Genomic DNA, 72,089 nt, shown 5'->3' with positions numbered 1-72,089 from the left:
TCAACTCCAAAAGGTTACTAACTGAACCTATGGGTTGTGAATATTTTTTTTTGCTGAAACTTAACATATATATCAGCAACATAATTCAGCCATAGAATACCAAAACACAACAGCAATATAATATAGGAGTTCACCCTAACTCTTGGGCTACATCTCCTTTGAGATTCGTCAACATGACTAGACTCTTTGGGATTAAGGTAATTAAATTCTTTTAAAAGCTCCACACTTAACCACAATGAATCCAAAAATGATTCAAAGGGCTACGAATACCATTTTAAATCCCTTTAATGGCTGTCCAATTCCTGCAAACATCTTAAGGCTTCCATGGATACACATCCTTCTGTCGGTGCACTAAGCTTCTTTGAGCTTCTAAATGGCACAAACTCCCTCAGATTCTTGTTTCTATCACTGAAACCACTATTGTTGTATCCAATAATGATTAGACACCAAATACCAACTGATTAATTGCTTACATCAAGAACAACATCCCCAAAAATGGCTCTCCTCCATGATTTGCCCAAGGCCACCCACGACTTCACATCAACTTCTCGAGCTATAGAAGTACTCAAAATGATCTAAAACCACTTCCATTGGTTCCAAAATGATTGAAATAGTCAATATAGAGTTTTGTTTCATCAGAAACGGCCTCCAGCTGCTCCGGTTTCGCCTACACACACTGTTGGCACCCCCTGGCACTAGGGTCAAGGAAAACTTCTCTGCTGAGTTTTCGACCTCTAAAAGTCTTTAATACTTGTTGAAACCTTTGTAAATGGATTTAGAATGATGTTTTCAGTCAAGAATGACCATTAGTTCACTGCAAATGTCCTCTAGCTCCCCTGGCTAGGCCCTGCACTACTGTTGGCCAAATCGGAAAAAATGGCCTCTAGAACTTAAATGAAGCTTTTCGGCTTTCTAATGTTCTTAACAGACTCTTCAAACCATCTAAACAAATTCAAAAGGTATAAAATAGATAAGGATGCTTATTCCTTTACCTTAAATAGAGAAACACAATCTAATACACAGCCTTTTCCTTCAAGGCCCTGATGGCTCCTTCATCTTCTGCGTAGCTTAAACCTCTGAAGATGACCTCTGTTAGACTTCAAACCTGCTCCATTGAGTCCAAAAGGTTGAAGAGACCCAAAATAAATAAATAAATTTGTCTCAAAAGGCCTTTCCTAGCTAAAGTTATGGCTCATTTACTCCAACTAGCAGTTTCCCCTAAATTAACTCCAGCTAAGTTTAGTTAAGTGCCAGATAAGTCCGCCAAAATGGTCGGATCGCCAAAATTGGCGCCACCGCCAAACCTCTCGCCATTTCACCGATGACCGCCGGATCTAATTGTAGTTACGTGGTCACATGGGAAGTTGGTCTGCCTTGAATTGTGCGCCTGACTGTTAACTGGCATATTCCTAACTTTAAGATAAACTTTTTTTTGTTACTATTTATGTTCCATCCCATGGCCTAACGGTAAGACTTGGCGTTGTGTTTGGGTAGGTCGTGGGTTCGACCCACCAATCCGCAACAAAATATTTAAAATGCCAATCCAATGTCCACCTTGGGGCCACATGGTGATCTCTGAGCTTGCCATGTGGCACCCTCCTATTGGTTGCTCGAATGGAATATTCTAGGAATATTTTGAGAATATTCTATTTCAAAAAAAAAAACAAAATTGAAGGTTATTGGGTTATTTTCAAATTGGCATAACTTTTGCATATGGAGTCCATTTTTCGAACCGTTCATGGCGCCGGAATCAAGAAGACGAGACCGATCCAGTCGTTTAGGTTTGAACCAGTTCTGAGCACTTTCATTTTTTAGCATTTTTCGACACTTGGTCTTGAGCTCCTGATCATAGTAGACTTTCAATCTGCCTTTTTCTTCCTTCTTCACCTTAGCTTTGATACCATCTTAGAAAATCAAAAAGGCAAAAAGATTTTCTTATGTTTATAATTACTTGTGATGTTCTTGTAGTTTTATTATCTTCTCTTTATGATCTTCTTTTATCTTAGTTTTATCAATCAATCATCAAAACAAAACATGAATATCAACAACACCAGATGTAGGCACTTAGCCAGGGCTAAAACCCCTCTCTAGGGAAAACCCAGTCAAACTCTTCCACTAATCAAATTGAGGTAGAACAAGACCTTAGACCTGACCAAAAGACCTTCCTCCTCTACCAAGTCAACCTTCCAATATGATTCAACAAACTTCAGTAGTCTCTTCTTTTCCAACAACTACAACCCAACAACAACCCAGAATTTTGACCCCTAGCTACTCCAAAATTTCAGCCCAACAACTTCGCATGTGTGAGACAAGGAGAGAGAAAAATAGACTTCCTTTTTCTTGACAAATCTCGCCTTCTTCTTCGCTAGGGTTTTCTTCCTCTTCCTTGAAATTTACATCCTTTTTCTGCCTCCAGCAACTGCAAATCGAACTTTTTGAGTTGATGCTCCAAATGAAGTCGAATTGTTGTCTTTATATAGTGTTTGTGTGAGGTCAAATTCCCTTGGTGAGGCCTAATTGTCCTTCTTTGAGGTTGACTTGGTGGAGGAGGACTAAATGACTTAATCTATACAAAAATAAATTTATTTCTTGACTCAAGAATCCCAAGAAGGGTCTTTTACATTATGGCATGGAGAAGGACACCTGACATAAACCCTAGAAGCCTACAATGGAGCCTTTGACCTAAGAATAATTGACCCAAGCATGAAACCCATGATTTAATAAGTCAATTTATTTTATAATAAATAAAAAAATCTTTCTTTTGACAAATTCATTACATCATAACTCAAATACAATTATGAAGACCGATACTAGTTACATTTTTCAACACAAGGGTGATCAACACCAGCTCTATATCAAATACAATCTCACCAGCAGTCAAAAGTTGATTCTTGAATTGAGATATCCTCATGAAGTATGCTTGAATGGTCTCACCTTTTCTTATCTTGATATCCTTGAATTGATTCTTCAAAGAAATAATTTGGCTCAAGTTATTGACTTCATACATCCCAATCAGTTTATCATACATTTCCTTGGACTTAATTATCTTGGACCTATATGTAATCAAACGATTTCTCAAAGAATCAATAATCATTTTATTAGTTTTGATATCACCTTTCTTATACTTGGACTTGGAAGCAAGAGTTTCATTTTCCAAAGGCTCATGTACCTTTCCTTCAACATACTCCATAACATCATTTTCTTCCAAAGTCAGATCCAGCCTAGCCCTTCATGGAGCAAAGTTGGAGGAGTCATTCAACTTCTCCGCGGTCTTGAAGTATGAGGTAAACATCTTGACCAAGTCAAATGAAATTCAAAAACAAATAAGATTTCTTGAAAGGGTTGATTGTTCTTGTCTCCTTGGGCTTGTCTTCACCTCAACTTTGTTTCCATGTTAATGTTTCACAATGTTCTATGTTGTAACAATCACTTAACAATTTCTTATTTTAGTAGCAATCACTTTTCCAATTTATTTTCAAACACCCAATAACAGTAATCAATTGTAGGTAGAATAGTAAACTATATGCCCAATAAAAGACAACCAAGATAAATGAAACACATATATTTATGTCAAAGAGCAGGGGAAAACCCCACAAGAGGGAAAACCCAACTAGATTCTTCTCCTATTAGATGTTCATCAAATTTTCAACAAAGATACATAGTCCAAGTACATCCAACAATAAGTCAAAGGTCAAAGTCTTGACTATCCAAGTCAAAAATCTAATATGCAATCAATAATGAGCATACAAGTCAAATCTGGTCAAAGTACCAGTCCTGCAATTTTCAACCATATCAAAGTTCAATCAACACAACCCTAACTAGTCAAATTCAACAGTCGAATCAGCTCCAAATAATTTGGTCAACCTAGGAATAAATGTGGCCTTATTTCCTCAATCAAACCAAGTCAAAATATCGATCAAATGAGAGAGAAAGTTTGTGGTCAAACTAGTCAACACATTCCCAGGAGTTCGGTGAAATTCTCCTTAATTTGTTCTTCCGAGAACAAATCAGAATTTAATCAAAGTAGCCCAAGTCAAGCGAAGTCAAATTAGGTAAAATAAATCCCAAAACATAAGTCAAACTCGATCAAATCATAATAGCCTCTCCTCCTTCACATGTGTGAACTCGATCACACAATTTCAGAAGATATCGAACCAAATAATGAATGAATGATGTGTGATGTGATGCCTCCAAGTGATGCAAGTTAGGTCTATTTATATGTGGGTTAGGACTTAGGTCGAATTTCTCCTCTAGGCCAACTCATTAGAGAAATTTTCATGTAAAAAATGGGTCTCCTAAGGAAAATGTACAATCAAAATTCATTTTATGAGAACTAATCACATTTTAGGGGATGACATCATCTCATGTGGTTGAGGTGGCATTGCTTGAGTTAAAGGTACTTACTTGTCACATTCTTAATGGTGGATAAAAATTTATAGTTAACCATGGTAGTGCTCTAAGTACTTTTAAAATAAAAAAGTAAAGTACTCATAATAAATGCCATTTCACACTTTTTGAATGAAATATTATTATTGTCATTTCATATTTTTTTGAAAGAAACAATGCATATATTTACACAATCTTCATGTTTTTACACGCTTCTCAATAAATATTATATTTATATATTTTCATATATTTATTTTTAAATTATATATTCATCCCATTTTATTTAATATTACAATTTCAAATTAATTATAAGTTAATATCTATACACATATATTATACATATGAAATCATAATAAATAAAAATGTAACCTTGTAATTTTATGATAAATCAAATCTATAAATAATATTATTATAATATTAATAGCAATACAAGTCAAGTCCCACTAGCACAACCAGTTGAGGATGGGCCTCGTTAGCAAGGCGACCCAAGATCAAACTTCACGGGGGGTGGTTGTGCCTTGTGTTAGGGGGAGGAGACATGCTAAAAAATTCAATTAGCTTAGGGCAAGTGTAGCCCAGTCCAGGTGCGATCTCCGAGTGACTTGCCCCTAGGAAAAAACATTAATAGTAATACAAGCATATTGAAATTAAAGAAAAAGGTATATTAGTTTTGTATGGTTTATGGTTATTTTTAATAAATTGATCTTACAAATTCTGCTTAATTTCAAGTTATTAAATAATATGTAAAATTACATTATAACTTTTTTAAACAAATCAATGTGATAAGGATTATAAAAAAAAATATTATGTTTTTTTAAAGTAGAAAATAATATTTTTTTATTATGTTAATAATAATAATAATAATTTTATTAAAATATTTAATGATTAAAAAGTGAATATAATTATTGATCCTACAAATTCGTTTATATTTAACTTGAAATTATAAAATAATATGCAAATTGTGTTGTGATGTTTATCTTAAAAAATCAATAATATTGATTTTTTACATATATATTTTGCATTTATTTATTTATTTAATTTAAACCAGTGAAATAAATTTTTAAATAGTTATTTATGTTATAAAATAACTTCAAAATGTGTCATGTATTTGGATACTTCCTCCATCTATGACTCATGCTAAAGTCTCATCATCAATATAGAAGTCATGCATCCCTTATTTATGTTATTGAATTTTGTCTTCAATTTCTTTAATGTCCCACTTGATTAATGGTGAGATATTCCTTTTGTATGGACTAGCAGCTTCCATAGCTTTGTGTATTACCCTACTATGATTTTCTTGCTTGGAATTTCCTTCTTGCTTCCACTTTCCAAGTTAGTGATTCTCCTTTTCGTCCTATTTTACCTCCCTTAAAATGATTGCCTATAAACTCTAAGACTAGACAAAACACTTTATACACTTGTATCGATTAAGAGTTTGCAATAGTCAAATGAAGAATAGGCAAAAGGATATTGCATAACTCTCCCTCCTCAAAATATGAAAATTGGAGTAAAAGTGTGGTTGTATCAATCATAAATTTCATTGGGAGTACGATGTCATCTCATGAACAAAGGGAGGAATAATGGCTCATATGTCACTCTACCTCCACCTGCGACCTCCATTACCTCTTCATTATGCTCATGCATTGGAACCACATGGGGTGGTATGATGGTGTTAAACCAACTCTTCCCTATGGATGTATGTGGCTATTTGGCACTCCTTCTCAAACATAGGTTATAGAGTGGGGCAATAAAGTCATTACAAATCCTAGGATAGTAGTGAATATGCTTCATATTCTAAATATTTTTGGCAAAATACATTGCTTGCAAGATACATTCTAGATCCAACCCAAAGGACATGTTAGGGAATGGGTTAAAAGAACATACTTAACAATCCAATGGTTAGGAGGCCATAAATAATTTGAAACATTAACCAAGGAAAGGATTCTTGAACTTATCTATTGCATGGACCAAGTTGTTGGAGATGATCTCCACCTCATTGAAGATGGTTTTGTTTTCATAAAGCCCTAGAGCACAAGGATCCAATTCTCATAGAAATGGGTTATGTATTCCTCTCTATATGATATTCTCATTAGGACCATGGAATCTTACTAACTAACAACTTGAAACTCTAAGTGGAGTACCACCCTTAGCTAAATTCCTCGAATGATTTGGTGTTATCCCATCACTTCACTAGTGTTTTAGGGGTCATTGGTTTCTCTATGTGCTTCCAACCACTCTCATATTAATTTCTAAGTGGGAGTGGGAAGATTATACATCCATTGTATGCTAGCAACATAAAAAAACCATCAAGTCTCCCTAATTTGGAGTAGATTTATGTAGTATACATCTGTATGATCTATCAATTGTTCCATATTATATGGGCAAGGGAAAATGTATACTTTGGTTGATGTTTAGTGAATGTGTAATCGTCAAACCATATCACCATGATCCCTTTCTCCTTCAGGCATGGGTTCCTCCAATACAATTTTGGGTTTAATAAGAGGAGTGGCCACTTTATACATCTAGTAGAGTTGCATAAATGAACCACAAGTGGAAAGTTCTCGTGTGAACTTAATATCTCAATACACTATAATAGTTGTTCAATGAACCTTGTTATAGATGGCCTCTAATATATGTTGGGTTCTACACTTCCACTTCCTTTTTTTCTTTCTAGACACCATTATGCACACAATATTACAAAAATTGGATTTTATCTAATAATAAAAATAAAGTATTTTCACCAAAAACTTGAATCATAAGCATTAACAAATACAATGAGGGTAATGAAACACTAAAACATGGGTGTGTTTCTCTATGAAAGGCTCTTCAATGCTTTTGATATTTGTGCAAAACAATTAAAATAATTTAACAACTACAATTTTTAAACAAGCCACTATCAATGAAGATTGAATATGATGAACCTATTCATAAACCTCATAAACAAACATTCTCTAATTGATCCCTTTGTTCTTAGGTTGGACACATCCTCTATCTAATCTTTGATTTATGATTAGATTGTGAATGCAAGGCTATGATCCCCAATGTTGCACCTTTTCTTCATGTTCTACCAAAATCTTAATTCCAACGTTGCCAAAACACATCATTGGTATCAAAAATTCTTTTCTTGGATGGCTACATGCCACGATGCTTTGGTGATTCAGTCTTGATGTGATTTCCTTTTCTTGGAATGTTGCAACCCCCAAACATTCTAATCCCATGTTTTCACCATGCATTGTCTATATATGTTGACTTTGTTCAACATTCAAGGCATATCTAAAACCAAATTACTCACAATCAATCACCAATCACCATGAAATTAACAATTTGTATATCAATTATTAACTATCAATTCGAAAATTGAACTTTTTGAAGTAGACATTTTTAGGTTGATGTTTTGAATCTATTAACCAAATTCATCATCGGGACGAAAAAGTCAAGGAGAAGAAGGAAGGAAAGAAAAGATATTAATCCAAGATGGAAAGGAGGGGTGGGGTGAGAAAAGAAGGAAGAGAATGGTCAGCTTAGAGAAAAAACCTAAAAGATAACAAAATATTGCATTAATGATACACTATTAAAGAACAACATTCTTTGAATGAATCATTCTTTGTGTTGAGTTTCATGGATAGTATAGGAAAGTTTGTTGATCAAGTTTTGTAATTTTTCATCATACTCCCAAGAGCTTTCTCCAACCATTTTCTTAGTCTCCTTTAGCTTAGTCAAAATTTGTTGTTCAATGTTTATCGAGTCTAGAACTTAGCTATAAATCGCACCTTTAATTCATCTAAGGCCCTAGCTACACCTTAGGGATCAATCTATATGAACTTAATGCACCATTATAGAAGCTTCCACCACATTGTGGTTAGGAACTTTATTGACTTAGGTTCTAGCACTATAATCCATTTTACCCTCCAGATGAATCCACATAAGAACCAATCTAGTTTTTCATAACCATCACCCTTCATAAAGATCTTGGAACTACTATAACCATATCATTGGTTGGATTTTTCACTAAGATAAAACCTTATGGACTTGTTTGAATAATTAGGCCTACTCCCCCACTTGAACTAAAATTCAAACATAACATATGCCACTTCTTTTACTTGTATTTCCACCTTCATTTTGTTTTTCACTACTACTATACCCCAAACTACTAAGAAAAGCTTGTCCTTTCAAGTCAAAAGTAGAAGAAAAAGTTGGGACTACCTCTAGGATTTTAAGATTCATAAGGGGATTGGTTTGGATTGGATCCACTTTTCTTAGAGTGTAGCATGTCTACTAATTGACCTTCCTCTAGCTCAAATAATTAGAACACATTACCAAGTGTTTCTTCCTCTTCTTCCTTTGTGATGATGTCTCTCTCCATAGGCTAATCAATGCCTTACAAATTGAGGCTTCCTTTTGGACAATCATGATCCATCTAACAGAACATGCTCACCTCCTTGTGCCATCACTTTTCTTTTCTCTTCCAACTTTGTGGACATATTCTCCCCACCTATTCTTCTCTTTGGGCTCTTTCCAATTATTAAATCCCCTTCTCTGAACAAATGTTTGGTATTCTCTCAACACCTTTGAAACCTTTTGAACTCTTTTACTCATGCCTCTATGTTTCCATCCTCACTAATACTCATCTTAATTAAATTAGTATCATGATGAATCTCCTTCATTCTATTCATCCACCATTTCTTAATTATTACATTTTGTTTCAAATCCTATTTTCCCCTCTTTAGAGCATGTGCTTCTCCCATGGAACCTTATTCCCTTGGTTATTCAATACCATTCTATCCATTCTAGGTCACCCCCAAGAATTGGTGCCTACACTTCCATGGCTGGAGAACTAGGAAGAAGATATGGCTCGTCTATTACTTTAGGAAAAGGACCCTCAGATGACCCTTCCCAACAACTATTCTAGCACACACTTGGAGTCCCCCTAGACATGAAGAGAGGTAATATTCAGTGAAGGTGAAAAATATAAAAAGACCCATGCAAAAAACACCTATACTTTGATGTTTGACCCAACACCAGAATTCAAACAAATATGGTAAGACACATTTCCAGGAAGGAAAAAATGGCACCCCCTCCACAAACCCTGAATTGATATGCTCCATCAAAGAAGCCAACATTTGCAGATAGTGGACTGGGAGGGAAGTGAAAGGATTGACTTCATGGCTCCTTCCAAGGCTTGACATAATATGAGAAGAAACCCATGATCTGGGCTAGGATGCCATTGATTTCTATAGGTTTACCCTCAAAGATGAATTTATTTATGACTTTCCAGATACCCCATGTAATGAAGATGGGTAAAGCTTTATAAATGCCCATGTTTTTCTCCTACCAAAGAAGGCATTGATCAAGAGGCGCCAATGGGCCATTATCTAGGATGTTTAATAACCTGAGGGCTTCTGACCAGAGAGTCTTGGAAAATTCACACATAAAAAATAATGATTAACTATTTTAGAGTCCTTTGAGCAAAGGACACAAACATTTGGCCTTGAAAATCCTTTTTACAACAAAAGGTCCCAAGTTTGAATTCGATTTTCTAATGCCAGCCAAATAAAACACTTCAATTTCAGTGCTATAGGCCAATCCCATATTTTCTGGTGCCACCAATTTACCATTTACAGAGGAGAGTGATTAGATATGGCATTATAGGCACGACGAGCATTAATTTGTCTAGATGAGGAATTCCAAGCCCAAAAAATAGAATCATCCTCCTCATTTAGAGTAAGACCACTGAGAAGAATATTTTTTGTGAATAAATCCCATTCCTCAACAAGAGGACCCTGAAGACCCAAATCTGGAGCACTTTTCCACCTGTCAACAAGAGGCTGCTATGAGGAAGACATAAGAGCATGGCATAATCTAAAAAAACTCTGAGAGTTGAGATGATTGATGAGATCATAAGATAAATGGAAGAAATAATATCCCCCTGTAATATGAAATGACCCCAGTTTGACCTGCTTCCCATTACCTACTTTCCACATCATCCATTTATTAATCCAAGGTATAGTGGCCATCATTCCCCTCCAAATTTTCAATCGTGTAGTGTTTTTTGGTGGTCTAAAGGACCAGAGCCAATCCTGAATAGGATGATTGTGCAAGTATTTGTCCAAAATTATGTTGCTCCAAATATCGTCCCTTCTGATTGTTCGTCATGCACTTTTCATGACCAAGGCAAGACTGAACTAGTGGAGGTTCTTGAATCCCCATAAATTACTCATACATTGTCGAATCTTGTGAATGGTAGACTTTGCAATATTTGCAAGAGAAAACCAATACATGGGGATGCTTTTCCAAATTTGATTTAATCAAAGTCATTTTGCCACCAATTGAAATCCATTTGTAGCACTAGTTGTTAAATTTGCCTTCAATCCGCTTTATTAACCAGTTCCAATCCTCCACATGATAATAGTTTGGCTTGAGAAAAAAATCCAAGTATAGAAGACCTTGATCCCAAGGAGTCATCTTATATGGTAGCATTGATTCAATATTCTAGATAGTCTACTTAGGGACATTATTATAAAATAAAGCAGGCTTATGTTGATTGATCAACATGCCCGAGGATGAACAATAGACTAAGAAATTGCTTCCTAATATTTTCCACTCATCTTTGGAACCATCACCCAGAATAAGGATATCATCGACAAACAAAAGAAGTGTAGTTTGGATTGAGAAAAAATCCCAATTATATAAAACCATGATCCTTGGGAGTCATCTTATATGGTAGCATTGAATCAATATTTTGGATAGTCTGCACAGGGACATTATTATAAAAGAAAGTGGGCTTATGTTAACTAATCAACATTCCCGAAGTTGAACAATAGACTAAGAAAATACTTCTAAATATTTTCCACTGATCTTTGAAGCCATCATCAGGAATAAGGATATCATTGACAAACAAAAGAACCTAGGAAGATGTTGAATGACTTGAAGTTGATTATGGATTAAACAATCACCAGGATCCCTAAAAAGATCATAAAAGTGGGTCCTTGTTATAATTTCCATATCCTATTGAGAGGCATAAGAATTATGCTTAGCATCCACGATGTCCCATTTGGCATTCTTATTGTTCCCGTAGGAGGTAAACTTATGGAAGAATTTTGCATTATGGTCACCCTCCTTTATCTTGATTTCCCTACTTTTGAGTCTCCAAAGTTCCTCCTTCGATTTGGGTAGACTTGCTTTTATTTCGGCTAAGAAGCGTATCCTTTTTTTTCTCAAATCATCTAGGAACCCTGTATGAATAAAAACATTTTTACATAAGTATATTTTAGATTTAATTGACTCTAACTCTTGGCATTGCTCATGAATAACAGTTTGGGATGAGGCTTTCACATTGAATTTTAAATTTTTCATTTTATCAGTCCATGAATCCATGGAAAATAAGGAAGGATCTACCATATAATTATTCTAACATTCATACACAAGGGAAACAAAGGACTGCTCATTGAGCCAGCATCTGTTAATTGTGAAGGGATACTTGAAGAGGATTTATTAAAATCTGGTTGCAAGAAAATAGGATGATGATTAGAAATGACTTCCTAACAGATCCAAGATCATTATTTACCCACTTTTTTAATTAAAGGATCAACGACTAGGAATCTATCAAGACTCTTTGCCACCCCCTTAGTCCCTGATCTTCCATTTTTCCAGGTTGGTCCAAGAGGAGACAAACATATGTCGATAAGATGAGACTCATAGATAATCCTGAAGATCAATTGTGCAAAAGGTTCAGGTAGAGCATTCTCACCCTAGATTTCTCGGACAAAGGAGGAAAAATTTAGATCACCAACAAGGATAAGGGAGTGTTCCAATAAAATCCCACTATTGAACATGTGGTTCCAAAAGGATTCTCTTTCCTGATAGGGTCCATAACAATTTACGAGGATTACTAGATCATCAAATCCTCTGAAATGGCCTTCCAAGATAATATTGACCAGAGAAGAGCAAGGTTTAAGGGTAGCTTCCCTTGGATTCCAAAGGACAACTTGGCCCCCAAAATGACCATCTATACCCACAAATCATATACATCAATCTCGGAAAATTTTGTGGAGAACATCCTTGGCTTTCTTCACAGAGACCATGGTTTCTTGGAAGAAGATAATCGAGGGCCACTGGATGGACATTAATCTACGAAGGGCTCGAATATTAGGAGGACTCCCAACTCCCATAATATTCAAGGACATGATAATCATTGGGAAAAGAAAGAAGAGGGTTGCATCATTCCAAGGGCCCTATCAGATTCATATAAATGCATGGTTTCCACCAATGGATCGCCCTGCGATCATCAAATCCTCTGAAATGGCCTTCCAAGATAATACTGACTAGAGAAGAGCAAGGTTTAAGGGTAGCTTCGCTTGGATTCCAAACAACAACTTGGCCCCCGAAATGACCATTTATACCCACAAATCTTATACATCAATCTCGGAAAATTTTGTGGAGAACATCCTTGGCTTTCTTCACAGAAACCATGGTTTCTTGTAAGAAGATAATCGAGGGCCATTGGATGGACATTAATCTATGAAGGGCTCGAATATTAGGAGGACTCCCAACTCCCCTGATATTCAAGGACATGATAATCATTGGGAAAAGAAAGAAGAGGGTTGCATCATTCCAAGGGCCCTATTAGATTCATATAAATGCATGGTTTCCACCAATGGATCACCCTGCGAGATAAATTCGCGAGCCAATTCCTTTTTATTCAAGCATTTCTTCCTCACAATGATATTATTGAATGATGAGAATTGTTTTTCTTACAGAGGAGTATTAGACAGAGGGAAGGATATGATGGAATAGCTTCGGGGTTTAATGTTGAGGAATAAGAGTGGATTAGAGGGGATATGTTCTCTTGATGAGCCTTCTCCAAAGAAGCAAAGGTTTGTGAATGGATGTCCTGGACAGGGCTAATGACTTTCTAAAAAATCTAAGGCAAAGAAAGATGATCTCGGGATACCAGAAGTGTGCAGAGTGGGGTTTTGGTGAGAGGAGTAAGAGGGATTGAATATAGTGGGGATGGGGGTGACAAATGGAGGAGGAATGTTGCGCAGAGAATCTTTAACAACAGAAGGATGCATGGTGGATGAGGGCAAGCTACCATGCCCGGGATTATTAACAATAGATGGTTTAGAAATAGGATTTGCAAGACTATCCAATAATAAAACATCATTTGTTGAAATAGAATGAAGAAGCTTACCTGATATAACATCCATCAAGGTCGAAGAGTCTGTGGCCATAAAAGAAGGATTCCTAGAGTTGACACATTAGCTAAAAGAGGGGTACCCATTGTAGGTATTCCTCTGAAACATCAATATACTTCCTATTTGAGTGCAAACCATTTTTACTCTGGCTAGGGTTTTGATTACCCTTCGAGCTCAAAATACGACATGTCACTTTAAGGTGTCCCATTTAGTGACAGATATAGCAACATGACAGATTTTCCAATAATCCATATGTTGTGTAAAAGAAACATCACCCACAAAGATGTCCATTTCAGCTAGTAGTCCCTTTTGTAGGTCCATCTCTACTAACACCCATAAAATCCTCTTGTTAAAGGAAACCAAAGACATATCCTCAAAGTAAATGAACTTTCCAATATTTTTAGCCACTTTCATAATTATTTTCCTCGTCCATAACTCCAACGGGAACCCTGCCATTTTAACCCATATGTAGTGTGACTTGGGTTTTGCAGTGAGTGGGTTAAACCCTATTTTCCATCTCTACAACCATAAAAAACCTTGTCCAATGACCTAGGCTCGAGGTCGGATAGTTAGTAGGTCACCTTCATCCAAAACATGGAAATGAATCCAATTATTCATAAGAAAACTGAAGGTTGGACAATATTCAAGCAATGGCTTCTAGTGGGTTGTCAACTAGGTTAATATCTGGTCCCTTGAAAGAGTAATGTAATGAAACTTTCCCATCAAAGATCGTGTATATAGGCTCGCAACATAACTCACTTCTATATTGCTACCTAAAGAAAGATTGGGCTTCTCAAGACCAAGCGTAAGAGTTGAAAGAGAGTCTGGGAGGCCCTGTCTCGACGGAAAGGGGCAAGAAAGGATCCTGAGGCTGTATTTACATATCATGGACCATCCATGCATTCTCCCAAATTCCACAACCTCTGCTTATTTACTCAAACATTTCATTAGCATGAAAACAATCATAGAAGGTAATCAACTCTATGTCCGTATGATAAAATTGGATTCAACCCTAGTCTTTATTTGGAAAACAATTTCTTAACCATGTTTATCAAAAGTTGCATATGATTAAGGAATATGTATGATTAGTTATCTTTGTTGTGGACTTTGATAGTCTGACTCAATGATTGATATTATATTCATCTTCATAAGTATGTTGCGTTTGATATGTGATTGGTCTAGCACTGGATAATGGTTGAATGTAGTGTGTGATTGTGTCTAGGGTGTGTTGATGTGTTAACTGGCATAACAGAAGCTTGGTTGTAGTACAAATAATGATGCTTTTATAATTTGATTGTTTTGAGTTTACTGATGATAAAATATGCCATACCAAAGAACCATGGTAGGGATTCTGCAATGCTAGTTGAAGCTTATTAACACTTGATGTTGGCATAAATAATATTTCCACTCAACAAGACTTGTGTTCTTCAGATGCTGAATTTCCATGATGGAAAATGTGAGAAAATTTTCAAGCTTTCAAAGTGCCATATTTGGCCTCAAGCATTTTGCTTTGCTTTTCATCATGTATTGTCCCTCTGCTCTGTTTGATATTGTGACAACCCCCGGTTAGCCCTAATCATTTTCCAATTATGGTAAGAACCATAAAATATTTTGATTAAAAATGGGCTGAGTAACTCAACCCTAGCTATTCCAGGGCTTCCAGAGCATTTATTCAAACCCACAACCATAAGGAATTATGAGCATCAATCACAAAACAATCAAGTGGAAAAACCCACAACAACATGGCTATCCAAGAAATGGAAAGGCAAGGCTAAAACCACTGTTAATCCAAGCAATTCTCCATGTCGATGACAACACATAACCAAATAATCACATGCATCCATAAATCAGCAAGGAAATCACACATGCAACCTATTACCTACAAGGAAATCTAGTTGTAGCTATTGATCCACCTGTTCCCTTGTGCTTTCCTACTTTCCTTTGCTTCTTTCTCCAAATCCAAGTGAGTACTAGAGTGCTCCAAGAATGCTCTAAGTGTGTAAGAGTATGAGAGAATGGGAGGATAGAAGAGAGCTCCACCCAAAAACTATCAAAAACTATGAACTAGTCCTCATAAGCCCTTTTATCATTGAGGCCTCTAGTTTCTCCATTTTCCTTCAATTTTACTCACATGCAAATATGTGACCCTTCACCTTCCTTTTCTCCTATTTTTCTTTATTTCATTAATAAAATGTCAATTAATGCTTGTTTTCCTTTGCCAATTTCCATAGCCATTAATTAATCACTAGTGATACCCATCACTATGTTTTTCCCAACATTCAACTTGGAATACGTGTCCCATGACCTTAGTTTTATTTGTATTTACATAGGAAATCAACCAAGGGTTGTTATAAGCTTGTCCCCTTTGGGGGAACACCGACATCGGTGTTCAATCACTTGTGAACCAAAAAAACACATGCTACCCATGGAGCCTTATAACACAACTCGATGCAACATTTACATCATATCATAAGACTGAGACCATGACCATCATAACATGAACACCATACTGCTTATTGGAGCTTTATAACACAACTCAATGTGATATATATATATATAACAAAAACACATCATCAAACATGTATACCAGAATACATCCACTCAACCAATGAATAACAAAGGATACATAGCCCGCATTTGATCAGCAATATCCCATGTAGCTTCATCGGGGCCAAAGTGCTTCCACTACACTTTACCTTGCTTGATTCTGGAGCATGAGCACCTTTCACTGCAAAATGCATTGAGGTTCCGACCATAATTCTCCTTCTGGTTCCACATGCAATACAGACCAGTGAATTACATGATCAACATCCTTCACATACTTCTTAAGTAATAAGACATGGAAAACATCATAGACTTTCATTGTTAGAGGCAATTAAAGTGTGCAGGCCACTAGTCTGATCCTCTAAAGGATCTCGAAAAGCCTGCAATATCGAGGTGCCAACTTGACACATGATCTAATCTTCAAGGAGCTCCTATTGGGCTTGATGCGCAAGTACACATGTTCCCCAACCTGGAACTCCTTAAATGCCCTGTGTTGATCTACATAACTCTTCTACTTGTCCTATTCTACCTTTAGATTCTTCTTGATAACCCGCATTTACTGTTCCATCTCAACCAACATCTCTGGTCCAATCAATACCCTGTTCACTGGATCACTCCAGTTGATGGGAGTAGTACAACTCTGTCCATATAGTGCCTCAAACATACTCATCTTCAATGACTCCTGATACCCATTGTTGTACGCAAATTCTATCAGTGGAAGATACTCTTCCCACTTCCAGGGTACTATCCCTTGAGCATTTTTGTAAAAGGGTGGGGATGCAAGTCAATATTAGCAAAATGAAAGTAGTGGTTTTCTCTAAAGAAATAAAACATAACCAACATAAGTTTTACTTTAAAGGCAACATTCTGGAAGAAGTTGCGATTACAAATGCCTCAGAATTGACTTCAACAAAAATCTACGTTGGGATGGTTGTAGAAAGAAAATAACTTTGGGGGGGTGGAAAGCATTTTATGTTTTTCAAAATAGGTGTAGAGAAACAAAGTTATGGGACTGGAAAACCACTCGAACTCTTTTTGGGCTTCCAGTGATTCCAATGATTCTCTATGGTTGTGAACCGTGGGCTAGCAGTACATCCGACATGCAGTGGAAACAAATTGAGAAAATTCAGAAGCGTTTGATTACAAACAAATTCAAAATTAAAAGTGCAGTTCCTTATGTTATCTTGTTAAGTGAAACAAGGGTTGCACCTATTGAAGCAATTGCTATGGTGCGAGCCATAAAATATTAAAAAAAATTGAGTAGATGGAAGAGGGCAGATGGCCTAAGGTTGTCTTTAATGACATATTGTGCAAAAGAAAGAAGACTTGGATGCAATAAAATAAAAAATGTTTAGTAAATGGGGTATTTGCTTGAACACGTGTTCCATAAACAGTAAAGAGATAAAAACTTTTGTTATGATAAGTTCCACAAGCGTATTTGGGATAAGGAGCCAGGGAGAAAGAAAAAATACTATATTGAAGTGTTTAATCCCACTCACAATCATCAACAAAAACCGTATATAGAGGCCAATATTTCTTGGAGAGCCAAAATTCTTATTGCTCAATTAAGGACTAATTCTTATCAACTCCGTTGTGAAACAGGGCACTCGAGAAGGCCAAGAAAAGTGTGGGAGGAAAGAGTATGTACTTTTTGTTCTTCACGATAGAATGCGAGGCCTTCAAAGACAACAAGAAAGTTATACACATATTTTGACAGCTAGCTCTTGGGATAACATATTTAGCGAGGGGTTTGTCGAGAAGCTGAGAGCGTTTATTTTGAGGCTTCACAGGAAAATAACTGAATACACCAACCAAATAAAGAAAATAGCTGAATATACCAACCAAATAAAGAAACAATATGTCCCATAAATTTAGTGACATTAAAATAATTTTATTTCTTTCTTTCCTCTATCACGACGCTCCATTTTAACATCACCTTACCTTACCTTACCCCGCACCTTTATGTTTATGTTTGAATAAGATTGTCAGCGAGAAGTATAGTGATGTGTGGTTTGATGGTAAGTTTACTTGGGCGAACCCTGGGAGACCGTAGTTCAAATCTCATTGAGTACACTAGCCTGCTGTGGTGGATGTTCGAGAAGCAGATTCCCCACCCCCGCCTTGGCGGCACGCGAGTCTTGCTTTGCTAAAACCATAGGATCTTAGTATATCGACTTGCAGGTAGTTGGATGTACTTTTGGTGTTATAGTGGTAATGACGAGAATTGATCTTGGGTCTCCCATAAATTAGGACTGACAATTACCGATTCACCATGTGGTTAAAATAAAAAAAAGATTGTCAACTAGAAATGCAGAAATGCATGGGCGAGCCATTAGTGTCTCAAATTTTATTAAATGTTCTCATCGAGAACCAAAGATTCATATGTGCGGGAGACCATTCATATGTGCATTCAAAAACTTGAATACCAAAATTCTCGTTGGGGTGCTTGGATTAAAAAAAATTACAACCTGATTTCTCTGATTTTTTTGCAGTTAAATCTTAAATACCCATCAGTAGTTTTTACAGTTTCTGATTGGTTTCAGCCTGCAAAATGTATGTCATCAAGGATGATGGCAGGCACGAGGCTATGCATTTTGATAAGATCATAGCCAGGTTGAAGAAACTCAGCTATGGTCTCAACTCCGGTTGCTACGATCCTCTGCTTGTTGCACTGAAGGTTTGCATAGGGGTTTACAAGGGGGTCACTATGAGTCAGCTTGATGAGCTGGCGGCTAAGACTGCAAATCATTCGGAATATGCCTTGGTAAGTCAAAGAATTCCAACCGATATCTTCCTTTTCATTTGAATGTTTTGCACATATGTTGAAATCATAATCAGCCAGAAGATTTATTGATTTCTGTGTTTTTCTGTTTATTGGATGTGGGCTGCATTTGGCTGCAAGGGTTGTTGTTTCAAACATCCATAAGAAGCCCTGTACCAAATGCACATGTACTAAGTGACAGAAGCCCTTCATTAGAAGTCCTATTCTTTAGCTTTACTCTTTGACTGTTCAGTGCCTTTCCAATACTCAATTTTTTTCTTGATGCTTCTATATGCTATCTCCACTCAGCACCATCCCAAAATCATTGCTTGCATACCCTATCGTAAGCCTGTAACTATCAATATTACCTTTCCTGAACAAAAAAAAAGAAACTGTGCTAAACACTGAAGTCCAAAATGAGATGCAACAAGAGAACCATGCTCTGCAGTGTATAACATACTTCAAAGTATTCTGAACCAGGTCTTTGTCTTTTGTATTTTGTCATACATATTACCATACTTTTCCTGACTGATCTTGTATGTGATCTCATCATTTTCTCTAGTAATACTTTGCTGCCATAAACCCCAAAGCCACTAATTATATCTTTACGATAATATGCAGGCCCATATGGTAGCTTGGAAACAATCCAATTCTTACATCCTCTCCGTCGTCCACATAATCTCTTAGAGCTGATAACATGTTAAGTGTACTATTAATCTGGACAAAGTAGGATTCTAAAAGCATCTCCATTTCCTGCCCATAAAGAACCATCTTTACTCCCAGTCGTCTTCTTGATTGAAGTTCAGTGACTAACGTGAAAAGAATATGCTTCGATGTCCCATTGAATAGGGGCCTGAGTGAAATAGAATATTTCGATCCTCCTTTTCTTTAAATAACAAAAACAAGGTACGCTTTGGCACATGCAAACAAAGTTACCTGGCCTTTGATTTTGGGTTTTCATTGCTCTGCCATCAACGCTTCTGTAGTCTTTACGCTGGGCCAAAGGCCTGCGAACTTTCCAATCAATGCTTTATAGGAGAGAGTAGGAGCATTCTTCCTTGGATATGGACATTGGAGCTCCAACAGGATAATTGTTAATTTTAGGCAACAATGGTACGTTTTATGCTTTAGAGCAATTTTACTTCCATTTCTTTATTAGCCAAGTATCAATAATCAGATTAGCAATCACATCAACAAGATAGTAAAATGCAGATAGAACATAAACATAAACAGTAGAAGACAAGCCAAGACAAGAAGACACAAGATGTGGCACCAGCCAGGGACAAATCCTAATGTGGGGAAACCCTTGATCAAATTTTCTTTTAGTCTTCAATAGTTCAGCAGAGAGATAGTACAATTTACAAATCTGATAATTTATAACAGCAGCAAAAGAGCCCTAACCAAGAAAGTCAACGCTGGTCAACAGGGCAGATTTGACCCTCAACAAATTGGTCAACTTCAGTCAACTTCGGCCTCCAAACAGCAAGATAAAACAGCCCTCAAAACAGTCAAATTCAGCCTAGTCAAAGTCTGGTCAAACAGCCCACCTGCGGTCGGCCCTAGCCAACGCTGGTCAACAGTCAATGTTTAGCCTTGATTTCTGTGCTAAGAAATGCGGCCTGCCCAAACAGAGATAGCCCTCACAAAAATGCAGTCAAAGGAGGTCAACGCATGCTGGTCAATGCTTGGTCAACTATCCAGAAATTTGGTCTCCTAAAATTTTGCTCTCTTGAAATTTCGAACGTGTGGAGAGAGAGGGGCCCAGAAATCCGTACCCAATCAATGAGGAGAGAGAGAAAAGTGTGAAGATGAGTGTGTCCAAATGAGGCTAAGGCATCATGTATTTATAGCAAATGTTGAGGATGAATAGATGTGACTCTTGGGCTTTTGAGCTTACATAAGTTTGCTGGCCGACTTTGACAATTTGTCCATAATCAAAATAAATTCATAACTTGTTAAAATTGGCAACTAGGGCCAAACTCCATGTGGGTCACCTCATTTATCACAGCTGATATTTTTCCTAGATTCCTCTTGTCGAGAGGTGTAGGATTGATCTAAAGATCATCCGGTTCTGACAAGTATTGATGGAGATATGAATTTATTTGTATTTATTTGACAAATTGTCAAGGTCGATCAGCAGTTAAATGTGTGGCACACATGCCTAGTGAATCATATAAATACAAGAGAGGTTGATTCATTTTCTCATCATCTCATCTCCACATCTCTTCTCTCTCCTAGTCTCTTGGGTATGCATAGGAGGAAGAAGACTCTCTCACGTGGGAAGAAGAAAGAGGACACAGTTAGGGCAGCAAGCTGTGACGTGGAAGAAGGAGGACGCAAGAAGGTACAACAACACGTTTTCAGTGCTAGAGGACTGCGTTGACTAGCGTATAGGTTCCCTTGACTGCGGATTTGTGTGGGGAGTCTCTCTCTTGCTAGCCGCGGTTCAAATCAACCTTGTTGAGCTCTGTTTGACCACTGTTTTGGGGCAGCGTTGATTGGTTAGGGCTGACTGCAGGAGCTGATATATTGACTACTGTTTTGACCATGTTTTGAGGACTGTTTTGGGCTGCTACTTATTGTTGTTGAAGACCGAGTTCTTCAATTTGACTAGAAGTCAATCTGGGGCTATTTGACGAAGTTTGACTTTGTTGATCTAGGGTTTGTTGCTACTGATATAAAATTACAGAATTCTGATTTGTACTATTTCTCTCTGCTGAACTATTGAAAATAAAAGAAGATTTGATCAAAGGGTTTCCCCGCATTGGGGTTTGTCTCTGGCTAGCCGCCACATCTTGTGTCTCTTGTTTTGGCTTGTTTTCTGTCGATCGTTTAATGTTTTATCTGCACTTTACTTAATGTATATATGATTGCTAATTTGTGGCTAATAAGAAGAAAATAAGTAAATTGCTCTAAGCATAGAACATACCATAATTTAACATGGTATCAGAGCTGAGGTGAAGACAAAGCCCAAGCAAGAGCAAGAGCAAGAGCAATCACCGAAGGCTGTTGAAGCAATCTTAAAGAAGTCATGGGGTCCTCAGCACACTTCCCCGCTGAAGACAAACTCCGTGAGAAGTCTGACTATCACGGATGGAAGATGTCTCTTGATCTAACATTGGAAGAGCAGGAAGTGTTGGACCATGTGAGAGGCAATATTGTTGCGCCTCCATCAAATGCATCCGCTGCTGCTAGAAGCAAGTGGACCAAGGGAGAAGTCAAAGCAAGGAAGATCATCCGGGACTCTATCGACAAGTGCCTGGTGGCCTATGTTTCCGAGCTGACCACCTCCAAGGAAATCTACGATAGATTGGTGAGTTTATTTAAAGTTAATGATGCAAATCAAGTTTTGTTCCTTAGAAATAAGCTGAAGGAAATTAAGAAGGGCAAAGATGAGAGTATGCAAGCATATTTCTTAAGGATCACTGAGATAAAAAATGATCTCCTATCTATTGGGGAAGTAGTTCCTGACAGGGAAATGACACTCACAACTCTTGGAGGACTACCACCTGAATGGTATATATTTATGACTACTCTTCTCAACAATAATGTAATTCCTGGATTTGAGGAATTGATGGCAAGATGCATTCAAGAAGAAACAAGGATGGAAGAGCAAGAAATGCCCACACTTAAAGGCCATCTCTCTGCCTTTTCTTCTCATGCTAAAAGAAGAAACAATTCTGGGGCTAAATCCAAAGGAAAGGCTGGACCAAAAGGTGGAAGAAAAGGTCGATGTTACAATTGCAACAAAATGGGCCACTATGCGAGGGAGTGCCCTGATAAAAGGGACTCACACCATGACGATGATCAAAATCACTCTCAAGGCAATCAAAGGAATGGCAGGTCCAATGGTAGAGGTAAAAGAAATGCCAGAAATCAAGGAAGAGGACAACCCTTCAAGAAGGCAAGAAACTCCAGGTATGAATCTAACGTTGTTAACAATAAGCAAGATGAATATTATCTACTAGCGGCCCTCTCTACTACTGCTCCCCCGGACTCGCTGGGAAATTGGCTTATTGATAGTGGTGCCTCAAGGCACTTCACTGGTTACAAAGAAGCTCTCTCTAATCTGATAGAGAAGGACAACAACCTGGAAATTGTTCTTGTGGACAACTCAAATTATCCCATGAAAGGTGTAGGGAATGTCACTCTTCAATTGAATTAGGGAAATACAATTCATTTACAAGAAGTATTATATGTACCTGATCTAAAAAAGAACTTGGTGTCCATTTCAACAATGGAAGACAAAGGCTACAAGGGGCCTTCATCAATGGCAAGGTACGTGTATGGAAAAGGAACTTTAAAGATGCTTTCACTTTTGGGTTTCGAGTTGATTCATTATATCAGGTCAGAGGAAGTACGTTGGGTGTCATGTCTTGTGACACATCTCTTCAGTCCGAACTATGGCGGAGGTTTGCTCACCTTCATTATAAATCTCTGCTCGATGTGAGAAAAATGGTGACTGGGATGCCCGAGTTCAGATTAGAGCAAGAAGATGTATGTTCGGGATGTGCCAAAGGAAAGCTCAAAAGGGGACCATTCCCCTCAAGCCAAAGCAAGACATCCGATATATTGCAGTTGGTTCACTCAGACACATCCGGTACGATGCCTGTGAACTCCTTGGGAGGATATTTATATTACCTCACTTTTACAGATGATTACTCTTGCAAGACTTGGATATACTTCTTGAAAAAGAAGGATGAAGTGTTCCCCTGGTTTCGTCACTTCAAAGCCTTGATCGAGAATCAAACCGAAAAGAAGATCAAGATCTTAAGCACTGATAATGGGACTGAGCATGAATCCAGTGAGTTTCATGACTTTTGCAAAGAGGCTGGCATTAAGAGGGAGACTACTACACAATATACTCTTGAGCAGAATGGTGTGGCGGAAAGGAAGAATCGTACAATTGTGGAAGTTGTCCGTGTTATGCTCCATGATCAAAGACTTCCGAAGTTTCTATGGGCCGAAGCTGCAAATACCGCCGTATATGTACAAAACCAATGCCCTCATCAAGCATTGGGTTCCAAGACTCCCGAAGAGATGTTCACTGGTAAGAAACTTGACATATCTCATTTTAGAATTTTTGGAAGTCCTGTATATTTTCATGTGCCGAAGGAGAAAAGGAATAAATTGGGTGCATCTGGAAAGAAAGGAATCTTCATGGGCTATAGCGAAAATACTAAGGGCTATAGAATCTATGTGGCTGGTCAAAGGGAAGTCGAGATTAGCCATGATGTCACCTTTGACGAAGATATGGCTCTTAGCAAAGTTGACAATCTTCCTATGCTAAGGGGATCTAAAGAAGCCGACACCAGGGAACTGAAGGAAAAGGAAGATGAGACGATACCCGATGTGGAAGAACCTATGGATCCTATTGATCCCCCTCCGCAAGAGCCCTCCTCTTCTAGGAAGAGGCCTTCATGGCTTAGGGGGACACTTGATGATGCTGAAGGGCACGTTGCACCTAGGGGAACCTTCCGGGAAAGTAAGAAGCCGACCAGGTATCAGGGATACTTGACATCACGAGCACGATCATCCAAAATGAGTCTTCGTCATTCACAAAAGCTGTCAAGCATCAAGTATGGAAGGATGCTATGACTGAGGAATATGAGTCCATCATGAAAAACGATGTCTGGGATGTGGTCCCTAGACCCCAGGACAAAGCAGTTGTCACTTCGAAATGGCTTTACAAGATAAAGCATGCAGTTGGTGGAAGTGTGAAAAGTATAAGGCTCATTTTGTCGCTCGTGGCTTCTCTCAAAAGGAAGGTATAGACTATGACGAGATATTTGCACCTGTTGCTCGATATACCACCATCCACTCGATCATAACCCTTGCTGCTTCGCAAGGATGGAACCTACATTAGATAGATGTCAAGACTGCGTTCTTGCATGGTTCTATCAAAGAGGAGGTCTATGTGGAGCAACCCAAAGGATTTGAGATTCATGATTGAGAATCTCATGTGTGCAGGTTGAAGAAGGCCCTCTATGGGCTGAAGCAAGCACCCCGAACGTCGTACGAGAGGATCGATAACTACTTGATGAAGTTGGGATTCACTAGGAGTGAAGCCAACCCTAAAGTTTACTTTAAAGTTGAAGATGACAATCCTCTCATACTGGTGTTGTACTTTGACGACCTCTTTCTAACAGGGGCAGACCCTCTCATTCACAAATGTAAGAGGGAGTTGGCTTCTGAGTTTGAGATGAAGGGCCTAGCACTGATGCACCATTTCCTAGGACTAGAAGTCTAGCAGAAACCAGGGGAGATTTTCCTATCTCAAGGAAAATATGTGGTGAAGATATTGGAGAGATTCGGTATGGTGGACTGCAAGCCCGTAACTACCTCGATGGAGCTTGACTTCAAGAAGTTAAGCAGTAGTGCTGCCAGACCTGTTTTACGAAATGCTACCGAGTATCGTCAACTCGTCGGAGCATTGATGTTCTTGGTGAACTCCCGTCCGGATATATGCTTTGCATTCAACACGTTGAGTCAACATATGGTTGAGCCTCACCACACACATTGGATTGGTGCCAAGAATCTGTTGAGATATCTTCGTGGCACAATCACTCATGGGTTGAGATACACTATCGAAGATGTGAGACTACTTGGATATATGGATGCTGATTGGGCAGGCAGTGTGGTGGACCGAAAGAGCACTTCCGAGTGCTGTTTCTCTTTGGGATCTACCTCGATATCCTGGATGAGCAGGAAGCAGAAATTGGTGGCTTTGAGCACTACCGAGGCAGAGTACATTGCTGCTAGTATGGACCCTTGTGAGGCGGTATGGTTGCAAAAGCTCTTCAGTGAGTTGTTTGGATTTACATTTGATACCACTGTGATCCTGTGTGACAACCAGAGCGGGATTTGTTTATCAGAGAATCCCGTATTTCATGATTGCTCCAAGCATATCGATATTAGGTACCACTACAATCGGGATATGGTGCAGCGGGGAGCAATAAGGCTCCAACATATCGGTACTGATAAACAGGTCGCTGACATTTTGACGAAGCCCCTGGGAAAAGTCAAATTCTTGACTTTTCGAGAACGACTTGGTGTCGTTCAGAGACCCTCTTATGAGGGTCGAGTATGATATATTGAGCTTTGGGAGCTCCAGGGGCGCGCGGGGTACTTCTTGGAGCGACATGCGACCACAAGGCGACTCACCATCCCCTGGTGGTGCACTACGTACAGGGTGAAAGGTTTACCTTCCTCTGTGACACCCCATGGCAACTGTAGGACAGGATGATTAGTTCTTCGTGGCGACTGTAGGACAGGATGATTAGTTCTCCTGTGGGCCAGGATGATTAGTTCTCTGTGGCGACTGTGGAACAGGATGATTAGTTCTCCTATGGTGACTATTGGACAGGATGATTCGTTCTCTTGTGGACAGGATGATTAGTTCTCCTGTTGAGGCATCCTACCCATGCAGTCTGGGACTCATGGAAACTACCTCTCATCTAATCAATGAGCAGGGAAATGGGGTTAGGGACCATTAGTAGTACTATCGATGGACGCATCGTTGTATCTATTGTACTCCCTATGCTAGGATGACCTCCATTGATTTGGGATCAATGATACTGATCTGGGATCAGTGAGAGTGGTATGACACACTCTGAGATTGACTTCGGGTCAGTGGAGGATGGTATGATACATCCTCGATCATTTCTTCTTCTTCATAGTTCGAGCAGAGCAGAGCAGAGCAAAGCAGGGCCAAGCTGTGCAGGGCAGTGCATTTGATGGCTGGGATAGTAGCGACGGTCAGACGGATTGCAGATGGAGTTCTCCCTAGTTGAGAGGGAGTGTTAAAATTGGCAACTAGGGCCAAACTCCATGTGGGTCACCTCATTTATGGCAGCTGATATTTTTCCTAGATTCCTCTTGTCGAGAGGTGTAGGATTGATCTAAAGATCATTCGATTCCGACAAGTATTTATGGAGATATGAATTTATTTGTATTTACTTGACAAATTGTCAAGGTCGACTAGCAGTTAAATGTGTGGCACACATGCCCAGTGAATCATATAAATACAAGAGAGGTTGATTCATTTTCTCATCATCTCATCTCCACATCTCTTCTCTCTCCTAGTCTCTTGGGTATGCATAGGAGGAAGAAGACTCTCTCACGTGGGAAGAAGAAAGAGGACACAGTTAGGGCAGCAAGCTATGACGTGGAAGGAGGAGGACGCAGGAAGGTACAACAACACATTTTGGGTGCTAGAGGACTGCATTGACCAGCGTATAGGCTCCCTTGACTGCGGATTTGTGTGGGGAGTCTCTCTCTTGCTAGTCGCAGTTCAGATCAGCCTTGTTGATCTCTGTTTGACCACTGTTTTGGGGCAGCGTTGACTGGTTAGGGCTGAATGCAGGAGCTGATATATTGATTGCTGTTTTGACCATGTTTTGAGGACTGTTTTCGGTTGCTACTTATTGTTGTTGAAGACCGAGTTCTTCAATTTGACTAGAAGTCAATTCGGGGATGTTTGACCAAGTTTGACTTTGCTGATCTAGGGTTTGCTGCTGCTGATATAAAATTACAGAATTCTGATTTTGTACTATTTCTCTCTGTTGAACTATTGAAGCTAAAAGAAGCTTTAATCAAAGGGTTTCCCCGCATTGGGGTTTGTCCTTGGCTAGCCGCCACATCTTGTGTCTCTTGTCTTGGCTTGTTTTCTATCGATCGTTTAATGTTCTTGTTATCACCCCAAGAAACTCTCCTAGGTTGTATCTTAGAGATGCTCGGGAACATTACAAACTCAAAATGTTGGAAATGGATGAATGGAAGGAATGATGCTTGTCCAAGCCAGATAACCACTTCTACTATGCTTAACTCCAGACATGGGTGAACACCCCCAGACTACAAGGCTTTAGACCACAAATTACTCACAATTTGAGGATTAGGTGAACATGGAGAATATTGACCACACCAGCAGATGCACAAGACCATGTGATGGCCGGCTGCAACCAGTAAAGAGGTCTGAAAATCTATTTCCTAATGCACAGATAGGATGACAACTCTCTGGCATTAAGTAAACAGAAACCTGCATAACACATTCAATGATACATACTAGACTTCAACACAGAGGTGGGATGAAAGCCCCTCTAATGCTAAATATCAAGAGCACATGAATAAATGCATAACAGGCACAACCTAGAACAAAGTAGAAATGGAAAGTGAGCAATTAACAGCAAAAGAAGCTTGTATTAGCTGAAAATGAAGACCAGACGCTGCAAGTATCAAAGTAGTTACAGTCTTCAGAAGTTGAAACAACAACCATCAACCCTCATTACATCTGTTTTCTGGGTATATATAGAGTTTGATTACAAAGACATTCTGCTGCTCTATGCGTGGAGGGGTCATAATGAACCACCAACCGCTTTAACTCTCTGATGGCGTCTCTGCTACAATCTGCTTGCTTTAATGAATTAATTTGACATTCTCTGGTGCTCTGTTGTACTCCTCTAGCAGGTGGAGTGTTGTAAAGGATGAAATCCCTTAACTGCTGGATGTGCTGATCTGCCCGAGTCTTGTCCTTTCCCTTCTCGGCCATCTTGTTTGTTGAATGCGGTGGTTGAAGAGTAACTGCGCGGAGTGGTGAACACTGGCCACCTTCGTCCTTTTGGGAATATGAAATGGCTATGTTGCGTTGTCTATGCTCCTTGATCACTTCTGTTGTGGGCTGCATCGTGTTGTGCTGTCGCCTTTCCACTTCCAACCTTCTGTCTCTGTCTCTCGACCTTTTTAGGTGATGTGACCTCTTGAAAAATGCTTAATAATGATTGTTTTTTGTTGTATACAGAAAACACTGTAATACTGAGAAATCCCGCCCATTCTGCTTCTTTCGGACTTCAAAAGTCCTCAAGTATGGTTTAACTATCTATCGGGTCTGCCCTTGGGTCGCTGTCGCATGTCGCACTCGGCCTGGTCCCTTTGTTCCCTTTGTTCCTTGAAATACTTGAAAAACACGGGAAATACATAAGAAAGGCCTCCCTCCGGACTTCAAATATTTAAACAATTTCATTCCGGAAACCCATCGGGTCTGGGTTTCATCGCTATCGCACTGCCCCAAGGTTCCTTTGTATTTTGTTGACAGCGATATAGCGATGCGATGTGGGTTGTCGATCCGCGCACGCGATCGACGGTCCACATTGCATCGCTGATCGCAATCGCAATGCCCCTTCTGTCCATGCCGATACCGCCGATTCGCCTCCGCCGATTGCCACTGCCTGCCTGTGCCGATCAGATCTGCCGATGCGATCCGCCGATTAGATCTGGACCATTGATCGGCCAGATCGAACGGCTGTTGTGCAACCATTGTTTAAGCCTGCGATTTTGGTCTTTTTTCATGGTTTTGGAGTGTTTTTCCCTCCCAATAGTGTATTTCCGCTCTCCTGAGGGCTTTTGGCATATGATTGTTTCGACCTTGGGAAGATCTTAATCAACTCTTGAAGAGTTCAAGAGTGTTTTGAATCCATTTTTTGGGCCATTTTCCCACAAGGCTAACACTGGCATCCTATTTGAGCACAACCAAGCAGACCAGGCCTGTCTCTGACCATAGAAAATCCTCGTTGTATAGCAGAGCTAACACTGGCTCCTTCTGGGGATGAGATCCTCCCTGTGAGGTCTCAAGAACTGCAGACCAATGCCTTCATACAAAACAAGCTTAAAAACATTGCCTAGTATTCCATTGGGCATGGAGTCTAATTAAGTCTATGCTAAAACCTGTAAAAGAACATGCTTACAATCATTAAGGCTCGAAAACCTTAAACAACATAAATCTTCAAAAACTGGCCCTCTACTGGACCATCAAAACTGTTTCTCCTCTCGGCCGGCCTATGAGTCGGTTCATCAAAGATCTGCAAAATTGGATTTATTTGATCCTCTACCTCAAAAAGTTTGGGGCATTTGACCTTATCAGGTAGAGAAGGTTTGTATTTCACCCCCTCTTTGTATGCTCTCATCCTTGGATGTTCTTCGTGGAAGCCTTTGTACGCCTGCTGAATAACAATGGCTGTTGCGTACTTGACTGTGTCATTTGTGGCCTGCACAATTAATATGAATGGTGAACCAATGTATTCTTGTGCGGGGGACACAAAGACTTCATCTGCTCCTGCATCTTCCTTAGAACAGTCCACATCCAAGGAGGTGTCCCAAAACTATGCATCCTCTTCCTCTGTGATCTGGCAAACTGCCCTTTCAAGCTGTGTGGAGGCCAACTGGGCAGGCTTCGGAATATCAAGACTGAGATTATCCATATCAGCCTTGGGCATTGAATTCTGGCCTGCCCCAGTGCCTAATGGGCAATTATGAGGGATTGTCACTTGGACAGACAGAGAAGCATAAGATGATGGGGAACTGACTTCACCCTTTTTAATCACTGGGCTGGGGATAATAACAGGTTGGTCAATTTGCAGATCTGCATAGTCATGGGAAGATGGGCTGGCTTTAGGCTCGAGGTCTTCGAGGATGGTGGGACCTGCTGCTGATTGCTTCTGCTGATAAGCTTGTTGTTCTGCAGGTACAACAAACTCACGAGCAGTGCCTCTGGATAATGACTCTTCATAGGCAGCTCTGGTTAAGAAAGGGGCACTGCCCTTATCTTCCAAACCATGGACCTCCTCCTCTTCTTCAAACTGCTCTTCTTCCATGACTATATTCTGAAAAAGGGTCTTCACCCTTTTGTCTTCGTTTGCATCTTTGTTTCTTTGCAAAATCTACAACTGCTCCTTTGCTCCTCTATATAGATTTGGCTTTGGAAGAGCAAAGGTACTAGGAGCTCTTGCTTCCTCAGAATGCTGCTCAGCCTTTAATTTGGAAACTTCAGAGGCTAATGACTCTAACATCCTGGCCAATTTATCGATCTTAGGATCTGAGGATGATGAGAGCTCACCCCTCTGTCTTCTCCTATCAGCATCACCTCCGAGCCTCTCTACAGCTATGATGTTTGATTCTACTTCAAAGGCTGCATCTTGCATATCAGCCAAAGAAGCACATCTTCTTTCTCTTAACAGCAGGCAGAACTGAGAATCAAAGGCATTGGCATAAGTGAGCATAGCAGAAGTAGGGGTAGGTTTCACTTCAGCTGGTATTCTACTATACATATGGTTGAATTTGATGTTGAAATCAGACAGCAGCTCACCATTCTCCCTCTGCAAGTTCCCAAATTCAGTATGATAGTAGAGCAGATCTTTCTTATCCCCCTAGTGCTTTAGGAACACATCATCTAAGGCCTCAATGTCTGCTATAGACCTAGGGGTTAATTCTCTGAACCATTTCCTAGCTTCCCCATCTAGGCTTTGGACAAAAACCCTCATCCACACATCATCTTCATTAATATCTAGATTATCAGCATAGCTATAAAAGGACTCTAGATGTTCTTCAGCTGATACTCCCTCTGCACCAGTAAACTTAGGCATATATTTCTGATAATCTCCTGCAGGCATGGCATTTAAAGGAACAGGCAAGACCAAGGGTCCATACCTAGCAGCAACGATTCTTTCTATCTTTGTAGGTGCTTGCTGGCCTGCCATGACTGGGAAAGGTGGAAGGGTACTGGTCGTTTGGATGATAGAAGGCCGAGAAACGAACAACAGAGCAAGAGGGCATTGATGGACTATATGGGGGACTTATTGAACAAGGAGCTCTATGAATCTCTGAAGGTATTTCTTCACTAGCAGAGATACATGGGATTTTTTAGGCTTACCTGATCCTGATGCTCCTTTCTATGAAGTTTTCTTCTGCTTAACGATCTTCTCAGGGTCAGGCACTGGTTCAGTTGGTGATGTCTGAGGATTTCTTCGAGCATGTCTCACAAACTGAGCCAGGACTGTGATGTGGAGTCGCCAAAGGATGGTCTTCCTCCAGTGGAGTCGCCAGATAGATGATTACAACCAGAAATGTGCCCAGACTTTGTCTATCATCAAAATCTGGAACTGTGTCGTCTCCCAGGGAAGCTGAGCTTCAATCTCCTCTCCCCGGCAACGGCGCCATTTAATGTTATCACCCCAAGAAACTCTCCTAGGTTGTATCTCAGAGATGCTCGGGAACATTACAAACTCAACAAAATGTTGGAAATGGATGAATGGAAGGAATGATGCTTGTCCAAGCCAGATAACCACTTCTACTATGCTTAACTCCAGACATGGGTGAATTCCCCCAGACTACAAGGCTTTAGACCACAAATTACTCACAGTTTGAGGATTAGGTGAATATGGAGAATACTGACCACACCAACAGATGCACAAGATCATGTGATGGCCGGTTGCAACCAATAAAGAGGTCTGCAAATCTATTTCCTAATGCACAGACATGATGACAACTCTCTGGCATTAAGTAAACAGAAACCTGCATAACACATTCAATGATACATACTAGACTTCAACACAGAGGTGGGATGGCAGCCCGTCTAATGCTAAATATCAAGAGCACATGAATAAATGCATAACAAGCACAACCTAGAACAGAGTAGAAATGGAAAGTGAGCAATTAACAACAAAAGAAGCTTGTATTAGTTGAAAATGAAGACCAGACGCCGCAAGTATCAAAGTAGTTACAGTCTCCAGAAGTTGAACCTTACATCAAAACAACAACCATCAACCCTCATTACATCTGTTTTCTGGGTATATATAGAGTTTGATTACAAAGATATTCTGCTGTTCTATGCGTGGAGGGGTCATAATGAACCACCAACTGCTTTAACTCTCTGATGGCGTCTCTGCTACAATCTGCTTGCTTTAATGAATTAATTTGACATTCTCTGGTGCTCTGTTGTACTCCTCTAGCAGGTGGAGTGTCGTAAAGGATGAAATCCCTTAACTGCTGGATGTGCTGATCTGCCCGAGTCTTGTCCTTTCCCTTCTCGGCCATCCTATTTGTTGAATGCGGTGGTTGAAGAGTAACTGCGCGGAGTGGTGAACACTGGCCACCTTCGTCCTTTCGGGAATATGAAATGGCTATGTTGCGCTGTCTATGCTCCTTGATCACTTCTGTTGCGGGCTGCATCGTGTTGTGCTGTCGCCTTTCCACTTCCAACCTTCTGTCTCTGTCTCTCGGCCTTTTTTAGGTGATGTGACCTCTTGAAAAATGCTTAATAATGATTGTTTTCTGTTGTATACAGAAAACGCTGTAATACTGAGAAATCCCGCCCATTCTGCTTCTTTCGGACTTCAAAAGTCCTCAAGTATGGTTTAACTATCTATCGGGTCCGCCCTTGGGTCGCTGTCACATGTCGCACTCGGCCTGGTCCCTTTGTTCCTTGAAATACTTGAAAAACACGGGAAATACATAAGAAAGGCCTCCCTCCAGACTTCAAATATTTAAACAATTTCATTCCGGAATCCCATCGGGTCCGGGTTTCATCACTATCGCACTGCCCCAAGGTTCCTTTGTATTTTGTCGACAGCGATATATCGATGCGATGTGGGTCGTCAGTCCGCGCGCGTGATCGACGGTCCACATTGCATCGCTGATCGCAGTCGCAATACCCCTTCTGTCTGTGCCGATACTGCCGATTGGCCTCCGCCGATTGCCACTGCCTGCCTGTGTCGATCAGATTTGCCGATGCGATCCACCGATTAGATCTGGACCATTGATCGGCCAGATCGAACGGCTGTTGTGCAACCATTTTTTAAGCTTGCGATTTTGGTCTTTTTTCATGGTTTTGGAGTGTTTTTCCCTCCCGATAGTGTATTTCCGCTCTCCTGAGGGCTTTTGGCATATGATTGTTTCGACCTTGGGAAGATCTTAATCAACTCTTGAAGAGTTCAAGAGTGTTTTGAATCCATTTTTTGGGCCGTTTTCCCACAAGGCTAACACTGGCATCCTATTTGAGCACAACCAAGTAGACCAGGCCTGTCTCTGACCATAGAAAATCCTCGTTGTATAGCAGAGCTAACAGTTCTATCTGCACTTTACTTAATGTATATATGATTGCTAATTTGTGGCTAATAAGAAGAAAAGAAGTAAATTGCTCTAAGCATAGAACATACCATAATTTAACATAACTTCATTTGTACATGTCAGAATCAGATGATCTTTAGATCAATCCTACACCTTTCGGAGAGAGGAATCCAAGAAAAATATCAATTGTCATAAATAAGATGACCCATGTGGAGTTTGGCCCTAGTTGCCAATTTTAACACTCCCTCTTAACTAGGGAGAATTCCATCTGCTAATCCATCTTGCCAATCTGTACTATCTTTGCCATCAATGCATTGCTTTGCTGAACTATGAAGAAGAAGAAGTGATTGAGAATGTATCATACCATTCTCTACTGACCCTAAGTCAGTCCCAAATAAAAGAGTGTCTCATACCACTCTTACTGACCCGAAGTCAGTTCCAATCAAAAGAGAGTGTCTCATACCATTCTTACTGACCCGAAGTCAATTCCCATTTATCCTAGATCAATATCGGTCATCCTAGCATAGGGAGTACGGTAGTACACGATGCGTCCATCGGTAGTACTATGGTCCCTATCCTCATTTCCCTACTCATTGGCCAGATGAAAGGTACTTCCCATGAGTCCCAGACTGCATGGGTAGGATGTTTCAGTAGGAGAAGGATGAACTACTCATCCCATCTACATGTCACCAAGGGGTATCACAGGAGAAGGCTGAACCACTCACCCTATACACAACAAACCAATAGGGGAAGGCTGAACCACACACCCTATGGTTGCTCATTGCTTAAAGAAGTACCCCAAGCCCCCCGGAGCTCTCAGAGCTCAATGTCCATCTCATATAGGACCCTCATAAGAGGGTCTCTCCACGACTCCAAGTCGTTCTCAGAAGGCCAAGAACTTGATCTTCCCCAGGGGCTTTTTCAGAATATCGGTGACTTGCTCGTCAGTCCCAATGTGATGGAACCTTATTGCTCCTCGTTGTACCATATCCTGGGTAAAGTGGTACCTGATATCTATATGCTTGGAGCAATCATGAAACATAGGATTCTCTGATAATTGGATCCCACTTTGGTTGTCGCAGAGGATCACGGTGGTATCCAACACATGTCCAAACAACTCACTGAAGAGCTTCCTCAACCAGATAGCTTCACAGGAGGCCATACTAGCAGCTATGTATTCAGCCTCGACGGTGCTCAAGGCAACCGATTTCTGCTTCCTGCTCATCCAGGATATCGAAGCAGAACCCAAAGAAAAACAACATCCAGAAGTGCTCTTGCGATCCATCACATTGCCAGCCCAATCAACATCAGAATAACCTGGCAGCCTCACATCTTCGACAGTGTATCTCAGTCCATGAGTGATTGTGCCCCAAAGATATCTCAGAAGATTCTTGGCACCAATCCAATGTATATGATGAGGCTCAACCATATATTGGCTCAATGTGTTAACTGCAAAACATATGTCCAAACGAGAGTTCACCAAGAACATCAGTGCTCCTTTCAGTTGACGATACTCAGAAGCATTTCCCAATTCAAGTCTAGCAACAATACCACATAACTTCTTAAAGTTAAGTTCCATTGGAATAGTCACAGGCTTGCAGTCCACCATACCAAATCTTTCCAATATCTTCACAACATATTTTCCTTGAGAGAGGAAAATTTCACCTGGCTTTTTGCTAGACCTCCAACCCTAGGAAATAGTGCATTGGTCCTAGGTCATTCATCTCAAATTCAGAAGCCAACTCCCTCTTACATTTGTGAATGAGAGGGTCTGCACTTCCATCAAATCCATGCTTGATTTTTTAGAGCCACTTAGAGGTGACAACCGATTTGTCCTGGGGTCTAGGGACCATATCCCAGACATCATTCTTCATAATTGACTCGTATTCTTCATTCATAGCATCCTTCCATACTTGTTGCTTCACGACTTCTTCGAATGATGAAGGGTTATTTTGAATGATAGTGCTCATGATAGTCAAGTATCCTTGATACCTGTTCGACTTCTTTCTTTCACGGAAAGTGCCCCTTGGTGCAATATGTCTCTCGGCATCTTCGAGAGTCTCCCTAAGCCATGAGGGTCTCCTCTTGGAGGAGGAAGGCTCATGAGGAGGAGAATCTATAGGATCCATAGGTTCATAAACATTAGGCATCGTTTCATCCTCTTTTTCACCTTAATTTCCGGTGTCAGCTTCTTTGTCCTTCCCTAGGATAGGAAGGTTGTTGGTCTTCCTAAGGGCCATATCTTCGTCGAAGGCGACATCATGACTTATCTCAACTTCCTTTTGACCAACGACATAAATTCTATATTCCTTAGAATTTTCACTATAGCCCACAAATATTCCTTTCTTCCCAGATGCACTCAATTTGCTTCTTTTCTCTTTCGGCACATGAAAATATACGAGACTTCCAAAAATTCTAAAATGAGAGACATCGGGTTTCTTACTAGTGAACATTTCTTTGAGAGTCTTGGAATCCAATGCTTGATGAGGGCATCGATTTTGAACATACACGACGATATTTGCAGCTTCAACCCATAGGAATTTCAGAAGGCCTTGATCATGCAGCATGGCACGAACTACTCTTACAATAGATTGATTCTTCCTTTCAGCCATACCATTCTGCTTAGGAGTGTATGGCGTCGTAGTCTCCCTCTTAATGCCAACTTCTCTGCGATAATCTTGGAATTCATTGGATTCGTTCTCGGTCCCATTATCAGTCCTCAATATCTTGATTTTCTTCTCGGATTGGTTTTCGATCAAGGCTTTGAAGTGTTGGAACAAGGTGAACACTTCATCCTTCTTCTTCAAGAAGTAGATCTAGGTCTTGCGAGAATAATTATCCGTAAAGGTGACCGTGAGATAATATAAATATCCTCCCAAAGAGTTTACGGGCATCATACCAGATATGTTAGAGTGGATCAATTGCAATATATCTAAGGTCTTGCTATTACTTGAGGGGAATGGTCCCCTTGTAAGTTTTCCTTCGACACATCCCGGACAATCACCTTCATGCTCTACTTTGAACTCGGGCATACCTGTCACCATCTGTTTCACATCAGGTAGGGCCTTATAATGAAGATGGGCAAACCTCCCGTGCCATAGTTCAGATTGTAGAAATGTGTCACAAGACATGGCTCCCAATGGACTTCCTCCAACTTGATACAAAGTGTCAACCCTAAACCCAAGAGTAAAAGCATCTTTAAAATTTATTTTCCAAACATGTACCTTTCCATCGATGAATGCCACCTTGAATCCTTTGTCCTCCATGGCTGAAATGGACACCAGGTTCTTCTGAGATTGGGTACATATAGTACTTCTTGCAAATGAATAGTGTTACCTTGATTCAATTGAAGAGTAACATTCCCTACTCCCTTCACAGGATAGGTGGCATCGTCTCCAAGGATGATCTCCAAGTTTGTCTCCTTTTCTATCAGATTAGAGAGGGTTTCCTTGTATCCGGTGAAGTGCCTTGAGGCACCACTATCAATCAACCAATTTCCCAAAGTGTTCGGAGGAGAGGCAATGGAGAGGGCCGATATAAGATAGTACTCTTTTTGCTTATTGTTAACAACATTTGATTCTTCATACCTGGAGTTCCTTGATTTCTTGGAGGGTCGACCATTTCCTTGATGTCCCGCATTCCTTTTTCCTTTTCCATTGGACCTACCATTCATTTGATCGTTGTTGTTGAAGTTTCCCCTGATCATCATCATGCGATGTGTCCCTTCTATTTGGACACTCCCTTGCATAGTGGCCAAACTTATTGCAAACAAAGCACTTGCCCTTCCTTCCTCCCTTAGATCCAGGATTTCCATGGAAATGACCTTTAGACCTTGCGTTATTTCTCCTTTTGGTATGAGCGGAGAATGTAGTGGGGTTGCTTCTATTAGAAGGCATTTCTTGCTCCACTATTCTTGTTTTTTTTTTGAATGCATCTCGACATCAATTCTTCAAACCTTGGAATTCAATAATTGTTGAGTATAATGGCTCTAAATACATACCACTCAGGTGGGAGTCCTCCAAGGGTGGTGAGAGTAAGTTCTCTGTCAGGAATGACTTCTCTAGTCGAGAGTAGATCATTCTTGATCTCAGTAATCCTTAAGAAATAGGATTGAATGTCCTCGTCCTTGCCCTTCTTAATATCTTTCAACTTATTCTTGAGAAATAGAATTTGATTAGCATTACTAACCTTGAACATGCCAACCAACCCGTCGTATATCTCCTTGGTGGTCTTCAATTTGAAGATGTAGGCCACCAGATGCTTGTCAATGGAATCCTTGATAATCTTCTTTGCTTTGACTTCAACCCTATTGTACTTGGTTTTCGTAGCAGCCAATGCATTTGAAGGAGGTTCAGGGATTTTACCCTGCACATAGTCCATCACTTCTTTTTCTTCCAAGGTCAAATCAAGAGACATCTTCCATCCGTGATAGTCAGATTTATCATGGAGCTTCTCTTCAGTCGGGAAGTAGGATGAGGAACCCATTGAGCCTTTTGTCCTTGTCCAACTGTCTTTGTTGATTTCTCTTTCACTCTTGCTTGGGCTCTGTCTTCACCTCACTTCTGATACCATGTTAATTTTAGGCAACAATGGTATGTTCTATGCTTTAGAGCAATTTTACTTCAATTTCTCTATTAGCCCAGTATTAATATTCAATTTAGCAATCACATCAACATGATAGTAAAATGCAAATAGAACATACACATAAACAATAGAAGACAAGAGGACACAAGATGTGGCACCAGCCAGGGACAAACCCCAATGTGGGGAAACCCTTGATCAAATATTATTTTAGTCTTCAATAGTTCAACAGAGGGAGATAGTACAGTTTACAAATCTGATAATTTATTATAGTAGGTAAAGAGCCCTAACCAGAAAAGTCAATGTTTGTCAACATGGCAGATTTGACCCTCAGCAAAGCGGTCAACTTCAGTCAACTTCAGCCTCCAAACAACAAGGTAAAACAACCCTCAAAACAGTAAAATTCAGCCTAGTCAAAGTTTGGTCAAACATCACACCAGTAGTCATCCCTAGCTGCAGTGAATGCTGGTCAACAGTGAACGTTTAGCCTTGATTTATGTTCCCAGAAATGTGGCTTGCCCAAACAGTGATAACCCTCACAAAAACGTAGTCAAAGGAGGTCAACACATGTTGGTCAACTCTTGGTCAAACTGTCCAGAAATTCAGTCTCTTGAAATTTCGGCCTCCTGAAATTTCGGACGTGTGGAGAGAAGGAGGCCCAGAAATCCATACCCAATCAATGAGGAGAGAGAGAGAGAGAGAAGTGTGAAGATGAGTGTGTCCAAATGAGGCTAAGGCATCATGTATTTATAGCAAACTTTGAGGATGAATAGACGTGACTATTGGGCTTTTGAACCTACATAAGTTTGCTAGCTGGCCTTGACAGTTTGTCCATAATCAAAATAAATTCATAACTTCATTTGTACATGTCGGAATCAGATGATCTTTAGATCAATCCTACACCTCTTGGAGAGAGGAATCCAAGAAAAATATCAGCTGTCATAAATAAGATGACACATGTGGAGTTTGGCCCTAGTTACCAATTTTAACAATAACAGAGTCCATCCTCTTTCAAAATAAAACCTGCGTTGGATGAGATCACTTCGCTAGGTTTGAAGAGCTGATAATGAGCTTGAATGCTTTGATCTCAGAGGAGAGAGTCCCATTAAAATTTGACTAGTCTACAAGGGCCATTTTTTTTTAACTTAACGAAAGGCTAGTCTTATCCACCAAGTATACCCCTCAACATTAAAATCAAAAACGGAGAGCAACATGGGACAATATATCCATGCTAGTCAAGGATCTGGGCACCAAGGTGCCCCCACAAGTTGCTAACTGAGTATAGAGCAAAGCCAGTGAGTTTTTTTTTAATATGTCATCCATTATTCTTTGTATTTCTCTTCCGATTAATTATGCTATACATGTAATGATGTGATTATGGATGTGTCCTATTGTGTGGTTCCATAGTCAACTCAACTTTATCTTTGCTGAAAGTTCAGAAGGCCACTACTATTCTAATGACTGTCATATTTGTGAAGGCTAAGGAAATAATTTACTCAATAAAAACTGCTTAGTTCTTATATATTTATTGACCATGATCTGTTCAAGGCATGATCAATGCTATTCCCTACGAAGAAAAAATGGTCATCCTTATATATTGCAATGAAAATGTAGATACCAACCAATTTCAGGAAGTAAAATGGGTTTCAATGATAGAATTATAGAAAGCACCAAGTCTTCAAATATCCCTTATCTAAAGCAAAAAATAACTTTAATGCTTATAGGAAGCCAAAACAACAAGTAATGAAGAATCTAGACTACCTGACTACAATACGCCAAAAGGAACATCTGTCATAAGTCTTTTTAGAACTGCCCACTCAAATGCGTTTCGCAAGACCAATGGATCATATGGATTTGATGAAATATCCTCTGAGTATCGAGGTGGGTTGTACCATCTTTTGTAACCTCTTAATTTATTGGAGAATATATGTCCAAGAGGAAAGAATTCAAAGTGCTCACTTTCATTATTCAAAACTTTCATTTCAGAAGCAAACCATATTGATCCATCAAGGCCCCAAGCTATGGAAAGGGGTGCGATGCCAATTGCATCTTAATATAACAATGTCTCCATAGAAACCTTTTATTCAAGCCAAGTTGATACATGTGTAACAAAACTTGAAATTTTGAGATTCTTGCAATGCTTCACAATCCTCAAAGGATACCTTTTTTGTTCTTGTTGCAAATTGTAATAAGCGTGCCCTATAGTTTATATTGAAACATTGTATCACCTTTCGAAAACAATGAATAGTAGGAAATACTACATCATAACTAGCATACTCTATGTTTTCTATCTGATCATTAGGAACTTCTTAGGCGCTCTTTGAGACTTGGGCGATCACGAAGATGCATTCATTTCACCTTGGCATTCGAAATTGATATTTGGCATGGTGAAATGTTGAATGTAACACTTGGATTGTTTATGTTGTAGGCTTGGCACTTTCAGATGCTCAACACTTGGATACTTGATAGCTTGATTTGGTGATTGGCTCTGTTGATACAAGACAATATTTTTTAATTAAAAGAATAATGACCTACATATGAACCCGAGAGAAAATAGACCATGTAGAAAACCAATCCTTTACCAAAATCTCCAAATATTTTATAAAAATTATAAAAAAATTGTTAAAATTAGCAACTAGGGCCAAACTCCATGTGGGTCATCTTATTTATGGCAACTGATATTTTTCTTGGATCCCTCTCATCGAGAGGTGTAGGATTGATCTAAAGATCATCCGATTTCTATAAGTATTCATGGAGTTATGAATTTATTTGTGTTATAAGACAATTTGTCAAGGTCGGCCAACAACCAAATAAACCCAACATGTGTTCAAAGTTTTAGTATAAAAGGAGATGACTTGAGAGTCATTTCACACACACTTCTCTCTTATTTCTCTCCACTTGTCTTGGGTTTTAGTGTGAAAGAAATCTAGGAGGAAGTAGCCCTCAGACGCAGGAGGAAAGGAGGCTTAACAATCAGCGCTAGCCACAGTCCTAGCCCTAGCTTCTACGCATAAGCTAGCCGCAGACAAGAAGAAGAAATACGCTGCCCTAATCTAGAGGATGCAGTGATGAAGAGAAGCCCTAACACTATCAAAGGAGGCCTATAGCCATATACGCTAGTCCCTACAAAGATGTAGTCAAGGAGGATAATAGCATGCCCTAGTCACAACATTAGGAGGCTGCCCTAGACAACGTGGAAGGGCTATATGGACAACGTATCTCTGAGGTAAGTTTAAGGGCTAAACGCAGTTAGTTTAAGGCTTGTTTCAGGGTGAAGGAGGGCTGAGTTCCCTTGCTAGAGGAGCCGCAGTCATAGGATTGATTTGAGGGCACTTTAGAGGAGTGCAGATCCATGGAAGGGCAGCCATAGTAATTACAGGCAGGTCAAGGTTGTTAAAGAGGGCTACACTGCCCAGAACCACAACAAGAAGGGTCAACCTCCTAACAAAGGGCAACTGCACTCCTTAACTGCAGATCTGGGCATAATTGAAGGTTGGATATGGGACTGTAATGATTCCCTAACCGGGTGTACGTGGCAGCATAGGAGTGGGCCTTGAATAGTGAACTTTAGCATGCAATAGATGGTATTTGACGATGGGGATGCTAATGGATGAGGGTCCTAGGACATGGTACAACAATGTTCAAAGGGACAACAACATGTTTTTTTTTTTTAAATCTAGGATAATCGGTAACTAGTGAGAGTTATCCTGAACAGACTCAGGATCAAATCTAACTGGCTGCCACTATAAACTTAGGCTACGTGCAACCACCTGCAAGCCGCACAATAGCAGGAAACTTATGCCCCAACAAGAGCCGAGGCGTCCGCTATGGGGTCGCCTACTCTTCTAGCCAAGACACAACAGGTGATATATATACTCAATGAGATTTGAACCCTCATCTTGTGGGTTTCACCCAGCGAAACTTACCGTTAAACCCCATATCATTGTATAAGGGACAACAACATGTTGGGACAGCACATGATGGGACAACAATGACATTGTGCAGCAGTGGCACAATGTGACAACAATGACATGGTGCAACGATAGCCAATTGGGACAACAGTACAATAAGAAAGGTACAACAAGCACATGGTGGCAAGCATGATGCTGCAAGCACATTGTGCAAGGTGCAGTAAGCACATGGTGGCAAGCATGATGCTGCAAGCACATGGGACAACAATGGTACATGATGCAGTACAGTGAGGTACAAGATGAGGTAGCACAATGAAGTGCAGCATGATGACGAAGTGCAGCACAATGATAGGTGATGGAGTCACTTTGGAGAATCAGTTGAAGCAACATGTCTTCAACTGAGTTCAGCTACCTCATGTATCATCTTCTTAGAGATGATATATGCTATTATAAGTCAAAGTGTTGACTTCTGTTATAAATGTACTATCTCTCTCTCTCTTTGCTGAACTATTGAAGAACATATAAGAAGAATTGATCAAGGGTTTCCCCACATTGGGGTTTTTCCTTGGCTAGCGCCACATCTTGTGTCCTCTTGTCTTGGCTTGTCTTCTGCGATTTATGTTTATGTTCTATCTGCAGTTTACTTTAATGCTGATGTGATTGCTAATCTGGAAAAGATATTGAGCTAACTGTGAAAATTGAAATAAATTGCTCTAAGCATAGAACATACCTAAAATTAACATGGTATCAAAGCTGAGGTGAAGACAAAGCCCAAGCAAGAGTGAAAGAGCAATCGCCAAAGACTGTTGGGAAAGGACAAAAGGATCAATGGATTCCTCATCCCTTTTCAAATTCACCGAGGGTAAAATCGAAGCAGAGAATATTATTAGAATGGCGCAGCGAAAGCTTCTGATGGCCTACCTAAAGATCACTTCAATGGGAAGTACGGATCTAAGGGTGGAAGGAAAGGCAGATGCCTTGTTTGTAATAAGTTCGGCCATTATGCGAAGGAGTGTTCGAATGGTAGGGACACATCACTTGATGACGATAACAATCATTCCAGGGACATCTTCAATGATCAGAGGAATGACAGGTAATGCAGGTCATCAAGGAAACGACCGACTCTTCAAGAAAGCAAGGAACCCTAAGTATGAAGAATCAAATATTGTTTCTGGTAAGATAAAGCAACATTATCTTATATTGGCCCTCACCTTCAGACTCTTTGGGAATCTGGCTTATTGATTGTAGTGCTTCAAGGCACTTCATCGGATAGAAGGGTGCTCTCTCTAATTTGGTAGAGATGGAAACAATCGTGGGATTATACTTGGAGTCGATGCCACCTATCCCGGAAAGGGTGTAGGGAATGTTACCCCTCAATTGAATGAGGGTAACTCGATTCATTTATGAGAATCTCTTTATGTACCTGATCACAAGAAGAACCCGGTGTCCATTTCAGCAATGGAAGTCAAAGGTTTCAGGGTGGCATTCATCGATGGAAAGGTACATGTTTGAAAATAGAATTTTCAAAGATGCTTTTACTCATGGGTTGAGGGTTGGCAATTTGTATCAAGTTGTAGGATGGTCCATCGGGGATCATGTCAATTGACATATCTCATCTATAGCACCAGAGGTCTACTTATGGGGCCCTACCCGATGTGAGTCAAATGGTGACAGGGATGCCTGAATTCAAGAAGAGCATGAAGGTACATGTCTGAGATGTATCGAAGGAAAATCTTACAAGGGGACCATTCCCCTCATATAGCAGGTCCACAGGTTTGGAACAACCCGAGGGGTTTGAGATTCATGATTAGGAATCTCATGTATGCAGGTGGAAGAAAGCCCTCTATGGCTTGAAGCAAAACTCCCGGGCTTAGTATGAGAGGATTGATAGCTGTTTGATGAAGCTAAGATTCACTAGGAGTGAAGCCAATCCAAACCATTGCTCGAAGGTTGTGGATGATAGACCTCTCATACCGACACCTTCTGAGGACGACCTATTTCTAACAGGAGAAAACCCTCTCATTTGTAGAAGTAAGAGGGAGTTGAATGCCGGATGTGGAATGGTAAACTGCAAGCCCGCGACTACCTCGATGGATCTTAACTTTCAAAAGTTATGTGGTAAGGATACCAGACCTGTTTTGGGAAATGCCTCTGAGTTTCACAAACTCATACTAGCATTGATGTTCTTGGTGAACTCCCATTCGGATATATGTTTTGCAATTAGCATGTTGGGCTCATATTTGGTTGAGCCTCACTGGATTGATGCCAAGGATCTTCTGAGATATCTTCGGGGCACAATCTCTCATAGATTGAGATACACTGCCGGAAATATGAAGCTGCTTGATTATTCAAATGCTGAATGGGTAGGCAGTGTGGAGGATCTCAAGAGCACTTCTAAGTGTTGATTCTCTTTGGGTTCTGCTCGATATCCTGGATGAACAGGAAGTAGAAGACGACTACTTTGAGCACCACTGAGACCGAATACATAGCTACGAGTATGACCTCGTGTGAAGCTGCTTGGTTGTGGAAGCTCTTCAGTGAGCTGTTTGTACACATGATGGATACCACCGTGATCTTCTGTGTTAACTAGGGGGGATTCGATTGTTGAGGAATCCCGTATTGTATGATTGCTCCAACATATAGACATCAGATACTACCTTATTTGTGATATGGTACATCAATGAGCGAGGAGGCTCCATGGCATTGAGACTGATGTACAAGTCGCAGACACTCTGTTGAAGCCTCGGGGAAAGGTCAAATTTGTAACTTTCTCGAACGACTTGGAGTTGTTGAGAGACCTTCTTATGAGGGTCTTGCATGATGCATGCATTGAGCTCTAGGAGCTCCCAGGGGCTTGGGGTACTTCTTGGAGCAACAAGCGACCATAGAGCGACTCACCCTCCCCTAATGGTGCGCTATGTACAGGGTGAATGGCTCAGCCTTCCCCTGTGATACCCTATGGCGACTTAGGGACAGGATGAGTGGTTCTCCTGTCGAGGCATCCTACCCATGCAGTCTGAGACTCATGGGAAGTACCTCTCATATGGCTAATGAGCAGGGAAATGGGATTAGGGACCATAGTAGTACTATCGATGGATGCATTGTTGTATCTAGCATACTCCCTATGCTAGGATGACCTCCATTGATCTAGGATCAATGAAACTGATTTGGGATCAGTATGAGTGGTTTGAGACACTCTTGTGATATTGATTTGGGATCAATGAAACTAACTTCAGGTCAGTAAGGGTGACATAACTCACTCTCTTGGAACTGATCTGGGATCAGTAAGAGTGGTATGACACACTCTCTTCATATGGAACTGACTTCGGGTCAGTAGAGAATGGTATGAGACATTCTCGATCAATTCTTCTTCTTCATGGTTCAGCAGAGCAGAGCAGTGCAGGGCACTGATGGCAGAGATAGTACAGTCAGACAAATGGATCAGCGGATGGAGTTCTCCCTAGTTGAGAGGGAGTGTTAAAATTGGCAACTAGGGCCAAACTCCATGTGGGTCATATTATTTATGGAAGCTGATATTTTTCTTGTATCCCTCTCATCGAGAGGTGTAGGATTGATCTAAAGATCATCCGATTCCAATAAGTATTCATGGAGGTATGAATTTATTTTTGTTATAAGACAATTCGTCAAGGTCGGCCAACAACCAAATAAACCCCACATGTGCTCAACATTTTAGTATAAAAGGAGATGACTTGAGAGTCATTTCACACACACTTCTCTCTTGATTTCTCTCCACTTGTCTTGGGTTTTAGTGTGAGAGAAATCTAGGAGGAAGTAGCCCTAAGACGCAAGAGGAAAGGAGGCTTAACAATCAGCCCTAGCCGCAGTCCTAGCCCTAGCTTCTACGCATAACCTAGCCGCAGTCAAGAAGAAGAAATACACTGCCCTAATCTAGAGGACGCAGTCATGAAGAGAAGCCCTAACGCTATCAAAGAAGGAGGCCTATAGCCCTATATGCTAGTCCCTACAAAGACGCAGTCAAGGAGGATAATAGCATGCCCTAGCCGCAGCATTAGGAGGCTGCCCTAGACAGCGTGGAAGGGTTGTATGGACAGCGTATCTCTGAGGTAAGTTTAAGGGCTAAACGCAGTTAGTTTAAGGCCTGTTTCAGGGTGAAGGAGGGTTGAGTTCCCTTGCTGGAAGAGTCGCAGTCATAGGACTGATTTGAGGGCACTTTAGAGGAGTGCAGATCCATGGAAGGGCAGCCGCAACCCTACACAATCTCGCTATAGGGTGCCACATTAATTACAGGCAGGTCGAGGTTGTTAAAGAGGGCTAGACTGCCCATAACCACAACAAGAAGCGTCAACTTCCTAACAAAGGGCAACAACACTCCTTAACAGCAGATCTGGGCAAAATTGAAGGTTGGATATGGGATTGTAATGATGCCCTAACCAGGCCTATGTGGTAGCATAGGAGTGGACCTTGAATAGTGAACTGTAGCATGCAGTAGATGGTATTTTGACGATGAGGATGCTAATGGATGAGGGTCCTAGTACATGGTACAACAATGTTCAAAGGGACAACACATGATGGGACAACAATGACATTGTGTAGCACATGATGGGACAACAATGACATGATGCAACAATAGCCAATTGGGACAATAGTACGGTAAGCAAGGTACAACAAACACATGGTGGCAAGCATGATGCTACAAGCACATTGGGCAAGGTGCAATAAGCACGTGGTGGCAAGCATGATGCTACAAGCACATGGGACAACAGTGTGGCAACATGGTGCAACAATGGTACATGGGACAACAATGGTACATGATGCAGTACAACGAGGTACAGGATGAGGCAGCACAATGAAGTGCAACATGATGACGAAGTGCAACACAATGATAGGTGATGAAGTCACCTTGGAGAATCAGTTGAAGCAACATGTCTTCAACTGAGTTCAACTACCTCATTTATCATCTTCTTATAGATGATCTATGCTATTATAAGTCAAAGTGTTGACTTCTGTTGTAAATGTACTCTCTCTCTCTCTCTCGCATTGCTGAACTATTGAAGAACATATAAGAAGAATTGATCAAGGGTTTCCCCACATTGGGGTTTGTCCCTGGCTAGCACCACATCTTGTGTCCTCTTGTGTTGGCTTTGTCTTCTGCGATTTATGTTTATGTTCTATCTGCAGTTTACCTTAATGCTGATGTGATTGATAATCTGGAAAATATATTAAGCTAACTATGAAAATTGAAATAAATTGCTCTAAGCATATAACATACCTAAAATTAACAAAAATTCATGTGCTAAAATGGGTCAATTTGAGCTATATCAGATACAATTGTGTACTTGGGTTTGTTGGCATTACAGGATAAGGAACGTGTATGCTCATGCTCATGTGAGGTCTGGTCAGGCCTCCTCTTTGATAGCAAATGATGTTTATGATACCACCTTGAAGGTACTTCTTCTGACTATGTGATTATCGATGTGTTCTTCCCTTCATGTTGTGGTAATTTGACACATTGCTATGTTTACTAGTGAAGAATAAGGGATTATGTGTCTTCCATAATGGTAGGAATATGAAGAGTGAACTTATAAATTTACCCTTCTTGGTGAAAAACCTGGTAAGTTTCATGCTTCTCTGACAAATAGAAATTCATGTATGTGATAATCTTATTTGCTACTCCATTATAGTAAGAGAGACCCAAGCTCAACTTACCTCAGTTGCCGGCTAGAATGCATCCCCTTTCACCTTTTCTTTTACTTATGTGGGATTTAATCCATGTTAAAAGGGTGGAATTACATAATTGGGTAATTTCCCATAAATATTTTGTCAAAATTTTATAATTCCTATAGGGGCATCCAACTCATAACCACTTTTAATTATAAAATCATGTACATGCTTGCCTTCTTGTAGATCCAGTAATTGGGCACATGCTACAACCATGTTCCCAAATATAGCTGGATTTGGTTGCACATTTGTGCACTACGTTTCACAAAAAAATAACAAAGCCTCGTTGGCATGTCCATTCTGAACCTACTCGATGATCATAGCAGTCCAAGAAACCACATCTCTTACATGCATTTTATCAAACGTTTGGAGCACATTCTTCACAATCCCCAACTTAGCATACATATCTATAAGAAAAATTCCCACTGAACAATTTTGTTTGCAACCCATTCTTCCTATTCTTGGCTATGTAATAATGAATCCCCTGGGCCTCTTGTAGGGACAAAAGGTTGGCGCATGCCTAGAGCACAGTGGGAATGGTGACATTGTCCAACTGTGTATTGCTATCCAACATTTGAGATAAAAGGCCAAGGACCTCCTCACCTAGCCATTTTTAATAATTAGATTCCATAAGAAAACATCCCTTTTATTTTGTCAAACAGTTTGTAAACCTATTAAACATTTCACCCATATGCTTCGTCTTTAGTCCATGTAGTCCCACTTGGTTTCTCGGCTCTCTCATTATCATTGTGAGAAGGGTTTGCCTTTTACAAATTTGAAAGGGTTGCAAAGGTATTGATCACACTAGGCAACATGAAATCATTTATCCTGATACCATACACATGCATTTCATCGATAGTGTGACAACCCCTAGCCACTTCTCCATATAATTATTGTGAGTAAAAAGAAGATAGCTGAGGTCATGGGACACATTCTAGTGCTGAGGAAGGTAAACTGCTTGGGATCTCCTTTCTGGTTTTTTCACAACCATGGAGGTTGATAGGTAGCAAGCAGGGGACTGGTCTATTTACGTTGCCAGCAAGATGCAAGGACAAGGACACACACACACCTTTGCTACAACATGCATGAAAACTTTATATATATATATATATATATAATATATATATATATATATATATATATATATATAATATATATATATATATATATATATATATATATATATATATATATATATATATATAGTGACATGGCCATTCACAGGGAAATTCATTGGTGGCTAGAAGGACGTTGGGGTGAGCTAGTTACCTTCCAAAACAAAACAATAACAGACAATAAAATGGGGATGCATGGAGGTAGGTGGCTTAAATCAGTTGGCCTGGGAGTTTTGGGGAAGACATGCGCAAACTACCGAACATCGTGAGTAATGTGGTCGATTCCCTACACAAATATTTTGGGAAGCTTAGGGATCATGGCCTTCCCATTCTTGATTAGTAAAAACTTAAAAAGGGTGGAACCCTTAACGTTTGCTCTGTCAAAAGGAGGGATTGAGATCCTGCCTTCAAATGTTGGGAAGGTTGAGTTGAGTGAGGAGAACACATGGCGTTTGAGTTTCAATAGGATTTACAAGCTTGAAGGGAGGAAAGGCTTCAACAACGTGACCTTCATGGTTGTTTTAGTATTCTTGCCAATGCTATATATAGGAAACCAGTCCATCCATTGTCCTTCTAGAAGAAAGACCTGAGTAGAAGCTAAGGTAACCATTCCCAGCTAGCAGAATTGGTTGTCATTAAGTAGATCTCCTTCAACTCTGGAATATGGCACTGAGGTGATTGGGCTGCAAGAAAGGCCACAATGCAGCCCAATCTATGGTTGGGTGGTGAGTTGCAGTCCCGAACTCAGTTGCCAAATTCGATTGAGATAAGTATCTCTCATGCTTAACCTGTATCATAAATTTCTTGCTTACTCCAATTGATTTGAAATAATGCTGGTAGTGGGCTAGATATTTTGTGTGTTGCAGTTGCTAGTATTATGCTTAATGATGATAACCTTCGCAGTTATCCTACACCAAGGAGAAGAAGTGAACTGTAGCTTGTGATAGGTATCAGTAAGAATACATGTGCCATGATTTGAGCACAATTCTTGCATATTATAAGTTGCAACACGATATTGTGTCCTGGATATTTGGCTAATTCCCATTACACCAAGTAAAGGCAGTGAGCTAATGATCATGATTTGTATGACTAGGAATGGTAGTTTTGTATTCACACGGTTTTCGGTGGAGTACCTGTTGGGAGGGGCAGGTGGAGCAATGCACATTTGCAAGCTTGCAAGCAGCATACCCATAAAAAGGGCAGGTGAAGCCATGCACATTTTCAAGGTTCCAGACAGAATGTCTATCACATCAAGGTTCTGGACAGAAAGTATGCATGGTGGATGCCTCCGTCATTGCAAACAATTTTGGTTATGTATTTGAATGTATGTTAGTAAGCTTTGGAGTAAATTTAACTATGTTGAATATCGGGCCTTAACCTGGGTTCCTTTTACTTGTATTTCTATTGGGAATATTTTTCCTGTAACTGTGGCAATGCTTGTTCTGTGATTGAACTTATTTTTTTAAGATTTGGATTAAAATTCACTCTGTTAATATCAGGACTTAGTTTGGTGTTCTTCTATGAGGAATGCGATGTCTATAGATCCCATCATCTGTTCCTCTCATGAAAATGAGGGTATCGACGTGTTAGAATGATCCTGTGTAAATGTAGAAAACACGTGAACCAAATATTGTTGGGCTTTGGATTTGCACCTTGCCCACATCTGCTCTAGACCCTACTGGTCCACTAGGGTTAAGGGGTGCGGATTGGAGGGTTGAGGGAGAAAGAATAGGCTTATAAAGGAGTTTCCCAATCCCTATAATCCTTGGAAACTTGGATTCCCAAATGGTCTTTGACAAATAGTCTTTATTGAGAAGTGGGACCACACAGGGCCAAGTGGACCTAGCCCAGGTTCGGGGATGGAATATAGCAACCAATGATGTTCCTATCTTGGACAGGTGAGGGGAAAGGACCAAACAAGAATATTTTCTTCAAAAGGTTGAATTGATCCTATTAGTGTCTAGCATTGTGGATGCCTAGGCAAAATTCGGTCCTAGAGCTAGGGCTTGAGATTCCTAGAGATTCCATTGTTAGAATGGCCTCAAATTTGGAGGAGAGGGAGGGGACCAGTAGCCTAGAGGAGATCAAATTTTTCCTTGGGCCAATTGTCGAGAAATTGATGCCCTAGGTGACCCACTGGGGCTAGACTAGAGAAAAAGAGGGAAAATGGTAAAAAGAAGGTTAATATGATCACCCTTTTTATGGAACCAGTGCCTAATTCACTTGGGGATATGGAGTCAAGGATGGTAATGAGTAAGAACTTGGATTCTTGATCAAGGAGGCCCAAAAAGTCAACTTCATCCAATGTAGATAGTAAGAAAAGAAAAGCGACTTTCAAGCATTTATACTTTAAAGAAAATGATGCAAGCTTCTCAAGATAAATAATCTCTAGGACATTTCATTCATATAACATTGGCCCATACATTTAATAAATAAAACGTTGCTCAATTCCACATTACAATAATGTAGCAACTAGCCCTAATTTTAGCAGTATGCAGCAAGAAGAATAACAACAATAAAAAGCACTTACAACGTTATAGAATATATCCAACCAACAATTCGTTTGCATAACAAAGCTCCAAGATAAGAGAAATAGCCCAAATCCATACATCAAAATTCATCCATCTCCAAAAATATCCTCCAAGGAAAAAGTGCGAAAATTCTCTATGAGTAGAGAGATCCCAAGTCAAGTGATGATACAAATGAATGTATCTAGCGTCAATATATAGCCTCTTGAGGAGTTCGAATTAGCCTATGGGTCCCTAATGATAAAATAATGTGCAAATAATAACCCCTAAACCATACTAGCTCATAATGTAAAAACAAGCCTCACAAGGGGCCAAATAATGATGTATGCATGTTGTAGGGCCCTCCAAAGGCTCAATAACATCCTGAAGTGCCATATTGAGGAATAAATTCCTCGAAATATGATGGACAAGGGGGTGGCCCCTTGTTCTCCAAGTAGTAGACCTGTGGTTCTCTCAGTGGATCTGAGGGCACATCAATGACCCCATGGGTCTCCATATGAATCGGAGATGTCTGTAGATCCTCTGCAATGGTCCAGGTGGTGGAATGAATGTTGCCATGACATTGTACAAGTTCTAGGACACCTGCCAAGAGTGTGGGGCTCCTATGGGGGCTTGTTGGGCATAGTGTACCAATCATGTCACCATCATCCCAAAAGTGGATCGCTAGTAGTCTTTGAACATCCATGAAGATCTGTGGAGTGCTATCTGCTGCTGTGGAGGCCCATGGCTCTCTATGCACACCTTACATGTGCCAATGTGGACCTCTGGGGGTCAGGATCCCATATAGGGAAGCCAAACCCAAATGGAAACCACCTGTAATCCTGCATAAGATCCAATGCATCCCATAGGCTTCCAGTACAATCAGTCATTAGAATAATCGGGTAAAGGAGCTTACAAACCATGGATAACAAAGTGGGCACTTCATAATGGCATGCCCTTCCGTAGTGGGCTTTGGCATGTGCTAGTGTCTCCAAACTCCAAAGGGGGTTAGCCAAGTACCTTATTAGGTGGTTTCAACCCTTAGAGGGGATAGTATGTCCAAGGTACACCCTTCTAATGGGGGTGGCAAGTGACAAATAGGTGAGATGGAATAGGGAATGAGAGGGGCAGCCCTAGGCCACATAATGGGGCATAGGGGTAGCTAGATAAGGGGAAGCCCACACTTGGGTATATAATGTATAGGAGGGAGCAGTCGTGGTACATGAGGTGCCCTGACCTTGATTTTTCCACCCTTCTTTATATGCCTTTTGCCTTTTATGAATTTTCTTTAATTAACTGCTCAGGGCTCAAAGGACAAGAGCATGATGTGTATAATATAGCAGTGATTACCCCTTTTGAGGTAGGGTGGTTCATTGCCCTCCAGGGGTTGGGACAATCATGGGTTCCTGAATGATAGAGGAGGCTCATCTAGGGCCTATCGAACCAGGGGGATGGCCATGGATGGATAGAGCTCATGTGTCAGCTTTTGCCCACGTGCTAATTATTTTGTCCCAGCCATCTTTTGCATTTTGTGGTACAATTTCTTGTTAAATGTGGCCAATTATACTTTTTGTTCTTTTTTAGTTGCTTCAACCTCGGGGCCTCATTATGGGCCTGACCCAAGGTGGGTGCTTAGGGGTTAGGGAGGCTAGCCCTATGTGGACCCAGAATGGGAATGTGGACCCAGGTGGGAGAAATGATGAATGGGGGTATAGTGAGTGGAAAGGGAGTAGTATGTGCGGGTAAAGGAGCGGGACCACGCACCCAAGGTCGGGGTTTCCCAAGTAGTACCACCCTAGAACCAAATGGCCAATAAAGGAGATCCCACGGGACTAAGATCCAAGGGTAACAACCAAAAGAGATCAAGGAGACAAGAGTACAAACTAAGCCCACTCTTTTTTCCAAATCCCTCCATCAATCCATACCCAGAGGCATCCATGTTAAATGGCAAGACATACCTTTAGATTCGGGAGGCCCACCTTCAAACATACGATGAATACAGGTGGGTGAGGAAACACATGGCTGGCTCAGGTGGCCGAGAAAAGGCACAACGAGCTAGTAGGAGGCATCAAGGGGCTGCTGGCTGCCGGCTGAGGCTTATCATGGAGAAAAATTTCTCCTGGGGATATAACCCACAAGGTGGTGGGTAATAGTATTCTCATATTCAAAGTTTCTAACATTATACAATGCCTTGGATCTGAATGTCAATATATTTAAGATGGTCTCCCTCTGTTCTAGACTTTCTACTATCCAAGTTGTGGCTTTATAGATTTCCAAGTCTTATATGATGACAGAGATTATTTAGTCTCTAGGATATTGTGATCAAAACGTGGATCATATGTTGTATCAAATGATGTTTAAATGTCAGGATGTTCATTGCCAGGAAGCTCAATAAACTTTATTCTTAACATTGAATGCCTGAACTGAAATTCTTATCAGTGCTGTAGCTTGCTTATAACATGTAACCATACGCTTGCAGATTCTTTTGGCAAAGCTGACTCATTTATGAGACAGCGTTTGTGACTATAGCTACTGTATCTGCCCAGAAAATCTTGTGCTACATGCTATATTTAGAAGCAGGGAAAGTTGAACGGAAATTCCATATCTTGAAGTCTGGATGTTGTTTTCATTGTTTGTTATGTGGTCATTACATTTGGCTTGGCTGAAATATGTGGCATTTTAGAGCAACCATTGAAGTGATAGTGAAATGTGTCCTTAAGTTGCTCTTGCGGTTGTACTTGGTGGTTGGACTTTGAATATCTTTGAAATGTAGATGTTGAATGTAATAAAATGGCACTGTATCTAGTGATAAATTTCAGCTTGAAGAAAACTGGCTTTTGTTGCTAGGCTGTATCATCCTTCGGATCTTTTTATTATTGAGGCTTTCCCTCATGCATGATCTTTTTATGTATTGTTGTGTAATCCTTGAGCTACAACTCGATATATGTTTATTTTGTCCTTCTTTAAGATATATTTTCCTAGAAGAATTTGTGTGCCTTCTTTCTTATGGTATGCTTCCCAGTGCAATTTTTCATCAGTTCCAACTGAATAGGACTAGCAGACCTGGGTTAAAATTTATTTTCAGTCCTTTTTATGGCTATATATTAACAATGGATTTGCTGATATAATTTGGTTCTATATGGTTTGTTCTGTATTTGCATCTGTAAATATTGCTCCATATGTCGACTTCAAATCTCATCTGCAACAGAATGAGTATATAGTACAGAATGGTGGAGACTGCCTAAATTTGAACTGTAATATGGAATTGAAAAAGCGCAGAAGAAGTGATGAGATGTTAGCCTTTGTCTCCTTAATAGAGCAAGGTAAACAGAAACTCCTATTCATTGGAAACAACAATTTCAGGTGGTTGAATGACCATTAGGCAAATTCAGCCACTTTTCAGTCAAGCAACTATTTATTTGACATTTGGGGATCAAAGATCATTCGTCCACTCCATCCAGAAGTGAGGTATTTCTTACGCATATCTGGCTGTCCTCATCGTGGAATAGGATTAGTTGTACATGGCTACCTTCTGAAGCTATTGCTTCAGTTGTATATACCATTGAGGACAACAAAATTTTTTGCCTATCAAGTGATTGCTGTAAAGCAAGATTTCGATGGCAGCTAACTGTATAATTATAATTTTGCTAATATAAATAAATATTTCATCTGACAAAAAATAAAAATAAAAAACTCTTTTCACCCCATTCTCATATCCACACATTGGGAGTTGGGTGACATAGTAATTACCTTTGGTCAATAAGGGGGTGTGTTACAGATAGTTTCTGGGCCTCTGTAACACAGCCATTCCAAACAAAAGACTGGCCTATTCCCTTTGCAGAATTTCGGCTACTAATGAAAGGAAATGCATAACATCAGAATAGCATTGCATCCACACTACTACACTGGGATTTAAACTGGAGAAATCCCTTTCCAGGTGAATAAAATCACATGGAGATATTCCTATATTTACAGAAAAAATATTTACATCAGCAAAGAGAAAAGGCAAATGGTATATACAATGAAACTTATATTATCTTCCATAAAAGTACTAGTGCAGAAATAAAATCAGAATACACCACGGCATCTAGGGATTTGACATCCTTATCAGCCAGGCACCTTTGGCCAACAACTGCATACATACCTCACCCCTCCACATGGAACAAAAGACAAACAAGGAACTGACCTTATGGTCAAAAACAGGCTTACATTGAATTTTCCAAACAGTAAATAGAGCAAAGATCCTTCGGCAATGTACACATCAAGTAATTGCAATCACCCAAAAGGACTGCCCTGCAATGAACCCTTTCCTAGAGAATAACTGAGAACTAATCCTGGACACACTAAGAACCTTTCTTTGCAAACTAACAATCCTAGAAAATATGTTTCAGTGTCTCGAACAGTTGGCATATCTGACAAAGACCATCAGAAAGCCCACTATTGGCCAACCTAACCTTCGAGGGAAGCCCCTGATATATAACCAACCACATACAAAGAATCTCAATGTGAACGCAAAATAGTCCACACACTATGAAGTTGACAAACCCACATGTATGTTGGATTAGTAGAAACTCAATGAGCATTGAGGACTAGGGCTAGAGCATGTTGTTGATGTAAAATGGAATAAAGCCTCCTGGAATCATAATTTTGAAGAGGGCGACAAAGCTCCAACCTGAATCATGTGGGTAGATTGAGACTTTGTAGATGGTGTGCGTGTATGCCTTTTTTGTGCAGCTTCAGGGATAATGGTAAGTGAGCATAAGATGGACGATTGGTTGATTAGATTGGATAGGTTACCAGAGTGGCTTCTTGCAGCTTGGACTTATTTGGAGTGAGGCTTTCACGTGTCGCTATGTGGGATTGGTGTTTGCAACAGTTTCAAGCTAAGCATCATGTCCAACAACATAAGGATCTACCAATTTCCAAGTAATTAACAGTGGTCGGGAGGATGTGTTATGTTTCACGTTAGTTGCCCTAGTTAAGCAAAATGTTGGTCTTTGGAATAGATCTCACATTCCTATTTATGGTCAAAGTATGGTGGAGAGAGGGTCGATTGCCCAAGAATGAGAGAGCACTTGGCTTGATTGATATGGCTACTTGGAACTTGGAAGTGTATCCTTGCTATCAAATCATTTGAAGGGGACTGCCCTTGTAGGGGCTATTACAAGATCGGTTTTCTTCAGTGTAACATGTTGGCAAGGTGCTGGTAGTCTTTCTTCTTCCCACCTGTTCTAGGTCTCTTGTTTATCTTCAAAAGTGTTTGGATGATAGTCAGCTTGTTTAGATGGAACATGGATGTGAGCAGAGCAGGTTGTAATTTGGTGAGATGCTTTATTTGGAGTTGGAGGGCAGGGTAGTTGTATTGCTTTTGGGCTCATCATATAAGTAGACAGGGCATTTAGTGGTTTGTTTTTCTCTCAAGTATAAATTAATTGAGAGAAGGATAATAAAAAGAGGTTAAAGATATTAAGTATAGATGAAACGTTATGTAATACACCCTAGTTTTGGCGGTGATGCTTTTGTTACATTGATTGAGTAAAAAATCACACATATATGCCATACCACAAATGCTTTAACTTCAGTCATCTTGAATGTTGTATATTTTCTATGTCTGATGCTCAGACATGTTTGAATTGGTGACTGATACTTCATACATACATGGGATGTTGTCTCAGGAAAGACCAAGCAAAAGCAGTGGAAATTATAGTGGAAAACCTGAAGGTGTTGTCATCTTTCACTGAAGAGCTATTCAAGGAAATTACACAGCTTCTTACTTTATATAATTTCAGGTTTGTGTGTGAAATTATCAGTTAATCTTCTCTCTGCTACAAGTAAGCCCGTGGGTTACATATATACTCTTTTGCTTCTCATAGATATTCTTAAGGAATCTCATGCTACAACATTATCAGTAATGTTACACATCTTGTCATAGTACATTTTTGTTGCAGACAGAACCTGGGGGATTTCCGTGATTGGTGACATCCTTGCCATCTGGTTGTGATCTCTTTCACATAGATGCTATTTTTCGCCCTTATTTATTTATTTATTAGTGTTGTCTTTTTGTTATGTTTGGTTGAACACCAGCGAAAATGAGCAACTTTCCAAGTATGAAAATACCAAGTCAGCAAGGAATATCATGTTAGTCTAGCTTAAAAAGCTTATTGAGGCCAATCCTCTGTTCCGAGACAAGCTGCAGTTTCCCTCTCTGAAAACTTCTCGCTTGCGAACACTTATCAAGCAAAGTTTTATATACATTTTCTTTTGAGTTGACTTGTTAGACAATTGTTCAAATTTGAGTATTTTATGCCTGCTGTATAGTAGTTGTTGTAATCAGTTTTGATGACCAATACCAATAGTAGATTATTCTATGAGGTCTGCGCTGGGTGCAGAATCCAGATTACTGATTTCATATTCCTGGTATTGGTGTTTGAAATTTATGTCAGTTTGAATTGGCAACATCAACTCTATAAAAATTCAAGGCCCAGCCCAGACAGAAAAACACTGTTTGTTGATCAGTTCTGGACAGCCAAGTGGTGCTCGTGCACCATCTCCTGCAACTAATCCTCTTATGGCAACGATTCCGAAAGGGGGAGGCTTCCCGCCATTTGGTGCTCATGGGGTATGTTGAATTACAGGTGGATTTTTAAAAATTTCTTAATGAAATTGCCGATAGTTGTCCATATAAAGAGTAGTTGATTTGAGTGTATTTGAATCATGAACAGTTTTGTCTGATATGCTATTTTAATGTTTATTTCCAGCCCCCATTTCAAGCAGCACCTGCACCTGTTGCTACTGCCTTAGGAGGCTGGATGGCTAATGCCACTCCTGCACCTCATCCTGCAGTCTCTGCAGGGCCAATTGGACTTAGTGCTGCAGCAAATCCAGGTAACTTATACACCAGCAATTGACATGGAAGTTCTGTTGATATGGATTATATAGGAAGCCATTGTCTAAAATTATGATTATGGTTTATATAGGAAGTGATGTCATTTATATGTTGGCATCTTTAGCTTTTATATGGTTGAGTAATCCCATTTTGATTTGTTGCTCTAGCTGCTTTGTTGAAGCGCCCGAGGACCCCTCCTAATGCTCCCTTAGGGGATTATCAGTCAGCTGATTCTGATCACATTCTAAAACGAGCAAGGACAATTGGGCAGTCTGGTGATGAGGTATTCTGACTTTGCCTTCTCCATATAGTTCATTTTCACTGTCAAACATCAACTAATGTAATTTATGGTTAGTTAATAATGAAGAAAATGTAACAGGTAAAAATCTTCATTCAAGTATCAATGTGGTTGTTTGTAAGAGCAGCAGTATTGTTTGAGGATTAGGTGCTTTAACTATAACGAATTTGCAGGTTAGCTATACTGGTCCAAATCTTCCACAGGGCTTATATTCACAAGATGACCTTCCCAAGATTGTTGCACGAACTTTAAATCAGGGATCTCCACTGAAGAGCATGGTTTTTCATCCTTTGCAGCAGACCATACTTTTAGGTATGGCTTTGTTTTCTTATAATGCTTATTTTTTCTGTTTAGATTTATTTATATGCTTAGGAATACATATTCTGTCTTTAGAAGGCATGAGTCCCATTATTTTTCTTCATATTTCATAAAGTACAGAATTTTATGCTGCTAATATGCATTCATTGTTACTGTGGTCCAGTTGGTACACGTGGGTGAAATTGGTGTATTCCCAGGTTCACAGGAAAGACTAGCTCACAGAAATTTCAAGGTTTCAGGTCATGGATCTGGTTCAGCTTCCATGCAGGTAACATATATGACCTTTACACCTTTATAGTCACAAAAGAAAATTTTATCTGTTCCTGGACTTAACCTATTGTACATTATATAATATAAACCTTTATTCTGTTTCCCTTGATGTATCCTGTGTGGATTTAGGCTGGGAATGCTTTAGGTATCTACACTGACTGGTCTTTACTTGTCCATTTGGCTGTTGTTGGTCGTTTTTGGAAATATTTCATTAGTATAACTTGTATCTTTCTTATCCATTCTTTGTAATGAATTTTCTGAGTAATCTGATTGTCCCATTTTCTGGACAACAGGCAGCAGTTCTCAAGGATCCTCTTGTATCAGTCAATCGTGTTGTGTGGAATCTAGATGGTTCTTTGTTTGGTATGTAATTAGACCAGGAAGATTTTAGCTTCTGCTAATAGTGAACTTGTCTATATAGTTTCTTGGTAATGAGATGATTGAACCCATATTTGAAATATAGTGTATGATTATGTGTTTTTTAAATATACAGGAGTAGCTTATTCAAAGCACATAGTGCACATATATTCCTTCCATGTTGGTAATGACTTGCGGTAGCACTTGGAGGTATTTGGCCCCTCTCATTCAGTCTTCTTGTAATAAACCTGAACCTAGTTACAGAGAAAATTGAGGGCTATGTTACAGAAAATGCTTCTTGTTTCTCCATGTATTGTATTTGTTGTATTGTTTGCTTTAGTGAATTCACTGTTTTTTCACATCTAATAGATTATTTCTTTTGGAAGATTGATGCCCATGTTGGAGGTGTAAATGACCTTGCTTTTTCACATCCCAACAAGAAATTGTGTATTATTACCTGTGGAGATGACAAAACAATAAAGGTTTGACATGAAACTATATATTGTGACAAAGTGCGGGGCTTAGAAAATTTCAGGTTGATAAAGCTGGTTGGTGCAACAACAGTTATGGGATGCTGTTATTGGTGTAATTTGTAAAGAAGTATACTTTTGAAGGTCATGATTCATGAAGCATCCGTGTATTCTGTATTATGTCCCCATTATAAAGAAAACATTCTAGTATACGCTCTTTGTTGTGATTCAGATTTTTTTAATACGACTGGGAAAATGTTTGCTTTTCAGGAAAACATTGATTTCGCGGATATGATGATTCCTCAAGCTGAAGCTTTGTATTGGACTCTTCTTATGTATCAGTTTAGCACCTGTGTATTTCGTATTATGCCCCCATTATAAAAAAAACATTCAGGTATGTGCTCTTTGTTGTGATTCTGATTTTTTTTAATACAACTGGTAGAATGCTTTTTTTTCAGGAAGACATTGATTTCGTGGATATGATGATTCCTCAAGCTGAAGCTTTGTATTGGACTCTTTTTATGTATCAGTTTATATTTTCACCAGCTGTTGATGGCAAGATAAAGGCTTGGTTATATAATCTGATGGGTTCAAGGGTTGATTATGATGCTCCTGGTCAGTGGTGCACTACAATGGCTTATAGTGCTGATGGGACAAGGTTGATTCATCATGTCATTTCAGCTCTTGCTTTGTGCTATGCATTTTTTTCTGTTGATTATTGATTAGCTCTACAATACATGGAGAATAAAAGCACTGGCGACTTGATGCAGGCTCTTCTCATGTGGAACAAGCAAAGAAAGATAATCTTTTCTTGTTGAATGGAATGAGAGTGAAGGTGCTATAAAGCATACTTATCAAGGATTTTGTAAGCGCTCTTTGGATATTGTGCAGTTTGATATGACTAAGAACTGCTTTTTGGCTGCTGGAGATGAATATTTGATCAAGTTTTGGGACATGGACAACACAAACCTGCTGACAACTGTTGATGCTGACGGTGGATTAGTTGTATGGTTTGACATAGTCGCTTATTTTTTATTTATTTTTATGTGAACTAATTGCATAGCTCAAAAGAAAGACTTTCGGGTTAATTTAGCTTTGATTTTTTCCTATTTTCAGAGTACTCCTTGTCTCTGCTTCAACAAGGGACATTATTGGCAGTTTCAATCAGTGATAATGGCATCAAAATTTTAGTCAATGCTGATGGCCATCAATTATTACGCTCATTTGAGAACCGTACCTTTGATGCAGCAAGAGTTCCTTCTAATACGAAGGCAAGAGTTGTACATTTATTATGTGTTTGGCTTTCAAGCTTTACTTCAAATGCGGCTAAACTGAGATTTGGTTCTGCAGGTGTCAGTAGTAACTCAAATGGCATCTGTAAGCACACCTGGGGCACAAACTGTTGGGGGATCTGATCGGGTTGCTTCCACAGTTTCCATGGCTGGACTGGTATGTCTACTGTAATACTATAAGATATCTCTAGACTACAAGGATAAAGACCTTGCATAAGGCATCGATTGCCAACTACTTAATGTTTTTGAAGTACTGAAGGCTGTGGAAGTTGTATGGTAGGGAGAGTTTAAATGATTTTCTGTGCTTTTTAATATGAATAAGCCTGTTTCTTTTCAACAAAAGGACATATTCAAAGCAAGAATGCTTGCAAATGTGTACACTAAACAATTGAAAGTGATTGATTTTTGTGTCTGTCAGAATGGAGTGGATTCTAGGAGTGTTAAGGATAAGGTCAGAGTCGCAGAAGATTCAGTAGATAAAAACAAGAACTAGAAACTCACTGAAATAATCGAACGAGCTCAGTGCCGGTCCTTGAGACTCTCAGATAACCTACCAACAAGCAAGGTGTGTATTATCCCAGATTGAATAGCTCATAATGGATTACCATGGGAAAAAATATCCTGTATCAGTCTGAGCTTGTTATTAAACTTGTGATATTGTATAATGTGTCACATTTATGTTGAAAAGTAATTTGTACTGCATGGTTAGAAGCATCATTGTGAAATTTCATTGGTTATTTCCATTTTCTTTTGATGTAAGGGCAGTAAATATGTACTTGTCCTTGTCAGTGCGTATGAACCTGTACCTTTCAATATTTCTTAATATGCAACTCATTCAGTCCTATATATTTATTTACTGCTGCTGAGTAGTTATGGCTTACAAATCAATGTACTCCACAGGTGCCCATTTGATGGATATTATCTGGGTCTTGCCCTTATATTTTCTTTTGTATGAGCAAATATGAGTGCTTCATGGTCATAAACTATTAGTTTATCAAATTTGTTAATCTATCTAGGACACATGAGCATTGAGGACATCGACCTCCTAATTTTGTTGAATTATTCACACTGTTTTTTCAAAACCTCTAGCTTGGTACATAAAGTTTCTGTTTCTTCTCAGCTAAGTGTCATGCCATGTATGATTTTGGAGCATTCTTTGGCACATACTTAGCTTTTGATTCCCAATGCCTTTCTGTAGAGTTTGGATATAAAGTGAGAATTGGTACATTTCAGTTTTGTAGCTTACAACAAGAGCCTTTCTTTGTAGAGATTTAGTTCTTTATTATAATCACTTTATACTTTCATGAACTGCAGATTTCAAGATTAATATATACTAATTCAGGAGTTGCGATTCTGGCATTGGCTTCCAATGCTGTGCACAAGCTCTGGAAATGGCAGCGAAATGATCGCAATGCTAGTGGCAAGGTGCTTATGTTATCCTTTGTTTAAGTCATGCTCTTTTTAATATATGATATCCTTTATGAAGTTGTTATACCAGTTAATTGAGAGAGATCAAGTTGATTAGTATCTTACAAATTAATTTTAAAGTTTGTACTGAATGCATTTGGTATATCATCTAAAAGGAGTTCTTTTCACAGGAAACAACCAGTATTCCACCTCAGTTATGGCAACCTGTCAGTGGCATACTTATGACAGATGGCATAAGTGATACTAACCCAGAGGATGCTGTTCCCTGCTTTGCATTATCGAAGAATGACTCGTACGTCATGTCAGCCAGTGGTGGAAAAGTTTCTTTGTTCAATATGATGACATTCAAGGTAATGCTTCAGATGTTGAATGACAAGTATCTAGCTATTTATTTACTATATTCTGAGGAACTTCTCTTTTAATAGTTTTATCACTCTTTGCTTCATTGTGTTTTCTGCAGACAATGACAACTTTCATGGCACCATCACCACCAGCAACTTTTCTTGCTTTCCACCCGCAGGACAACAACATAATTGCTATTGGCATGGAAGACTCTACAATTCAAATTTACAATGTTCGAGTGGATGAGGTTCTGGCTCAATCTTTGGTGGAATTTTCAGCAATCAAACCCCTTTTGGAGGCACTTGCATATAAATTTGAATAAAATGCCTTTTGGATGCAGGTAAAGAGCGAGCTTAAAGGACATCAAAAGAGAGTGACTGGGCTTGCCTTTTCTCATGCACTGAACGTGCTTGTATCATCAGGAGCAGGTGCCTAGGTATTTGCTACATGATACATCCTGTAGCTGTAATCCAAGCCTAGGGTGCATAATTATTTTCGCTAACTTATCCTGATCACGGCTAATGCAGTAGCTCCTGGGATGTCTGGCACTGCAGCTTTGCATATGGGGAACTGATGGCTGGCAAAGGCTTAGGAATAAATTTTTACAGCTACCACCAGGCAGATTGCCACCACAGGCAGAAACCCGAGTGAAATTTCACCAGGATCAGATACACTTTTTGGTTGTGAATGAAACTTAGATTGCTATTTATGGAGCTAATAAACCTCGAGTTTCTCAAACAAGTTTGTTTTAAATATCTGACAACCTTTCATTGTTTTGTTTCCATTCTTTTACTCAATTTAATTCGTAAGTCGGTAAGTTGGTGTGTATCTATAAATGTCTAGCTGGTAATGGTTCTGGGTTCTGGCAATAGATCCCTGTGGAGTCACTTTCTGCTCCAATATCCCATGCTACTTACTCGTGTGATAGTCAACTAATATATGCTAGTTTTTTTTTTTTTTTGGTTGTTGTTGTTGTTGTTTTGTATGGCGGGTGGGTGTGTTCCATGTTGGATCACTGCGATTACGATCTCGAATTGGTCCATCTTCGTATCTTGCATCCAATGTCAGGTGAGTCATACTAGAAATAATCTGATGATGGTGGATAGGTTTTTGATGTTTCATGGGCATGTGGGATCATGTGCACTGGTCCATGTGTGGGTATGTGGACTGTGCAGTAGGTTGTCATAGTATTTAAGAAGATCCCTCCAGTGAACTTGAGAATAATTGTAAAGAATGAAGACTTAAATAACCTGGTATTTCACGTTCAATATCTTTCTAATGCCCCTAAATACCCACATTTATTCCATGAAATGAAAAACGTTAGCCCACTTCCTCCAAGGACTTGCACTTTTAGAAACCCAAACACATGGAGCATAACCTACAAACCCTGGTAATGTTGACTGTAGGAGTTTAGTTATATGTATGTTTAGACATATAATTGCAGATTAGCTTAGTTGTTCTTTGTACAATAATATGGTATAGTACAGTTAAAAGTGTCCATTATCATGAGCATTTGTCCTGAAAAAAGGCTATTTTCTCAAGTAATTTTCCTCAATGTTGCGAAAATCGATATCAAGATAATATCGGCAAGGAAAATAATGGGGAAAAATCGAGAAAAATCGTAAAAATTGGGAAAAAATCGTAAAATACAAAAATATTCAATTGTTTAATATCTAAAGCATCTACAACATAAAATAAATACATTGACACATAAATATGATAAGAGAACTAATATATAAGATGTGTAATATCATTTCTAGTGCTACATCACACATAACAGTGAATCATGTCCTGAATAGTAAGTCCTGACTCCTAAGTTCTAACTCAGCTTCAAAATATCAACAAAAAATATAATAATGTATTTCATATCATGAGTCATAATGTCATATACAATGAAATGAACCAAATAACTAAAGTCTAATACTACTGATTTCCTCTGCCCCTCTTGCGAGAAAATGCAATAGCTTTCCCTTTCCCTCTAGATGTAGATGTCGGTGGAGTTGGTAGTGGACTCCGCTGTGCTCTAGAACTTGAAGAAGTAAGAGCTAGAGGAGGTAGACCACGTCCTTTATTAGTGGCAAGGGTAGCCCGGGTAGGTGGTGTTACCTCCTCCTCCCCCTCTACGCCTTTCACTACCTCCTGCTCTAACCAATCATCGACATATTCCATGAGAGGCCTCTCGGCCTCAACCCTTCATGCAGCAATGGTGTCAATCCCATCCAATGAGATGGCCTCCATATCAAGTATCTTCATAAGTTGCTTCACCCACAATCGAAGATTGTAGTAGACGTAGACCAAGTCATTAAGTCGTTGGGACTCCAGCTTGTACAAAGATCATAAAATAATAATTATAAAAAAAATATTGTTTAATGATTTCAAAAAATTAATTGGAAATTTGCAATATTTTAAGTTTTAAGTTTAACCTGTTGCGTTTCTTGTTGTGTATTTTTTCAAATACACTCCAGTTGCGCTCGCATCCTGAGGAGCTACATGTTTGGCTGAGGATTCGAATGGCAAGCTTTTGCAGATGGGGTACTCTGGCACCATAGATTCTCCACCATGCATCTACAACAAAATTACAAATAAAATAAACATAAGAAAAAAATGAAATTTGAAAGTTGAAGCAAAGTATGAAGTTATGAACTTGAAGAGAATGAAATTTGAAACAAACTAAAAAATACCTGGCATTTTAGTTGTCCTATCAGTCACAGCCATCTCAAAGCCAAATGTGCCACCTGCCATCTTGTATATCTCCATTTCTTTGGAGATTTCTGCACGTTCTGCTGGAGATCGCACCATCCTCTGAACACAAGTTAAGAATCCATCCATGATCTCAGCATCAAATACGAACCCACATGGGTAAAAAATGTGAGGTTCAAGTAGATCCCTGTAGCATGAATGGGACGATGGAGTGTGTTGTTCCATCGTTCTTCAATCACTTCCCATCGGAGGAGTTGTTTCTGAAACCCCTCATCTCCCTTATCATCATAGTAGGTTCAAATGGATTCTTTGGCCCTGTCCATGGCCTCATACAAATAGCCCATTGCGGGCTTCTCACCATCAACTAATTGAAGATCTTTTACCAAAGGTTCAGTAACGGTGCACACCTCTTGCACTCCTGCCCAGAAGTCTTCCTGGTATGAAACTAATCTGCTTACGACCTCTCCCTCTGGTTTGCGGCTCACTGTCAAATCACGCCACTGATCGGAAAGAAACATTCTTTTCACATCCCACATAGAATTCAAGAGGAATTGAAGAGATATGAAACTAGTGGCAAACTGTGTAATGGCATGACGCACCAACTCCTTGTTGTTGGTGAATTTTTTCATCAGCTAAGCACAAATGCATGATTATATATAAATTTTGTAATGATTTTTGATGAGTCAACAATATATTTGACAAAAGAAAATTTTCCTATGTCTTCCAACATCAAATCAATACAATATGCAGCACAAGGTGTCCAAAATAAAGTAGGATGTCTCTCCATAACCATTCTGCCAACAACAACATAATTTGTAGCATTGTTCATTATGACTTGGACAACATGTTCTGCACCCACCTCCAAAATAAACATATCCAAAGAATCACATAAAGTTTTTTGCATCTTTGATATGTGAAGATGCATCAATAGATTTCATAAACATTGTCTCCTTGGGACAACTAACCAAGAAATTTATAAGGGTTCTCCCCTTTTGGTTGGTCCAACCATCTGACATCATAGTGCATCTTGTTTGTGTCCATGATGCCCTAAACTCCTCCAATCTTTTGGTGCAGTCAACCTTTTCATCTTGAAGAATGTAGCCTCTAAAGTTATCATAAGAAGAGATTTTGTACCTTGAGCCAACAGTTGCAATAATATCAACAGCAGGTTGGAAAAGTGGATTATTCCTTGCAACGCTGAAAGAAATGTCACTCTAAAGGAGAAACTTGCCCAACAACTTGTCAGCTTGTTCTTTCTCATTTTTTTAAGCATTGAAGTGATAGATAGTTGTGAACCAGACGTGGTTCTAGGAACAAAAAATGATGAGACAGCTACAGGGTTGGTTGTAGACATTGATGCTGAAGTAGAACCAGTGCCACTTCCATATTCACCTGAGCCTAACACCCTCCCTGCTAGTTGCTTCTTCATTTCTGCTTTGGCCACTCTCTCTTGCTCTAATTCTTCCAATGATCTCATGGCTCTTCGGATGATTTCTGCATTTGTATTGTCACAAGGCCCTACATCATGTCCAGGGATTTGTGCAAGGTGATACTTCAATCTATAAACCCCCTCTGACATATGCTGCCCACACAACTTGCAAGACAAATTCAATCTATCAAACCCTCCATCAGGTTCACCAAATTCCCACAGAGGGTCCAATTTCCTTGGCATGTTTGTAACTTGGTTGAACTCTTGAGTTTTAATGTAAGATGAAATTTGAACTTTGAAGTTGAACCTATGGCACAATAAGAACTGCAAGTTACAAAAATAAAAATAAAATTACATGTATGACACAAGTTACAACACATTGAATTTTTGACAATTTAACAAACAAAAAAACTTCAACTCAATCCAAAATGAACTCTCTCCACTCTATGCAACAAAAATGAAAAAAACACCATCAAATCCACTCAAAAATCTTTGATAAACAATGGGTTATAGAAACTCAAGCAAAAACAAGAAAAAAACCAAAACAAAATGGCCAAATTTGGTGCCCATACTTGGAAACCACGGTTTGCCGGAGAAATTTGATCCAAAGACGAAGTTCTCTTGCTTGGGATGCTAAAATCTCCAAGTTTCCTCCTCCTCTGCCCTAGTAGACGCCTTCCAGGGTTCCTCTCCTCCTCAGCGCTCAATCCACGCCGTTGTCTGTTCAAAATGACAAAAAAAAATCATGTTTTCCCTTATAAAAACGCGTTGTTCGCCACCCCCATGATAACTTCCCATCGAATTGCAATTATTACGATTTTTTGAAGTTAGCGCGATTTTTTCACTGATTTTTTGGGAAAAAAACTGCGTAGTAATCAAGTGAGTTTATTAGGATTTTGAAAAACTCATGATTTTTTATTGTTATCGCGATTTTCGCAACACTGATTTTTCTGCCATCTAATATGTATTTGTGTTTCGTCTTCCTTTATGTTGCAGCTCTGGTGTGTACCCACTTGTAATTGCAGCTCATCCTTCTGAGCCAACACAATTTGCATTGGGATTATCTGACGGGGGTGTACATGTTTTGGAGCCATTAGAGTTAGAAGGAAAGTTGGGTACTGGACCTCTTGTGGAAAATGGGTTGGCAAGTAATGCTTCTACTGTTCTTACAACTGGAACTTCAGGTTTAGAGCAAGCTCCAAGGTGATTTGTTTCTATTGAATATTTGCATATTTGCACTGAACCAACTCCTATCTCTTACGTGGTGATCACATATTTTAATGTGGGTCCCCCATTTATTGTGTAGCCTATGAGCTACGACATTGAGTGCCTTTTGTATTCCAGGGTTACATTGCATACTGTGATGCCAACTTGCATCAATGCTAGTGGCTCCATGTCTTTCTAGTGATCTGCTTTCTAGTGCAAATTTAAGATTATTGGAAACTAAGTATAAATATTGGAAATTAGTATATGCAAATTTATGAGTTTTATCTTGGTGGAATGTCATTTAAATTGTTCCATGCCATAAGATGCTTTGTAGAATAATCATAATATTTTTGCAAACTAGCCAATAGTTTTCGCAGGGGCCTCTGTTTTTGTTAGTTGTGTGTCACTATGTTCGCAATTTGACTGGATGTTGCTTTGTTCAGAGTTTAAGAATAATTTTATAATGTGGGGTCACAACTCTGCAGGGTCAAATTACTATATGTAATCTAGCAACTTATGGCACCAATCCAGCGCAGACCATTGGTCAATCACAGAGGAAGCTTTACATTGGTGGCCTTTCACATGAGACATCAAATGAGGCATTCATATCAATTTTTTCACAGTATGGAAGGAAGGTTTTGTTGCATATGACAAGTATACAAACAGAGACAGGGAATTTAGTTTTCGGCTAAAAATGAAATTATTAAGCGGACACTTTAGTTTCTTGTAATTCTGCCATCTGAAAGTTTTATATATATAGATTGGCAATATCGTTTTATATTTATACTTTGAAACAATTTTTTTAAATATGGGTTTTGCATTTGTGACATTTAAGTCTATTGATGTGGCCCAATGTTATCAGAATTGAACCGATGATTGAACCAAAAAACCTTGTGGACCGGGAACTAGTTGGCACTAGATTGGAACCAGTGAAAAACCGGAAAGAATGGTTTACCTAAACACACAAAATATTCAGATTTTAAAGAAAACATATATATTTATGTGCATCCATATGAATCCAAACCATTATAGAATTTGTCATTATAATCATTTTCGTGACAGATCTTAAATGTCACTACAACACCTATACTTTTATGACACAACTTTTGATGACATTTAATTTTTGGTGATAGAAGTTATTTTCACTGTCACCAAAAAGCTTATGATGACATTTTTTGACCCTCGCCAAAATATGAAAATGTGATAGTCAACGAATATCGCCATATATATATGCATCAATAGTGAGGGCCATGAAAAGTTCATCACCATAAATCACTGTTCATATCAAATGGTGATGGTCACTATATGTCATTATAATAAATATTGGTGACAGACATTGAATGTCACCACAACCCCTATATTTTCAGCGATGCCACTTTTGGTGATGTTCAGTCTTTTGTGATGAAAGCTATTTTGACCATCACCAATGAGCATATAGTGACATTTGTTTACCCTCACCAGTGACCTATTTTGTTGTAGTGTATCACTGCATCACCTGCCACCATGCTTGCCCTAGCATGTGCTTTTGTTGTGTCTCCTGCAAATCCTTTCAGAGAGTTGTTGAAACAATAGAAAATGTTGTTAAAATAAATTCTCAAAGAATTGCAAAATTATCCTATATGTATTATTTGTAAATATAGTTAATGTGTAAATTTATAGAAACGAGGTGGAAATCCTTAGACAAATTATTTTATGTCTTTTTCAGTTTTTGGAAATACAAATGACCACTAAAATTACAAAATTCCTCAATTGAGAAAACACACCAAAAGACAAACACTTTATAATGTAACAATATTTTAGTGACTAGTCGTCCTGACTCCTTTTGGCTTACTGCATCTTGATTGTTTTCTATACGCCTTTAGTAGCCTACATTCTTAAATAACAAGCCAGAGAAATTCACCACAAATTTAACAACATATTTGGAAAAAGGGACCATAGTTAAAAATATTGTTCAAAACTATGCATCGTCTAAATAGTTCAATTCTTCATTTGGGGTTTTATTATTTTCTTCTTGAAAACTTCTCTGTGTTTTAAAATCTCTTACATTGGTGCTCCTAAATGCAAATTTGCCCATGTTTTTTTTTTTTGTTATCTCGCTTACCATTGAAGGAGATAAAAGTGATCAAACATATTATGGAAGTTGTTACAAAACACCATTTTTATTATGGATAAATACAAGCATGACAATGTTGGAATCCATGTTGTTGCAGATTCACATAATGAAATTATACTAATAGATTTTCGGTAGAATTCTTGAATGAATAGTAATTACATCTCAATTATTTGAAACATAAGTTAATAGGTATATTTTGCATTACCTAGTTACTTGTTGATATTTTCAGTGTATTATAAGATCAATGTGCTTGTAAATTTTGATGGGTTGATGCCAAGTTTTAACATTTCTACAAATTAACTTTAATAAGTGTAAAAATGATATACTATTTAAAAATATGGTGAAAACAAAAAAAGTTTTTCGTAATCAACATAGTTTATGGTTAAATTTCCTCTGTGTTGTAATGTCCCCATCCCCATACGAAGCTAATGATGGAGTCCACTAGCCTAAAGTGGTTCCCGTAGGCTAAAGCAGTGAAATAATTAATAAGGGGACTTAAATTTGCCTAAGGAGACTTTATTAAAGAAGGAGAAAGGATGATATTTCCTAGGCAAATTGGATGTCACTTTAACTTTATAAAGTGAAGTATCATAAAGTGACTTTATAAAAGTGAATTTAATAAAAAGAAAAAAGAAAAAAAATAATAGAGAGAGAAAAGGGAAGGTGAAGATGAAAAGACAATCCTAAACTTATTAAAGGGGGGAATTGAGGAGACTAATATTCATTTGTGCATTGTGTGAGTTTAAGAGAGAGCTCTTTGAAAGAACTAGAAGAGGAAGCTGAGGGTTTTGGAGCCATAGCAGGCTTCGATGTTGCAACAAGACGCCCTACTCTAAGAGTGAAATCACTCAGATTTCACCGTAGAGCTTCAATGGAGAACAAATTTTCTGAGAAATATTGAGGTACTCTAGCTTATCAATTGTTTATATCTTTATATTGCTTTTTCTTATTTCTTATGACACACTGAAGGCTTCATGGATAATGAAGAGTCAAAGGCAAATTAATATAATTAAATACCCCAGTTTCATGGGACCCACGAATTATTGAGAGCGCTGCATATTTTATGGTGGGGCTAGTTTAGATCTCTTTTTTAAAGAATTAGAATGGCAGGGGCTTACGTGATAGAAGTTGGAGGCAAAAAGGCAGCACGATTCCCACAAAGAATTTAATGGTTTAGTCTCTCATTTTAGGTAGGTAGACAAAAAGAGAGTCAGGTTGATTTTTTTGGTGGTTGAGCATATTTCCAACTGTTGGACCGTATTTCTTTTGCAAGGACGAGTTCTAGGCTTATAGGAGTCGCATTTGTCACTTAACTCAGACTGTGGTCACTTCCTTCTATTGCTGAACAAGCCTCATCATGCTTGGGATTTCATCTTGGTAGCAAAG

The 72,089-nt window shown here is 39.4% G+C and overlaps 1 protein-coding gene and 1 pseudogene across 3 annotated transcripts; both read left to right on the top strand.

The window, feature by feature from the left end:
• Positions 1–18,521: 18,521 nt before the first annotated feature.
• LOC149194091 (ribonucleoside-diphosphate reductase large subunit-like) lies at positions 18,522–58,158 on the top strand. 2 transcript variants are annotated; one of them, XM_089405033.1, is made up of 3 exons: positions 18,522–18,888; positions 57,270–57,383; positions 58,038–58,158. In XM_089405033.1, exons 1-2 carry the CDS (start codon positions 18,676–18,678, stop codon positions 57,333–57,335), a joined length of 279 nt encoding a protein of 92 aa, XP_089261159.1. In that variant the 5' UTR covers positions 18,522–18,675; the 3' UTR covers positions 57,336–57,383; positions 58,038–58,158. The 2 variants fall into 2 exon arrangements, with proteins under 2 accessions (XP_089261159.1, XP_089261160.1); XM_089405034.1 differs by lacking the exon at positions 58,038–58,158 and adding an exon at positions 57,679–58,013.
• A 22-nt stretch (positions 58,159–58,180) lies between these two features.
• On the top strand, positions 58,181–64,113 carry LOC149194090 (protein TPR3-like; annotated as a pseudogene). The gene is made up of 20 exons (XR_016254516.1): positions 58,181–58,213; positions 58,353–58,479; positions 58,648–58,763; positions 58,952–59,090; positions 59,260–59,364; positions 59,660–59,729; positions 59,860–59,933; positions 60,110–60,205; positions 60,288–60,344; positions 60,539–60,587; positions 60,724–60,851; positions 60,964–61,198; positions 61,312–61,470; positions 61,544–61,642; positions 61,904–62,050; positions 62,800–62,910; positions 63,084–63,263; positions 63,374–63,502; positions 63,596–63,691; positions 63,783–64,113. The product of XR_016254516.1 is annotated as a protein TPR3-like (transcript).
• The last annotated feature ends 7,976 nt before the right edge of the window (positions 64,114–72,089 follow it).

The sequence above is a fragment of the Pinus tabuliformis genome, chromosome 2_2 (genome assembly GCF_031772625.1).
Source record: "Pinus tabuliformis cultivar Carrire ecotype Pingquan chromosome 2_2, CPIR1, whole genome shotgun sequence".
Lineage (NCBI taxonomy): Eukaryota > Viridiplantae > Streptophyta > Pinopsida > Pinales > Pinaceae > Pinus > Pinus tabuliformis.
This window is presented reverse-complemented; position numbering and strand designations above follow the sequence as displayed.

Excerpts from the sequence above, each read along its gene's own strand:
- LOC149194091 (XM_089405033.1), top strand. The coding sequence starts at position 18,676 with ATGTATGTCATCAAGGATGATGGCAGGCACGAGGCTATGCATTTTGAT. Across the intron at positions 18,889-57,269 it reads ATCATTCGGAATATGCCTTG|GAAAGACCAAGCAAAAGCAG; the intron begins GTAAGTCAAAGA and ends ATGTTGTCTCAG.